Source organism: Vigna umbellata, chromosome 3 (genome assembly GCF_029865625.1).
Source record: "Vigna umbellata cultivar VRB3 chromosome 3, Vumbellata_1.0, whole genome shotgun sequence".
Lineage (NCBI taxonomy): Eukaryota > Viridiplantae > Streptophyta > Magnoliopsida > Fabales > Fabaceae > Vigna > Vigna umbellata.
Window position 1 is genome coordinate 9,124,279 of NC_142167.1, and position 72,089 is coordinate 9,196,367.

General features: G+C 35.6%; 5 protein-coding genes across 5 annotated transcripts; 2 read left to right on the plus strand and 3 right to left on the minus strand.

Moving 5' to 3' along the window:
- Positions 1–14,760: 14,760 nt before the first annotated feature.
- On the plus strand, positions 14,761–16,922 carry LOC124839882 (uncharacterized). The gene is made up of 2 exons (XM_047315818.2): positions 14,761–15,109; positions 15,275–16,922. Exon 2 carries the CDS (start codon positions 15,515–15,517, stop codon positions 16,436–16,438), a length of 924 nt encoding a protein of 307 aa, XP_047171774.2. The 5' UTR covers positions 14,761–15,109; positions 15,275–15,514; the 3' UTR covers positions 16,439–16,922.
- A 940-nt stretch (positions 16,923–17,862) lies between these two features.
- LOC148201581 (uncharacterized) lies at positions 17,863–24,833 on the minus strand. The gene is made up of 7 exons (XM_088109440.1): positions 23,756–24,833; positions 23,008–23,410; positions 22,828–22,906; positions 22,509–22,676; positions 21,695–22,019; positions 20,438–21,181; positions 17,863–17,951 (listed from the first exon to the last, which is right to left on the minus strand). Exons 1-7 carry the CDS (start codon positions 24,831–24,833, stop codon positions 17,863–17,865), a joined length of 2,886 nt encoding a protein of 961 aa, XP_087965566.1.
- Positions 24,834–45,930: 21,097 nt separating this feature from the next.
- On the minus strand, positions 45,931–48,184 carry LOC124842066 (protein ETHYLENE-INSENSITIVE 3-like 1a). Its single transcript, XM_047318476.2, has 2 exons — positions 47,724–48,184; positions 45,931–47,584 (listed from the first exon to the last, which is right to left on the minus strand). The coding sequence occupies exons 1-2, from the start codon at positions 48,182–48,184 to the stop codon at positions 45,931–45,933; spliced, it is 2,115 nt and encodes a 704-aa protein (XP_047174432.2).
- Positions 48,185–55,420: 7,236 nt separating this feature from the next.
- On the plus strand, positions 55,421–57,874 carry LOC148201582 (putative pectinesterase/pectinesterase inhibitor 46). The gene is made up of 3 exons (XM_088109190.1): positions 55,421–56,187; positions 56,387–56,887; positions 57,048–57,874. Exons 1-3 carry the CDS (start codon positions 55,656–55,658, stop codon positions 57,722–57,724), a joined length of 1,710 nt encoding a protein of 569 aa, XP_087965316.1. The 5' UTR covers positions 55,421–55,655; the 3' UTR covers positions 57,725–57,874.
- Positions 57,875–58,083: 209 nt separating this feature from the next.
- Positions 58,084–62,292, minus strand: LOC148201583 (putative pectinesterase/pectinesterase inhibitor 47). Its single transcript, XM_088109189.1, has 3 exons — positions 61,552–62,292; positions 59,435–59,789; positions 58,084–59,017 (listed from the first exon to the last, which is right to left on the minus strand). Exons 1-3 carry the CDS (start codon positions 62,215–62,217, stop codon positions 58,323–58,325), a joined length of 1,716 nt encoding a protein of 571 aa, XP_087965315.1. The 5' UTR covers positions 62,218–62,292; the 3' UTR covers positions 58,084–58,322.
- Positions 62,293–72,089: the final 9,797 nt, after the last annotated feature.

Below are 72,089 nucleotides of genomic sequence, written 5' to 3' on the forward strand. Positions count from 1 at the left end.
TACATTGCTCTTTTTTATAATGACCAAAAAAGAAAGAAATATGTTTAAAGACTTTAATATATTTATCTTTTATCTACCAATGTCTTTTCTTTAAGTTATGTATGAATTATATATTAGGAGACATGTTACAAAAAAGTCTTTAAATCAAAGCATTTTTTACCATCATAAAAAAAAGGAAGGATTGTTAGCAAAATCATGAAGTTATTAGAAGTTTTGATGATGTCCAAATCAAGTCTCAAGTGCTCACTTTGTAAGAAGACCTTCATGAAGACTTGTTTTTTGTGTTAAAGCTTTTGTAATAAGTAGATTTATGTATAGGGTTTTAGTTGTTGTTGATTCCATGTATTGTATGCTTGAAAATTTGTTTTGGAGTGACAAAAAATCTACAATAATCGATTAGCACTTAAGATAATTGATTATCACATAGAGGTTTTTAAAGGTTACTAAAAACTCATTTTGTCTCTAGAGTAATCGATTACCAACTTATGATAATCGATTATCCATAATCGAGTATGACTTACCATAATCAATTATCACGACAAGCCGTTGGAGTTTTTAGACATGTTTTTTGTCACTATGTATTCATTAAATGCATAATTGATTACCATAAGTGGATAATCGATTATCTCACGAGAAAAAGTTGACAACAGATTTTTGGAGGCGTCCTTGAGTGAGATCTTTATATATTGGTTTTAAACCCTCATTCTAACACACAAAAACATATCTAATTGTTTTATTTTGTGATAAGTGTGATATAGGGTTTGTGTAACCCTGGTGCTTTGGCTTAGAGAACTTGGTGTTGGCATAGAGCGAGAACTTTCACTGGGATTGTGATTGAGTGCTTTTGTTGTTGCTAAGTGAAGCTTGTCATCCTTTGTGACGATTCAAAGGAAGTGTTCATCCTTCGTGAAGCATTCAGAGGAGGTGTTCATCTCTTATGGCTTTCAGGGGAAGTGAGTTTCATCTCTTGTTGTAACAAGAGAGGTGTTTTCTAAACCCTTTAAATTATCTTTATGTGTGATTGTAATAATTTATTGGTTTTGTGCTAGTGAAAAGTTAATCTCCGTTTGGGATTAGCAATTAGATGTAGGATCCTTGTGATCTTAACCAATATAAAATTATTTGTGTAAATTTTATATCTTCCTTACTTTTTAGTATTGTTTTAATTATTCGCTAATGAAATTAAAAATAAGAGAAAATTATTAAAAACACACATTTGCGATAAGAAACCAATTGACTACCCTCTTGGTTTATTGTTCACGCTACTCATTTCGCTACACCGTTCTGATAGTTATTTGTGTTCGTTTTGAAATAATGAATTCATATTGTCTTTAAATTCAAATGTTGTTGGAACTAGTTCACTTTTAGCTAATGATAATCTATATATGCTTGATACGGTGACTTTCTATAAGTGAATCCTTAAATACGGAATTCCATGGTACTAAGCGTAAAACTGACTTCACAAAACCTTGATGTTTGTATTGAATTTGTTAAAAGTAAACAAACCTAAACAACAATATCAGATAGGCTATAAATCCTATGATCCCAAATTAAAGATATCTTTTTGAGACGTAAACAGTCACTTTCTTTGAAGATATTGAGTTAGGGGAAGAATAAGGTTAAAGGAACAATGGGTGAAAATTCCAAATTCGATTATTTGTTTATGATGAAGCAAGTTTAGAACCTCTAACAAGTTCAAAATCTCTACAAGAACAAACTCAAGATCCTTAGAATTTGTGTTTCATGAGAAGTATATGTCCATGTAAGACAACAAATTTTACGAACTTGTTCCATTAACAAAAGGTGTGAAACCCTTTGGTAGTAAGTGAATAGTTAAGACCAAGAGGTATTCTAAAGGTAATGTGGAGAGGTATAAGATTCGTCCTGTGGTGAATGGCTATAGTCAAAAGGAAGGGATTATTTTTTAAAGAGACTTTCTTTCTAGTTTCGTTGAAAGTCTCTTTTATAACAATCATGACTCATGTTGCACATTGTGTTTTAGAGCTTCATCAAATGGATGTCGAGACAACATTTCTCAATGGAAACATTGACAAGACGATTTATATGGTGCAACCATAAAACTCTGTATCAGGAAAGCTAAAGAATGCGGTTTGGAAATTGACAAAATACATTTATAGGCTGAAACAAACTTCTCGTCAATGGTGCCACAAATTTCATCAAGTGATTCTCTCATTTGGTTTTGAAATGAATGTTGTTGATGATTGTGTGTATCACAAATTTAGTGGGAAGTATTTTTTTCTTGGTCTTGTATGTTGATGACTTACATAAAGGATTCGGTATGAAGGATTGTAAATCAGAGGATTCTCCAATTGCTAAGGGAGACACTTTCAATCTCAATCAATGCCCAAAAGGAAATTAGAAAACTCAAAAAATGTTGAAGATTCCTTATGCTTTAGATGTAAGGAGTTTGATGTAAGTCCAAATATGTACGCATTTGAATATAGCATACATAATTGGGGTATTAGGCAAATTTTTAAGTAATATATGAATGGATCATCAGGAAGCAGTCAAAAGAGTTATGAGGCATTCCAAGAGTACAAAGGATTATAAGCTCACATATAAAAGGCTAGACTAGTTAGAGATCATTGGATAATATGACTTAATTTTGCAGGATATCAAAATAGTTTAAGATCCACTTCATGTTACATTTTCATGTTAACTGGTGGTGATTTTTTTTGGCTCAATGCCAAGCAAACCCTTACATTTTTGTAGCATGTTATGAGACATCAAATCAAGGAATATGGTTGAGTTTTTGTCACAAGGCTGCACATTTTGGAAGGAATTGAAATACAACTTAAGTTATATTATTACAAAAAACCAATTGTATTGTATTCTAACAANGAGTCAGGGGTCGATAGGAGTAAAGCCAAATCTGTCGATCCTGAGAATGTTGTTGTAAGCAAACAACTGGTAGTGAAGGTCGAGAGTTCGTCCGTCCTACTGTCCTTTGTCCAAGCAATCATGGATGTCCACATATCAGAGTAGTTTGTCCACCCAGTTCAAAATATACGATGGGACGATAGACTGGAAGCCCACATTAATACCTTCACCAACACAATGGTGTATCGCACAAGCAATGTCGCCATTTGGTGTCGAGCGTTTTCCCTTTCACTAGAGGGGGAGGCGCTGTAATGGTTCAATTCACTACCTCCCAACTCCATTGAGAATTTTGGGGGATTGCAACGCATGTTTAATCGTCTGTTTGCGAGTAATAGTACTCAGGATTTGACCATCTTCGAGTTGGTGAACCTGAAGCAAGGGAAAGAGGAAACTTTGAAAACATTCATAGATCGTTATCAGAAAATTGTACAGCGGGTAAATGGATTAAACCTTGAGCTCGCCCTCCAATACGTTCTGCCTGCCCTTAAGCTAGGGCCCTTTAAAGATAGTGTTTGCCGGTGAGCTCCTAAAACAATGGAAGAACCGCGAGAGAGGGCAGCCGATGAGATAAGAGTAGAGGAAATGAAGCAATCATACAAGAAGGAGGGCCAAGAGATTAGGGAGATAAGATAGATGGGAAGAAGTCTCACTGTCAACCCGGAAAGTCCAACGGATTCAAACAGAGAGAACAACCTAGGGGACCGCGATTTCAGTAGTATACACCGCTGAACACCCCTCGAGCAAGAATATTGTAGGAAGCCCTAAGCGCTGACTTAATCTGTGAACCAAAGAGACGACCCACGCCGCTCGGGGCAGACGACAACAAACACTGTTTATACCTCAAAAACACGGGCCACAACACCGAGGAGTATGTGACCCTGAAGGACAAAATTGAGAAACTGATTTGGGCAGGACAACTGAAGAAGTATGCAAAAATCGACCGTCCCAAAGTATCGGCACAACGATCGCGCAGTCCACAGCGGTGGAGTCCGTGGAAGTCGGACGAGTGAGCAAGACCGACATACGACCGAAATGATCACCCTCGATCCGAGCGACGACGAAGCCGGAGCCACGAGAAAAGTAACGACCGCCAACTAAGAGGACACATTAACATAATCTCGAGGGGGTTTGCGGGCGGGGGACCAACGTCCTCCGCACGAAAGCGTCATGTCCGAGCGCTGCGATCCGTCTACGTAGTGGACAAGCCTAGAAAAACTATGCCCCCCATTACCTTCACAGATGAAGATTTCCATGCCTTGACCCCGATCATGACGACCCCATGGTCATTACCGCATAGATAACCCATTACAACATAAGCAAAGTGCTCGTAGATCAAGGAAGTTCAGTAAACATCCTCTACTGGAAGACTTTCGAACAGATGGATGTTTCAGATGACTTGATCGTCCCCTATAACAAACAAATAGTTGGATTTGCAGGCGAAAGAGTGGACACCAAGGGATATGTAGACCTGTGTACCCACTTGGGGACCAATCGGGACAGTGAAGAGAAGCGAGTGCACTTTCTATTGGTAGAAGCTAACACTTCATACAACGTCCTCCTAGGGCGGCCATCCCTAAACGCCTTTGGGGCTATTGTGTCAACTCCACACCTCACCATGAAATACCCATTCGGTAAGGGGACGATTTGAACAATCCAGGCAGACCAAAGACCCGCAAGGGAATGCTATGCGGCTGACTTGAATATGTATCCTCGAACAGTTAGGAGGAAAACTAACCGATCAGAGGTAGCCATGGCAGACCTCGAACCAAAAACAAACACCGAGGACCGGTTGGAGCTGTTAGGAGAAACACAATCGATCGTAGTTGGAAAAGAAAGCTCCCAAACCACAACTATGGCTAGGGGAGTCGAGCTAGAGATGGAGAGGGAGATCGGGTCCGTCCTATGGTGTAATGGAGACTTATTTGCTTGGAGTACCGTCGACCTACCGGGAATACATCCCTCGGTCATGTCCTATAAGCTAACATTGTTCAAAGAGGTCCGGCCAGTCGCTCAGAAGAAATAGAGGGTAGGAGAAGAGAAAAGGAGGGCCATAGAGGAAGATGTGGGTAAGTTGAGGGAGGCTAGATTCGTGAGGGAAGTGACGTACACCACCTGGCTCGCCAACATTGTCATTGTTAAAAAAGTCAGTAAGAAATGGCGGATGTACACCGACTACACGGATTTGAACAAGACTTGTCCCAAAGATTCCCACCCCCTGCCCAACATTAATACCCTGGTCGATGGAGCGTTAGGACATAGGATGTTAAGCTTCTTGGATGCATACTTTGGGTACAACCAAATTCCTATGTACGAACCTGACTGGGAGAAGACCGCGTTTATCACCGATAAGGCCAACTTCTGCTACGAAGTCATGCCTTTCGGTTTGAAGAACGCCGGGGCCACGTACCAGTGCCTAATGGATAGAATTTTTGCAGATCAAATCGGCCGATGCATGGAGGTGTACGTAGATGACATGGTGGTCCGGTCTATCGATGGAAAACAACATCTGAAGGACTTGGAGGACGTCTTCAAATAGGTCAGGCGGTACGGGATGAGATTAAATCCCACTAAGTGCACTTTCGGGGTGGCGGCAGCGAAATTTTTGGGATTCATGCTCACCGCCCGAGGCATCGAAGCCAACCTAAACAAGTGTATAGCCGTCTTAGAGATGCAAACCCGACCACGCTGAAAGAAGTTCAAAGACTAGTCAGACATCTCACCGTGTTGTCTCATTTCATTCCTAAGCTAGCGGAGCACGTCCGTCCCATCTTGAGGAGAATGAAAAGAGGATCACCGACAAATGGGATATCGACTGTGGGAAGGCGTTCTAGGATGTCTCCTTGCCGCTCGGTTCAAAAACCCAAAATTGAATGGAGTTTTGAAAAGAACCATTGATTAAATCAAGAAACTTCGTCAAAAATGAATAAGAAATTGTCATTTAAGAAACGGCCATTGAAAAAATCGAGGGTCACTATCGCTGAGCCACATTTAAAAATATTCGACAAACAAAGAACCAGATAAAAGTAGCGTAAACACTTAAACAAAAAGCGGATATTCTATTCATGTAAGGAAAAGGAGGAAGTCGTATACATTAATGGTATTGATGGGTCGAAAACACAAACACTTATCAAACCTAATGTTTAACGTTCGACCACACCTAGCAAAAAATAAACAAAATAAGCCCCCCTAACCGACCATTCGTCTACTCTCCCCTAGCTCAATCCTCCTCAGTCGGATTGCCTTCAGGCGCCACACTTTCATCATTAGCGGGTTCGTCAACACCCACATCGTCATCATCAACCTTCATTTATCGGGAGCATCTTCCCGTTGAACACATCCTGGTTAATATCAAAACCCGAGGCCAAAGGATCCACATTGAGGAGGAAGGTCGCCTAGCGTATGGCCTTATTGAAACCTTCCTCATGTTCGATCACCACATTCGAATTCAGAGTGGAGATCGCCTCGTTCGCCTTATGCAGCTCGGAGTTGAGGGTTTCGTTCTGGCCGAACAACTCCTCCTATCTTCTTCCCAGCCTCTTCACTTCGACCTTCAACCTACTGACCTCCTCCCTCGCCTGATCATCCTTCACCTGGGCGACTTTAAACTAATCAACGGTCTTAGCCAACTCTTCGCGAACATCATCAAACTTGGTCTGTAGACTGGTCCACCATTCGGCACATCCAGCATGATCAATGGCCAAACCCTTCAATCAGGCTTGGAGTACATCTGAGGTCTTCTTCTCGTCCAACTCAGCTTGTAAGTCACGAGCATTGTGACGATTGACAAGTTCGCGAGCGCACCAAGTCAGCATCGCCCCCCGGGCAATCAATTCCAAGGTGGCATTAATTAAGTCCCCCTCGGACATTAGCTCCACAACAGCACGTTGGGAGGAGCTCATGTGAAAGTTCACACAAGAACTCACATGAAACTCGGGGTCGAAAACATCGGCTAGAATAGGGCGCAACATGCTTCCCTCCTGACGACTCCTTTTCGAAGAGGATTTCTCCCCTTCCTTTGACTTCCTCTTCTTCTTAGTAGAAGGAACGACCAGGGCGATTGGGATAGTCTTCACGAAGGGCTCCAAATCAACCACTGAAGTAGGTTGGGGAGCAATAGTCGCAGTCACTTGACCGGTTAGAGGAGCCACCAGACGGTCCCTAATAGAGGCAGATGCGCGACTAGAAGAGGTTGTCGGGGGATCTCGAGCCCTAGAACTACTCTCCCCCTTGCGTTTCTGGGAGGAAGTGAAGCTAGTCTTGCGTGACACCAGTAGAGACATGTAGCCTAAAAATAAAACAAAAATTTAGCTTAAGTTAAACAACAAGACAACAAGCAAATCCATGGAAAAACACCATATCGAACTCCATCTGGTCAAAATCCTCATGACCCAAATACTCAACAAAGCCGCGGACACTTAGGCGGCGGGGCAGGGTATTAATGATCCTCACACCCTCCAGCTCTTTCGGGATCATTCGATCGACCGTGCATGCGTTTATTTTCCGAGGGTCCCTTGTCCAATAAAAGGGGAACAGAGGGAGACCCGCTTCATCATGGAATTCAGACCGACCGGAATCCCTTATCATTATTTTGAAATATATTTTCTTGAAATTCTTGAAAGATTCAGTGTACGGTTTGAATAGGGTGCGATCTTGGACAGATGAAAGCGACACCCATCCTCACCTCGCTAAAGGCCAAACATTGAAATAATGGAGGAAGACCGCCACGGTAGGAGTAATCCCTATAGTAGCGCACAACGTTACAAAGGCTTGTATGGTCGGCCAACTATTAGGATGAAGTTGAGACGGGGCAACATTTAGCTCCCGAAGGACGACTACCTGAAAGGCTATGAACGACACCAGAATGAACAACTGGTTGAACATATAAGTATACACAAAGAAGAAGTCCTCCTAGATGAATCCCTTCCCATGAAAAACCTGTTCATTCGGGTGGCTCACCCCAAGGCGAAACAGACAAGCGTCTACCGCATCTCGCGCTAGTGCAATCGATCGACCCACCATTGGAGCTCTTCCTAAGTACCGTAATTAGAAACAAAGGTACCGACATCATGGGAAGCCCAACCATACCCCCTGATGTGCGGCCAACCACCGGCAGGCTCTGCGTCCTCCGCTCAATCTGAACGCCACCCTTCAGAAGGAAGAAGGACATTTCGTTTATGACACTCTCTCCCCGTAGAAAGCCGACTCCGGCCTTGACTCTGCCTCTCTTTGATCATACCTCTCGAGGAAAGAAGACGACACAGAGCTTGGAGACCGAGCGTCACCACGACTCCTCAAACAAAGAAATACTAACAACAAACATTATTAAGTTACCTTGGAAAAAGAATGCACTGTATGGAGTAAGGAAGAGCAAAGAATGAAAATAATGATCCCTGGCACCCCTATTTATAGAAAATTTTCTGAAAATCGTTGCCTCACGATAACTGTTGAGATCAACCACGACCAACGACCCAGATCAAGCGATGTTTCCACTATCTTTGAGGGAGGCCGTGTAGGCTCGTGACACGTGTTTTCTCGCCCAAACGCTACATTCAAAAAGACCCTTAGGGACACCCATCTTCTAAGCAACCGCCGAAGATTATTTAAACCCAATGTCACCTACGTCGACTAGGGCTTGGGGGGCCTAATGTGCCGTATGACCGGATGGTCAGAAGAGCCTTCAAGGGGACGCTCGGCGAGGACATACGACCCCACAAAGAGAACGACTAATCCCAAGGTGATTAAGGTAAACCACGTTTAATGGTATTGGACCGAGATTGGGCTGAGATTAAAATATCGCTAATCCTAGGTCCACACCCAAAAACTATAAATATAAGTCAAAGGTAAGAGGTAGAGGATCGCATTTGCTGTGTATTTACTATGTCATAAAGTTGTATTGGACTACCGAACGGTTCATTTACTGGGATTGGAGCACCTTTAACAGGTACGCCTCCGGACGGAAGAGCGAGATAGGAGACCAAGGAGCGAGACTGGGCAGTGGAAGAAAGCAAATTGTGAAGGTATTCGGTGAGTCGGCATCGCAACCGAAACACATTATATTTTATTAATTAATTTATTAAAACAATATAATTAATTAAATTATAGTTAAAGAACATATATATCATAAAAAAATTAATGTAACAATGAGTATTAAAGTATGTTAGTTTATGTTTTATTCGCTTATATCCTAATATCTTCCCTAATTTTATTAGAATTCTTAATTGTGAAATTTAGTTAGGTTTTTTTTTTGTCTAACTGGTTATGGCTTGAATATGATTTTTTTTTCATAAGGATTTGTTAAAATAATATAAGCCCCAGTTAATGTTACATCTTATTCTGTCACCATTGAATTTGTCATCTTCATTATTCTCGTGAATCATCACTGAATCTATGTAAAATCTTAACTTTAGAAATCATAATTGTTGGCCCGTTGGATTTTCTCCTATGTTTCGTGAGTTTTGAATCATGGTCAAACAATTAGGAAATCTCAATTTCTCTACAAAACCCTAAAATTGGAAAAATCTCCAATCGGTTTCTGCTCCTTCTTCTTTTGTTGAGGTGCCACTATTGGGAGGCATGTCGCTCCTTCTTCTCCCTAGCAAAGGCGTCCTTCTTCCCCCTTTCTGTTAGTGGTTGTGTTGGTTGGTCACACTAGTGGTAGGGTTGTTGCTGGTGACTAGATTTGGTAGGATTGTTAGGAGGTGCATCCTGCATGGCAGATCCAGGGTTCTTGTTTGCTTGCGACGACGTGTGAAGATATGTGGTAGTTTTGATAGTGTCACAAAGTCCATAGCGTTAGTGGTTTTGAACATGTTCTCGCTCGCAATGAACGAAACAATATGTTTTTCTCTAATTCTATTTTTTCAAGTGATTCAACGTATATGGGGGAGAGGGAGAAGGTTAGTGGGGGTGTTGGGTGAACACAAACCATGGTGGTTGTTGGCACAAGGAGATCTAGTTGTGGCTAATGGGTGGTGCCCCATTGGATATGCGAGTCATAAAGGAGAATGTAGTATAAATGTTTTAGAAAACAAAAAGGTTGTCAAAAATAGGTATGTTCCTCAATATAAAAATAGAACTAAAAGAACCTGTAGAATTTAGGTAGAAGAAGGAACTAATTATAAGAACCCAAATGTTGTTACTTGTTTCTATTGCATGAAAAGTGGTTATACATTAAATAAATGTAGAATAAAACATTATGGTGTTCCAAATGGAATATATGCATGGATTCCTATTATAAAATAACTCGTCTCTAACTTCAAAGGACCCAAATAAGTATTTTTTTTGGACCAAAATATTATTTCTCTATTTTGTAGGTTATTTCAAAATTAAGGAAGAAGTTTTTGGGTGTGCACAAAAACTTGGTAAAATATGGTTTGTCAAATTAAGGGGAGTTTTTAACATGAAAAATTTGATTTTTTTTTATTGTTGTATTTTGCCTCTAGTGTTGTTTGTTTTGTTTAATAAAATTTTGCCCTATTATTTGATATGCCTTATTTATTTATTTATGGCTTATATTAAAAGGGAATATTATCTAAAGGGGAAAAATAATTAATCATACATTGCTCTTTTTTATAATGACCAAAAAAGAAAGAAATATGTTTAAAGACTTTAATATATTTATCTTTTATCTACCAATGTCTTTTCTTTAAGTTATGTATGAATTATATATTAGGAGACATGTTACAAAAAAGTCTTTAAATCAAAGCATTTTTTACCATCATAAAAAAAAGGAAGGATTGTTAGCAAAATCATGAAGTTATTAGAAGTTTTGATGATGTCCAAATCAAGTCTCAAGTGCTCACTTTGTAAGAAGACCTTCATGAAGACTTGTTTTTTGTGTTAAAGCTTTTGTAATAAGTAGATTTATGTATAGGGTTTTAGTTGTTGTTGATTCCATGTATTGTATGCTTGAAAATTTGTTTTGGAGTGACAAAAAATCTACAATAATCGATTAGCACTTAAGATAATTGATTATCACATAGAGGTTTTTAAAGGTTACTAAAAACTCATTTTGTCTCTAGAGTAATCGATTACCAACTTATGATAATCGATTATCCATAATCGAGTATGACTTACCATAATCAATTATCACGACAAGCCGTTGGAGTTTTTAGACATGTTTTTTGTCACTATGTATTCATTAAATGCATAATTGATTACCATAAGTGGATAATCGATTATCTCACGAGAAAAAGTTGACAACAGATTTTTGGAGGCGTCCTTGAGTGAGATCTTTATATATTGGTTTTAAACCCTCATTCTAACACACAAAAACATATCTAATTGTTTTATTTTGTGATAAGTGTGATATAGGGTTTGTGTAACCCTGGTGCTTTGGCTTAGAGAACTTGGTGTTGGCATAGAGCGAGAACTTTCACTGGGATTGTGATTGAGTGCTTTTGTTGTTGCTAAGTGAAGCTTGTCATCCTTTGTGACGATTCAAAGGAAGTGTTCATCCTTCGTGAAGCATTCAGAGGAGGTGTTCATCTCTTATGGCTTTCAGGGGAAGTGAGTTTCATCTCTTGTTGTAACAAGAGAGGTGTTTTCTAAACCCTTTAAATTATCTTTATGTGTGATTGTAATAATTTATTGGTTTTGTGCTAGTGAAAAGTTAATCTCCGTTTGGGATTAGCAATTAGATGTAGGATCCTTGTGATCTTAACCAATATAAAATTATTTGTGTAAATTTTATATCTTCCTTACTTTTTAGTATTGTTTTAATTATTCGCTAATGAAATTAAAAATAAGAGAAAATTATTAAAAACACACATTTGCGATAAGAAACCAATTGACTACCCTCTTGGTTTATTGTTCACGCTACTCATTTCGCTACACCGTTCTGATAGTTATTTGTGTTCGTTTTGAAATAATGAATTCATATTGTCTTTAAATTCAAATGTTGTTGGAACTAGTTCACTTTTAGCTAATGATAATCTATATATGCTTGATACGGTGACTTTCTATAAGTGAATCCTTAAATACGGAATTCCATGGTACTAAGCGTAAAACTGACTTCACAAAACCTTGATGTTTGTATTGAATTTGTTAAAAGTAAACAAACCTAAACAACAATATCAGATAGGCTATAAATCCTATGATCCCAAATTAAAGATATCTTTTTGAGACGTAAACAGTCACTTTCTTTGAAGATATTGAGTTAGGGGAAGAATAAGGTTAAAGGAACAATGGGTGAAAATTCCAAATTCGATTATTTGTTTATGATGAAGCAAGTTTAGAACCTCTAACAAGTTCAAAATCTCTACAAGAACAAACTCAAGATCCTTAGAATTTGTGTTTCATGAGAAGTATATGTCCATGTAAGACAACAAATTTTACGAACTTGTTCCATTAACAAAAGGTGTGAAACCCTTTGGTAGTAAGTGAATAGTTAAGACCAAGAGGTATTCTAAAGGTAATGTGGAGAGGTATAAGATTCGTCCTGTGGTGAATGGCTATAGTCAAAAGGAAGGGATTATTTTTTAAAGAGACTTTCTTTCTAGTTTCGTTGAAAGTCTCTTTTATAACAATCATGACTCATGTTGCACATTGTGTTTTAGAGCTTCATCAAATGGATGTCGAGACAACATTTCTCAATGGAAACATTGACAAGACGATTTATATGGTGCAACCATAAAACTCTGTATCAGGAAAGCTAAAGAATGCGGTTTGGAAATTGACAAAATACATTTATAGGCTGAAACAAACTTCTCGTCAATGGTGCCACAAATTTCATCAAGTGATTCTCTCATTTGGTTTTGAAATGAATGTTGTTGATGATTGTGTGTATCACAAATTTAGTGGGAAGTATTTTTTTCTTGGTCTTGTATGTTGATGACTTACATAAAGGATTCGGTATGAAGGATTGTAAATCAGAGGATTCTCCAATTGCTAAGGGAGACACTTTCAATCTCAATCAATGCCCAAAAGGAAATTAGAAAACTCAAAAAATGTTGAAGATTCCTTATGCTTTAGATGTAAGGAGTTTGATGTAAGTCCAAATATGTACGCATTTGAATATAGCATACATAATTGGGGTATTAGGCAAATTTTTAAGTAATATATGAATGGATCATCAGGAAGCAGTCAAAAGAGTTATGAGGCATTCCAAGAGTACAAAGGATTATAAGCTCACATATAAAAGGCTAGACTAGTTAGAGATCATTGGATAATATGACTTAATTTTGCAGGATATCAAAATAGTTTAAGATCCACTTCATGTTACATTTTCATGTTAACTGGTGGTGATTTTTTTTGGCTCAATGCCAAGCAAACCCTTACATTTTTGTAGCATGTTATGAGACATCAAATCAAGGAATATGGTTGAGTTTTTGTCACAAGGCTGCACATTTTGGAAGGAATTGAAATACAACTTAAGTTATATTATTACAAAAAACCAATTGTATTGTATTCTAACAATAATAGGATCTCGAGCAAGTCAAACCACATTGACTTCAAGTTCTTGGTTATTAAAGAAAGGGTACGTTCACAAATTTCTATAGAACTCTAAGGGACAAACTCCATGATAACATATCCTCTTACTAAGATTTATTTTGAGCTTATTGCTTATATATGTGTTTTACATTTTGAGGAATCTTTGGTTTAGTTGGAGTTAGTCACTTTTGTGTGTTTGTGTTCTATGTTTGATTATATTAAGGTTATTATATTAGTTTCATTGGGATAAAGTTAGGACCAATAATTGAAAATAGACTTGTATCGGTTACTTTCACATAATTTTAATGCTACATATTTCATGATGAATCCATGTTATTTGGTTTTGTCAACATTAGTTATCATTGTCAAATTTGGTTATGATTGATGCAACAAAAACTACTTTAGTTTACATGCGGATGTAATCAATGAACAAGATCTTATGAATATGTTAAAGGTTTTAAACTGTAACACATTTATAAAATTGTTAATATATATATATATATATATATATATATATATATATATATATATATATATAACAAATCATTAAATTATTATATTTTATTAATCAATTTATTAAAGGATTAAATTTATGTGTAAATATAAACAGTATTTTTATTTATTGAGAAATCAAATCAAAATATTGAAACAAAGTAATCATATAAAAGAGTCACAGTCCCTGACTGAAAGCACTTATAATTACTTCTGTTTCTTTTTCATCGTTCCATACAAACAAATTAAGAAAAAAAATCTAAAATGTTCTACAGTTAGGATTAAATATATCTAGATTGTTCTCGCCAATATGCTTTCCATGTGAATTGAGAATTACTTTGTTTCAAGAAAGAAAGGATTTATTACTTGTTGACACATGGAACAAAATGGAGACCACCTTAAATCATACGATAAATTAATATATTAAACCAAAATTCTATCGAAAAGAAAATATTCATTAGTGATTTAAAAACCTCATTTTTCGTTTTTAAAAATGTGATCTTGTTGATACCAATCAAGTGTTCTGAGTCTGTAATGATGGGATCACTAAAGTAATATATTTTTAACGAATCTGTGATGGCTGAATTGCTCCTCCAAATCATGGTTTGATTAAATTAACCATCCAATCATATATAATATTTTGTGCAGAACATGATCAGCAAACTTGAAACATTGACCCATATGGTTTTTCCATGAGTTTCCAAGTTTAAACAAGAAAATGCAAAAGGGGTTTGAATTTTTTCCCTTTGGAAAGGTCATGTTCATGTGTGTGGTAAGCCTAACATTAGAGCCTTTGAGTGCAACAAGTGGGGAACATGGCATGTTACAGCCAACACAATCAGTGTTATTGGACCCCATGCACAACAAGGATGCTTTAGTTTCATTTTTCAGCACGCTTAAACCTCTCTCCCCAACCCCTTTCAATTCTTTTGCCATTTTTTCTTATTTCACCATGAAGTGTCATCATCATTCCACGCCCAAGAATCATTTCTTCTTACCCTTTTCTTTATTTTGCCAATTCCACATTCACAGCTACTACATACATGGATGCCCCCAACAACACTTTTCTCTCATTCTCCTCTAGCTTTGCTTCAATAAATATCTACATTTTTCTTCTTATTTTGTTTTTCCCTTCTTATGGTCACCGAACTGGACTGTTTCACTACATCACTACAAGAGGCAATCCTTTTGACAGGAACAGCAAGTGTGAGTTCTGTTGAGGGAACATCTCCAAGAACCAGAACAAGTACTTTGCTGCTTTACCCTTTTCCATTTCATTGATCTGGTGTGTACTACTACTGCCCTTATTATCCTTCTCATCTATTACCACTCTTCTATCTTTATTCTTTGGGACTCATTCCATACACCAAGAAAAAAAAAACATGATTTAGCCATGGTCTTTCCTTAGGAGAAAAACAAATATCAATGCTTTTTACTTTTGATGTTGTAGCTACCCATAAGGGGTTGACCTAGACACATTGCTAGTGTGTTTGGCCAGATGACAAGGTTTTAGGATCTGGTCACAATTGTGATAGCAGCGACCACATTTGTCTGCAATTTCATGCAATATCAAAGACTGACAAAACTGACCACAGTTTCAAGCATCAGCAAGGATTGAAACAAAACTAGGAGCGTTACCTTGGGCAGAATTGGAAGCCATTGGTTGTACATTATTGGCTCTTTTTCTGTCATGGACTCTGCTTTTGGTCTGTTTTTGATGACATTTTCCTGGGTGTCATTTACATGTGATGGTCAGAGTGTGAAATCAGCTCATGTTCTTGACCTCATCATAAGGGATCACACGTTCATGGCATTGGACAAGAACTTGAGAACAGCAATACCACAGTCAGTGGACCTACCTGCAAATCTTTCAGGCATTGGAGTTGATGCTGTGAGGTTTAGATGTGGCAGTTTGAGAAGGTATGGTGCACACTTGAAGGAATTTCATCTGGGTACTGGTGTGACTGTGCATCCATGTATTGAGAGGGTCATGTTGATCAGACAAAACATGGGTCACAATTGGTCTTCTATCTATTATGCTAACTATGATCTATCTGGGTACCAGCTTGTGTCTCCAATTGTGGGGCTCCTAGCTTACAATGCCGATGATGATGATGCAAATTCAAGCAACCCTTTCCAACTTGGGATTGTGGCTGGAGAAAGACCAATGACAATTGACTTCACCAATGCCACAAAGTTGAACAAGGAAGATGGGATCAAGCCCTTGTGTGCCAGCTTTGAAGGTGATGGAAGAATGACACTTGCAAAAGGAAACCCTTCAACACCACTTGTTTGTGTTGCAAAGAGGCATGGCCATTTTGGTTTGGTTGTGGAGTCACCACCAGATCAGTTCAGGAACAAGCCCATAAGTAGGTGGAAAGTGGCTGTTGGAAGCACCATCGGTGCTGCTTTGGGTGCTTTTCTCTTAGGCTTGCTTCTTGTGGCAATGCTTGTTAGGGTGAAGAAGAGATCGAGAATGGTGGAGATGGAGAGAAGGGCCTATGAAGAAGAAGCCCTTCAGGTTTCAATGGTTGGACATGTCAGAGCTCCTACTGCACATGGCACTCGAACCACACCCATCATTGAGCATGACTACAGACCTCATCCTCGTTGAATGCTTTCATTCTGTTCCTCATCAAATCAATTTTGTAACATTAAGATTACTTTCCATCAATTCCATTATGTTGCTGATCAATCACTTTGGTAACATCAAAATCACATCCGTCTAGTGCAATTTATCATTAGCCAAAACTAAAATTTTGAATCTCTAGTTTCCACAACACATTTCAAGACATAGGAATATAGCAGAGATATCAGAATATTCGCAACAAATTTACATGCACTTATCAACCATCTGATGATTTCCATTTTGTAAACAGAGAACTTTTTGTTCCTTCATTGTCTTAATCTTTTGGACTGTAAATGATGTGGATTTCTTATGTATTAATTGGGTTAGAGCTTCCTAACGAAAGGTTTCAAATTTTTGAGTGTACATTGAGAATTATCCATAAGAATGTCACAGAATGACTAGGGAAATTAGACTAGACTGCATTGGAAAATAGCAGTGACAGAAAATAACAAGAGTGGAACAGGAGTCATGTTAAAAGAAAAGTAATGATAAATGGGAGGAACTTTTTGTCCCTTACAGTGTGAGAGTAGCTGTGCATGAGAGTTGCTTAAAGGCAGAGACATGAAGAATTATTATGCTGTTGGGAAGTCAGAAGAAGGCAATCTATGAGGCTGAACAGCATGGACATTTCTTATACGTGAAGTCTGCGGTGCAGTTTTGACCATTCAACTTCAAATGAGTATTGAATACAGTTTATCAAAATATGTAATTTATATGCATGTTTGGTCAAGAAAATTTCTTCATCAAGTATGAACCAAAACTAGAAAAGAAAAAGTAGATTGATCCAGTGCATGTTTTGGAAATAAATTCAAGACATCCATAATCATGATTTTAACGTCAATAGTCAGTAAGATTACATTTACACTTTTTAAATAAACTGCATAGCTTCTTTTTCTTTTTTAAATAAATAAAGCTTTTTAAGTGATTGATGTATATTTTATTTTACCTTAATGGTGGTTTCTATGTTTATAATAATTATTCAATGTTTCTTTTAATTTATTTTTGACTAAATGTAATTTTTATGTTTAAAAAATATATATAATGTGTTCTTTTTTTGTTTTCTATCAGAAAAAAAGTAATGGTGACAGAAAAGTGTTGGTATTATCGAATAATATAATTAAAGAAGAAATTAAAAAGTTATTATAAAAGTAAATTAATGATTAATTTGAGAGTGGTTGTAACATCCCAACGTATAGTAATTACCATAATCAGAATTAATTACATTAATCATATAAAACAGTGCAGTCTTACAAATCTGAACTAGCATCTAATTGCCGAACGGCATAAACATAAGGAAAATAACGAACGCTTAAACAAGCAAGAGTTCAGGGACGAACGGTCTTACAAAACTATGACCGAACGTTCAAAAATAACATAAATAAAACTAACTACAAACACTCGCGAGCGCTCTAAGGCTCTGCTTTAACTTCTACCTCCACCAGGTTAGCGTCTTCCAAAATTTCTTCTTCTAGCACTTCTTCAAGTGACGCACCTCCATCTGCTCACATCCACACGGATGATCATTGCAATGACAGGACGAACGTACATATACAAGGCGACAACACAAGGAAACGAAAGGGTAAGCTTATATAATTTAAATTATACATCAACATATACAATAAACATATCATTCCACGCAATCACTCATGTAACATTATATGACTATATATACATATATATTTATGACGACCGTCCGGACTGTATGATCTGTGTAGCTACAAGCGTCCTCGCACCCGAGTGGTGTAGTAGCCGGGATATACCTAATCAGCTGCCACTCGAGGTTAATCCGTTCTTACGTCGCCCATGTTAACTTATGGACTAAGGATCTCCTGCCATTCCCACACATGAACTACTCCTCTCTACTTGAGAATGAGTGTCACGGAATATCAGGATGGACCAAGCCTGGCTTAGCTTATCCACAGTCATACTTTACCAAATTTAATATTCCAATACATATAGGAGACGTCCCTCCATGGAACGCTCGTTCAAATTTCATACTCATAGAATCACTCAATATAGTGTTCGCAAGGTAAGATCTTAAAATTTATCATCATTCTCATATTTAACTTTAAGAGCATAAAAGAACGAACGTTCAGTCCTTTGAAGAATTAGGACGAACGTCTAAAATAAGTACTGGATGGACGAACGTGACTCTCTGTTGGGTCAGTTAAATGAAACGACTCAATTTTGAAGGAGTACTGATACTTAGAAAATTTCATAATAAAGATCTTGAACCAGATTCAATATATAGGCAGGATGGATAATAATACTTAGAAATTTTCTTTGAAGGAATTTGCACATGGAAGACCGAGACTAGTATTAGAACGAACGTAAGAATGTGAATATTCAAATACTTGAACGAATGCTATTTACGTTCGTCAGGGAATAATATTGAACGTTCGGTTTAAGACCGAACTCTTTATTAAAGCGGACGTTCGGTATATGACCGAGCACAAATCATGACGAACGCTTGGCAAAAGGCCGAGCGCTCTTTAGGACGAACGCTCAATATGGAACCGAGCTCTCTTTAGGACGAACGCTCAATATCAAACCGAGCGCTCTTTAGGACGACCGTTCGACATGAGGCCGAACGCTATTAAGGACGAACGTTCGACATAAGGCCGAACGTTCTTATTTCAGCATTGTTTAAGTTAAGGCATACGACACTCTATGTTGAGCCGAACGCTCAACATAGTAACTAAATAAAAACGCTCGCTCTCACACCGAATTCTTCCCAAATGAAAGAATTCAATTCTAAGTCTTTTGCAGGGAAACCGAACGGTATAAGACCGTACAGTGACGAGCGTCATTTATCAAAGGGAAGATGTAAAGTTTCAGATTTTTCAAACTTAACAAAATTTTCCAGATTTCAAATTTATAAACTTTATAACTTTCATTCCAGATTTAATTGACCTTAAATATCATCATCATATATATCTCAACATTTTAATCATTCCAACCATACAATAACCATACTCAAGTCATACGTAATCGAATCAACATGCCTTTCAATCAAAATCAACAACATATATAATACACACAAGCAGTGCTCGTTCATGACAGCTCAATCAAACCAGAATCATATCAGATACCAGTGAACATCCATAACAGCTCATACTTCATACAGTTCGTTCATGCAACTCAGATCGTACAACATACAGTATAAATTAAACATATAAGCTTCCCTTACCCGGATTTGAATTCAAGCTTGTCCTAGATGTGAATGTGACTTCGTCCCACTACGCTTTTCTTACGTTCTTGACTTTTCCAAAATAAAATCTAACCATGGAACACGGAACACTTAGAATATATGCTTGCATGCAACTAAAAACCCTATTTTTCCAGAACCCTAAGGACGAGCTACGAAAAGGGGACTTACCAGTTCCAGTTCTTGAAGCTGTTCGGTCCAAAAGGAAGCTCACAGCTGGACGAACGTTCCTACGGTGCTGTAAGTTGATCGGAGAAGAAGGTAAGGAGTTATCGTAGAGAGAAGGTGAACTGGTTTTAGAGAGAAGTTGGAGAAAAATGGAGGTTTTAGGTTCTGGGGAAGACGAAGAGTGAGTGCAAGAGAGAGAGAGTTTCTCAAAACTCAGATTTTGTGGATTCCACGTCAAAACGGACGAGCGTCTCCCAGCCTGCCACCTGCACACCGAACCCTGCTTTGGAAGCTTCTCCCGCGACACGTGGCGTGCGTGCATGCAGAGATTGGTGCGTTTTTAATGTTTCCAGAGAAATGATTTTTGGCTCAGTTTTCCGTGCACAGCAGAGATGAAATCAGAGTTGGGAGTGGGTTTTTAAAGGGATTAAACATTGATTGTGGTGCAAATTAATTTGATTTGACGCAGAATTATTATTGCTAATTATAGAGGGTTTTACATTCTCCCTAACTACAAAAATTTTCGTCCTCGAAAATTCATAAATTACAAGTAAATAAATGCGGATACAAATCCTTCATTGCACTCTCCACCTCCCATGTTGAATCACCAGTCTTAGCGTCCCACACCATCTTCACCAAACGAACGTCCTTGCCTTTATAGTACTTGGTGCGGCTATCTTCTATACGGACTGGATGCAGCTCCAACGTTCGGTCTGGACGAAGCTGGACGTCCTCCAATTCCAGTACATGTGATGGATTCGCTATATACTTCCGAAGTTGAGAAACGTGGAAAACTGGGTGAAGGTTTGATAGTTGGGGCGGCAATGCAAGCTCGTACGCTACTGGTCCGATCTTCCTCAGAATCTGGTATGGTCCAATGAATTTGGGAGACAACTTCTTTGGACGAACGGCTCGGCCTACACCAGTGATTGGGTTGAGTCGAAGGAACACATGATCTCCAGCAGCGAACTCCAACGGTCTTCTCCTCTTATCAGCATAAGATTTCTGCCTGCTCAAAGACGTCTTCAACCTCTCCTGAATTTGCTTGACTTTCTCGGTCGTTTGCTGGATAAGCTCGGGTCCAGTTAGCACGTTCTCTCCTTCCTTGAACCAACAAAGTGGCGTTCGACATTTTCTCCCATAAAGTGCTTCAAACGGTGCCATTCCAATGCTCGCCTGGAAACTGTTGTTATACGTGAACTCCACCAGTGGCAAAACTTCATCCCATGCGCCCAAGTGATCTAGGACGCACGTCCTCAGCAAGTCTTCTAACGTCTGGATAGTTCTTTCAGACTGGTCGTCCGTTTGTGGATGATATGCTGAACTCATCTGTAGTCTGCTCCCTAACTCACCTTGTAGAGATTGCCAAAACCGAGATGTGAATCTCGTGTCTCGGTCAGAAACGATGTTTGAAGGCACTCCATGCAGACGGACGATCTCCTTAATATACAACTTAGCCAGATTCGTCATCGACATCTTCAAGTTCACGGCCAGGAAGTGGGCGCTCTTCGTTAGTCTGTCCACAATCACCCAAATCGAGTCATGATTTCTGACCGTACGTGGTAGATGGGTCACGAAATCCATGGATATGCTATCCCACTTCCATTCGGGAATTTCCAATTGCTGCAGTAGGCCGCCAGGTCTTTGGTGTTCCGCCTTCGCTCGTTGACAGGTTAGACAAGATGCCACAAAACGAGCGACATCGCTCTTCATTCCAGGCCACCAGAACGAACGCCTAAGATCTTGGTACATCTTAGTCATACCGGGATGTATGCTAAGACGACTATGATGTGCCTCTTCTAAAATAATCCGCTTCAGCTCTCCATCATTAGGAATGCACGTTCTACCAAGGTAACGTAGCATACCGTCCGTCCCAGCATTGAATTCCTTAGCTTTATCTGAACCGAGCGCGCTAAAGATCTTCACCAACTCTTCATCCTCACGTTGCTTCATCCAGATACGGTCAAATACACTACTTGATATTCTAAGGTTACAGCACTTGATACTGTTCGGTTCTAACTCAAACTGTAACCTTAGATTTCTGAAACTCTCTACTAAGCTCAACTCGCGCACCATCATGGACGACACATGCACCACCTTTCTGCTTAGAGCGTCCGCTACCACGTTAGCTTTCCCAGGGTGGTACAGCAGCTCAAAATCATAATCCTTCAGAAATTCTAGCCAACGCCTCTGCCTCATGTTCAACTCCTTCTGGTCAAATAAATATTTGAGGCTCTTGTGATCACTGAAGACTTGGAACGTGGATCCGTACAAGAAATGCCTCCAAATCTTCAGCGCAAAAACGACCGCTGCCAACTCCAGGTCGTGCGTTGGGTAATTCCTTTCGTGAATCCTCAACTGACGAGACGCATACGCCACCGCTCGCTTCTCTTGCATCAAAACACAACCCAAACCTTGGTGAGAGGCGTCGCAATATACTTCGAAAGGTTTAGACACGTCTGGAATAACTAACACTGGAGCGCTCGTCAATTTCACTTTCAACTCCTGGAAACTGGCTTCACAACGATCGGTCCAGGCGAACGGCTGGTCTTTACGAGTCAACTGAGTTAGCGGCGCCACTATCTTAGCAAAACCCTCAATGAAACGTCTGTAGTAGCCCGCCAGTCCAACAAAACTACGTACCTCAGTGACCGAACGCGGACTCTCCCATTCCAGTACCGCTCGCACTTTCGCTGGATCTACTGAGATGCCTCCAGCCGACACCACATGACCCAAAAACTGAATCTCCTTCATCCAGAATTCACACTTAGACAACTTGGCATATAGCTCCTTCTCCCGTAACACTCCAAGTACAAGTCTAAGATGTTCTTCATGCTCGTCTTCGTTCTTGGAATAGATGAGAATATCATCTATGAAGACGACCACAAACTTATCCAAATAAGGCCTGAATATGCGGTTCATATATTCCATGAACACGGCTGGAGCGTTCGTTACTCCAAAAGGCATCACCACATATTCATAATGCCCATAGCGAGACCTGAAGGCTGTCTTCTGGATGTCGTCCTCCTTCACCCTGATTTGATGATACCCGGATCTCAAATCTATCTTTGAGAACACTGCAGCCCCATGCAATTGATCCAGCAGGTCATCTATCCTTGGCAATGGGTATTTGTTCTTGATGGTCAGCTTATTCAATTGCCTGTAGTCTATACATAACCGAGAGCTGCCATCCTTCTTCCTTACTAACAGCACGGGCGCTCCCCAGGGTGATACGCTCGGCCTAATGAATTTCTTCTCTATCAACTCTTCAATTTGCTCCTTTAGTTCAGCTAACTCAGCAGGCGACATCCGATAAGGCTGAACCGAGATAGGAGCCGCTGTCGTCACCAAATCAATGGTAAACTCCACTTCACGATGAGGGGGAAGTCCAGGTATCTCTTCCGGGAAAACGTCCGCAAACTCTTGCACAACCGATCGTCCATTGCTGTCACTAGTGGACGATCGTCCTAAATCCGCATTCTCAACTTCTCCATCTTCATGAGTCATAATGAGAAAACAGCTGGCGCCTTCCACAATGTCTTCTTTCAGTTGGCCGAGCGTCACTGAAAGAACTTCTTCATCTTCACCAGGGAAGATTAATTCCTTCGCTCCACAATCAATAAGAATGCGATTGGCAGCCAACCAATCCATTCCTAAAATCACCTCCAAACCTTGAAGAGGTAAGCAGATGAGGCTAACCTTGAACTTACGCCCTTCCACTTCTATGGGACACTTGACGCACATAGTGGACGTCCTAACCTCACCCGCTGCTGGTGTAGACACCACCAGATCAAACTGCATCTCGCTCACTTCTAATCCCAGCTTTTCAACACACGCCTTCGAGATGAAGGAGTGCGTTGCCCCCGAATCATACAAAGCACAACACGGTCTACCAAACAGCATGCATTCACCAATTATAAGGTTACCTGAGCTCGCTGCCTCAGCGCTCGTTATCGCATACACTCGCCCACTCGCTTGGGCTCGTCCTCCTCTTGGCTGATTCCTCCCAGCATTCGGCGGCCTCATCACAGCACGCCCACTCATATTGCACTCATGATCCAAGTGCCCATTCCTTCCGCAACGGTTGCAGTGCTTTCCTCCCACCAACTGAGGGCAAGAGGACCTATAATGCGGTCCTCCGCACCGGAAACAAACCACACTTCCCTGTCCAGACTGTCCGACAGGGACTACTGCTTGCGATCCGCTCGTCTGAGACGGCTGGTTTGGACGAGCGTATGGAGGTCTCCTCTGAACAGTTCCTCCTCTGGACACGATCGGTCCCCTACTCACCTGTTGTTGCTTCTTCAACCGTTCCGCCTCTGCCATATTCTTCTCCAAAACCTTGGCTCGCTCAACCATAGCAAGAAACGACCGGATACATAAACTTGAGATCATCACTTTCAGGTCACTTCTCAGCCCATTCTCAAATTTTCTGCACTGCCACTCCTCACTGGTGGCCATCGTATTGAACCTCAGAAGATGCTTAAAGGTGTTGGTATACTCCGACACTAACTTTGCCCCTTGCGACAGTTGAAGAAACTCAACTTCCTTAGCGTAACGAACGCTATCTGGGAAGTATTCCTCATAAAATTTGCCTCTGAAAACCGCCCAGGTGATGGGATTCTGAGCGTCCGTTAAGATGGCTTTCATACTCGTCCACCAGTGGCTAGCTTCACCAGTCAACAAATACTCTGTAAAAGCCAAGCGGCTTTCATCTGGACACCTCTTTGCATCGTAAATACGCTCCATGTCTCTCAGCCACTGGTCCGCCTCATCAGGAAGGCATTTCCCACTGAATTTAGTCGGACGATGTTGGAGGAAACTCTCCAAGCTCCATTCAGCTGCAGGCGGGGCAGCGTTGGAAGAAGACGCTCCCGGGGCGTGTCTTGTAGCAGCTAAGATCTCCATCAACTGTCTTTGCGTCGTCTCAGAATTGGCACGAGAGGCCTCCAAACTCTGCATAGCGGCCTGATTTTGCTGCATCAGAGTTGCGTTCTGTTCCATTAAAGTGGTGTTTTGTTGATGCAGTCGTTCCACCACTGTTTCCAACAACCTGGTGTTGTTGGATGTATCAGGCTCGCTCGGCTGAGGAGGAGGAGGAAGTCTAGGTGCCATTAGTTCTCTGGATCAGAGAAAAACGAACGTTAGTAATGTTCAAGAGTTAAAACAATAACTCATTAACACATAATAAGCACACAGCAAAAACGTAGTGCACTCATAGCCTACAGTGTTCCTTAAAAGAACAAAACTGCTCTGATACCACTAATGTAACATCCCAACATATAGTAATTACCATAATCAGAATTAATTACATTAATCATATAAAACAGTGCAGTCTTACAAATCTGAACTAGCATCTAATTGCCGAACGGCATAAACATAAGGAAAATAACGAACGCTTAAACAAGCAAGAGTTCAGGGACGAACGGTCTTACAAAACTATGACCGAACGTTCAAAAATAACATAAATAAAACTAACTACAAACACTCGCGAGCGCTCTAAGGCTCTGCTTTAACTTCTACCTCCACCAGGTTAGCGTCTTCCAAAATTTCTTCTTCTAGCACTTCTTCAAGTGACGCACCTCCATCTGCTCACATCCACACGGATGATCATTGCAATGACAGGACGAACGTACATATACAAGGCGACAACACAAGGAAACGAAAGGGTAAGCTTATATAATTTAAATTATACATCAACATATACAATAAACATATCATTCCACGCAATCACTCATGTAACATTATATGACTATATATACATATATATTTATGACGACCGTCCGGACTGTATGATCTGTGTAGCTACAAGCGTCCTCGCACCCGAGTGGTGTAGTAGCCGGGATATACCTAATCAGCTGCCACTCGAGGTTAATCCGTTCTTACGTCGCCCATGTTAACTTATGGACTAAGGATCTCCTGCCATTCCCACACATGAACTACTCCTCTCTACTTGAGAATGAGTGTCACGGAATATCAGGATGGACCAAGCCTGGCTTAGCTTATCCACAGTCATACTTTACCAAATTTAATATTCCAATACATATAGGAGACGTCCCTCCATGGAACGCTCGTTCAAATTTCATACTCATAGAATCACTCAATATAGTGTTCGCAAGGTAAGATCTTAAAATTTATCATCATTCTCATATTTAACTTTAAGAGCATAAAAGAACGAACGTTCAGTCCTTTGAAGAATTAGGACGAACGTCTAAAATAAGTACTGGATGGACGAACGTGACTCTCTGTTGGGTCAGTTAAATGAAACGACTCAATTTTGAAGGAGTACTGATACTTAGAAAATTTCATAATAAAGATCTTGAACCAGATTCAATATATAGGCAGGATGGATAATAATACTTAGAAATTTTCTTTGAAGGAATTTGCACATGGAAGACCGAGACTAGTATTAGAACGAACGTAAGAATGTGAATATTCAAATACTTGAACGAATGCTATTTACGTTCGTCAGGGAATAATATTGAACGTTCGGTTTAAGACCGAACTCTTTATTAAAGCGGACGTTCGGTATATGACCGAGCACAAATCATGACGAACGCTTGGCAAAAGGCCGAGCGCTCTTTAGGACGAACGCTCAATATGGAACCGAGCTCTCTTTAGGACGAACGCTCAATATCAAACCGAGCGCTCTTTAGGACGACCGTTCGACATGAGGCCGAACGCTATTAAGGACGAACGTTCGACATAAGGCCGAACGTTCTTATTTCAGCATTGTTTAAGTTAAGGCATACGACACTCTATGTTGAGCCGAACGCTCAACATAGTAACTAAATAAAAACGCTCGCTCTCACACCGAATTCTTCCCAAATGAAAGAATTCAATTCTAAGTCTTTTGCAGGGAAACCGAACGGTATAAGACCGTACAGTGACGAGCGTCATTTATCAAAGGGAAGATGTAAAGTTTCAGATTTTTCAAACTTAACAAAATTTTCCAGATTTCAAATTTATAAACTTTATAACTTTCATTCCAGATTTAATTGACCTTAAATATCATCATCATATATATCTCAACATTTTAATCATTCCAACCATACAATAACCATACTCAAGTCATACGTAATCGAATCAACATGCCTTTCAATCAAAATCAACAACATATATAATACACACAAGCAGTGCTCGTTCATGACAGCTCAATCAAACCAGAATCATATCAGATACCAGTGAACATCCATAACAGCTCATACTTCATACAGTTCGTTCATGCAACTCAGATCGTACAACATACAGTATAAATTAAACATATAAGCTTCCCTTACCCGGATTTGAATTCAAGCTTGTCCTAGATGTGAATGTGACTTCGTCCCACTACGCTTTTCTTACGTTCTTGACTTTTCCAAAATAAAATCTAACCATGGAACACGGAACACTTAGAATATATGCTTGCATGCAACTAAAAACCCTATTTTTCCAGAACCCTAAGGACGAGCTACGAAAAGGGGACTTACCAGTTCCAGTTCTTGAAGCTGTTCGGTCCAAAAGGAAGCTCACAGCTGGACGAACGTTCCTACGGTGCTGTAAGTTGATCGGAGAAGAAGGTAAGGAGTTATCGTAGAGAGAAGGTGAACTGGTTTTAGAGAGAAGTTGGAGAAAAATGGAGGTTTTAGGTTCTGGGGAAGACGAAGAGTGAGTGCAAGAGAGAGAGAGTTTCTCAAAACTCAGATTTTGTGGATTCCACGTCAAAACGGACGAGCGTCTCCCAGCCTGCCACCTGCACACCGAACCCTGCTTTGGAAGCTTCTCCCGCGACACGTGGCGTGCGTGCATGCAGAGATTGGTGCGTTTTTAATGTTTCCAGAGAAATGATTTTTGGCTCAGTTTTCCGTGCACAGCAGAGATGAAATCAAAGTTGGGAGTGGGTTTTTAAAGGGATTAAACATTGATTGTGGTGCAAATTAATTTGATTTGACGCAGAATTATTATTGCTAATTATAGAGGGTTTTACAGTGGTTATCACACAGAAAAAAGTAATAAAAATTATGAGTAATAATAATATATGGATGTATTTTATTTAAATTTAAATTTAATTTTTTTTATGTGGAATACTTCTCTTTAAAACCAACATGAAGTTCAGAAACAATACTACAAGAATCATATTAAGACTTTCTGAAAAATATATGTGATCAGTTAAAAAAAATTTAAAAAACACTAAATAATTGCTATATAAAAATGGTGTTAAATATTTTACTTTAAAAAATTAACAATTTTCATTTTACTCTCCATTTTTTACATCTTAACACTTTCACGGTCGTCTTGCAAACTGGTTTGAATCTTACACGTTAAGAAATATTTTATTTCAATTCAAACCTTTTTTATTTGAAAAGGTACAGATAAATCATAGAAAAAAAGAAAAAAAAAACTAATCCTAAAAGTAAACACAAATTAGTAAATTGTGAATACTGTATCCTTGCATCATATAGATGTATAGAAAGAAAATTGATGAACACCCAAAATATTAAATAACACTTTGTATTTGCAGTTGTATCTTTGTGTAAGTATTACATTATGTAGAAAGAGACATAAATTTTAATGTCAATAGGTAAGGTATTTAAAAACAATAAATGTTAATATATCAGTATTTCATCAAAAATTAAATGTACTACTTTTATTGTTACTATCACTCGTCTTTCTTTTTATAATCTTAATTATGATGTACGAATATGATAAGTATACGTAACTCATACATTGATATGTTTATTTTGAAAATTATAATATAATATATGATATATATATATATATATATATATATATATATATATTGAAAATTATATAAAAAATTTTAAAAATATATAATTGTTAGTGTGTAAATTCAAATCAAAATTATACATATTAAATATTGTCAAAATAAAAGTTATAAAATATTTGTTATCATAAAAGCACACTGTTTTATAGATTAAATATCTTATAGATAAATATTAATAAAGTATTCTAAAGTATGAACAAAGGTATATATGTGATCAAATTAAAATATCAATAAATCATAATTATTACCACTGAAGTTTGGTTATTGATAATATTTTGGATAGATCTATACATCAATCATCTTAATATGGTTATCCCTTTGGAAGAATTTAAAATTACAATGACACATTGTACACAAATTATGTTCTACGATTAATATATAGAAACTCACGTTTAACTTCATATTAATTGATATCCTCACTTTATACATCAACGATATCTACGTCCATTTATTAAGTAACATAAAATATTCAAAATAATTGATGAATATTCAAATTAAAACATGAATACATGCATATATTATAAAATATAAACTACTTTACGCTCAAATGAGACTAAGTGTTAAAAAAAATATAAAAAACATATTTAGTTAAAGGATGGTCTTCATATTTATTAAGAAATCTCAAGTAGGTCCTCTTGTTTAAAATGGTCTCACTTGATTTCTAAATTTAGTAAATTCATAATAATTAAGTCTTTTCCGTTAAGTGATCAGAATCGACGTCAAGAGTTGGTGAGTTGTAATTTTTTTTGAAGCACATGTCATTCTTAATTAATTTGCTGGTTGATGTGTTTTATAATGACAATTTACACGTGGATCCTGAAATTATTATGTTTGTCAACATTTAAAGGGTTCGTTCAGGCAAAATGTGTCATTGTTCTTCGTCTTGGGAAAGAAGAGGTTGTGGAAGGTGGAACTAGAACAATGTTCAGCTGAGGAATGTCTTGTTCTTCTTCATCTTGCACATGCAACGGTTGGGGATGCAACATGGCACTACAAGGAGGTTGGGTGTAAAATCCACTTGCTTTTGTGGTAAAAATTTAGTGTTTCGCGTTGCGAGAACACCTAAAAATAAGGGAAAAAAAATTCTGGGGTTGCCCTAACTTCAAGGTAAGTTTCATGGAAGAAAAAATCTCAATTTTTTTTAGGTTTTGAGGAAAGAGTATAAGTGTATTTTGAAGTGTTTTGTTGTTGTGTTGTTGAACAGGGTGGGAGTGAAGATTTGGTTGGCTGCAAGTTTTTTCAGGGTGCAGTGAAGAAGGAATTGAAGAAAGTCTTATAGATATATGTGGAACTATGGTGAATGTGGAAGAAAGTATCCGTGAAAGTGCAAGAAATGAAGAAATGGTTGGAATTGTGATGAAGATGGAAGAAAGAGATGTTGAAAAGATCAAAATAACTTGTTTAGAGAAATGTGTTTTTATGTTGGAAAAGTGGTTGAAAGTGTTAATGGGGATGGTTTTTGTTATATGTGTTTTTAATGTAATTGTAATATCAATGTTGATGAAACTTGGTTGATTTGTTGTAAGAAGTTTATGTAATGTAATTGGGTATTTGTAATATTAATGTGTTTTAGTTAAAAACTTTACTTATTATTGTCTAACGATGTGTTAAAAGTAAATAGAAATATGTGTTTATCCAGAAGCAAATATAATTTAATCATTACATGATAAAGTTTATTCATTAAGCAAGAAGGGATATCTAGCAATGGTCATTAATAATTACACCAAAATGAACCTGATGATATAGTTTAACAGAGCCCAAAAGTTATCAAAATACATGGTATCCTGTTTGACAAAGCATATACATGATTTGCATTACGAACAAAAAAAGGGTTGTCCAGGAATTGTAATTAAACATTACATGAAATATAAAACATTGTCTATAAAGTTAAAGCCCTAACATTGTCTACTAATTAAATATCAACTGATTATTGAGTAGGAAGCAGATATGTTGGTGGAGATATTGTTACTTCAGTTTGTTGTGGTGTAGATATTGTTACTTCAGTTTGTTGTGGTGTAGATATTGTTGATTCAGTGTGTTGTATTTGAGGTCATTATGGGCAAGATCTTTTGTTGAGTTCAAGTTGGTTGCAGACACCACATCTTTTTCTGGTCCCACCCTTTTTTAATTCACTTTCATTCTTCTTCATCTCCCATGCCTTTAGTCTTCGCTTCTTCTTAAGCCTTCTTGGCATTGTTCTTTTCTTTAGGGGTAGTAAATCCGATATGATGTAATTTCCCACACATGTTAACCATTGTTAGGATAAATGATTGAGTTGTAGATCTCTTTATATGTTGACTTCCTAAACCAATGGCCAATGTATTCTTCTCCATTTAAATTCAGAAATTTTATTGTAGTAAGGGCGTGACAGCAAGGAATTCCAGTAATGCTCCATTTTCTACACGTGCAGTCCATTTTGTCAACATTGACAACAAATTTCTCTCCAAATTGAGATATGTGCCTGACTTCAAAAAAGTTATATATTGACCACCTGTCATGTATACAAAACCATAACACAGTTACCAATAAAGTAATGATCATTTAAAATGATGTTAATTGTATCATTAAAGTTACCTTGGTATCCAATATCTAGTTCACCATGATTCCTTTTGAAATTTGTTCAGAACTTTAGGCAGATAGAACCTTCATATGATGTCATCTTTGTCCTGTTCGTAGCCCATCTTTTCATAATGTAAACCCTAATGTCTTGTAACATGGTAATAATGGGCTTAGGCCTAGTATGAACTAGTACATTATAGAAGCCCTCGCACATATTGTTGATGAGAGTATTACAGTTTGATGTAGGGGTGAATCTAGATCTTAACCAAAACCTGATTTAATATATGAGTAAATATAAGTCTGAAAAGTAGGGGCAACAAATGTATATAAACCATTTATAATAGTAAATACATACCTGGGTGTAATAACGATCAAGTATTTAAAGGCGTCCAAATTGACCTCTTTAATGTTCCTCATTTCACACTCCTATTGTTGTGGATATGTGGTTGTTGCTGCCCTCCACATGCGCCGTTTAAGAATTTTCTCGTGAAATTTCTTTCTAAAGTTTGAATGCAAATGTCTAATACAAAATCTTTGTTCTACCCAGGTGGAAGATCTTGAATAGTTGACAAAAGACCCTGACATTTTAAAACACTCAAGTTAGTTTACTTATATGTCAAATTTATTGTAATAAAAAATTGATAAAACTCACATTTTGTTGGTCTAAAATAAATGTGCATAATGCACACACACCTTCCCTACCAAAGTCCTTAATGAGAAACTCCAAGAACCAAGTGCATGAGTCCTTTTTTTCCACCTCAACAACAACATATGATAGGGACAAAATTTGTTCATTTTCATCTCTTCCAATTGATGTTAGCAACTCCCCTCCATATTTTCCTTTCAAGAAGCATCCATCCAACCCAACAATGGGTATAGAACAAATGAAGTTATCTTTGCATGCCTTCAAGCATGCATAAAATCTATTGAAGATTACTCACTGTTACTGTTTTCAACTTTTATTTTGACTATTGAACCTGGATTTGTTCTCAAACGTTCATGACCATAATCATAAATTCTTCTAAATTGTTCTTTGTATGACTCCCTCAACATTATCTTTTGCAATGGCTCTTGCCTTAAAAACCATATTTCTAGATATACCAACATTCCATTTCCTACTTACTTTATCCCGAATGTCCATTACCTTCATGGGTTTTCTCTCACAGTTTTCTTCATCTTTTGACTCAACCATTTCACATTCATCAACTTCACATTAAAATCTCTAGTACAGTTGTGAACATAAATTATTTTTCTAAGCTGTCATGACTTCACACCACACATAAATGTGTAATAAGCATACCATTTACATTTTCCATTTGCCCTCAAACATTTTACTGACACTCTCTTCTTGTCATTCTTAACAAATTTAAAATTTTTTCCATTTGTGAGTGCATAAGTCCTAATGACTTCTATGAATTCCTTCTTTTCAGTGAAAAATGTTCCTACTTCCCATTTATATTCATCCAAACTTTTAAGCATTGTAAAAGTGAGAAACCTACCATAAATTCCTATATTTTCAGTTTCCTCCTCCTTATTTGTACCACTAAGAAACTCATCTAACACCCACTCAATATCAGACAGTCCACACACATCAAGAATTGAATCACTATCACTTGCCCGTGAAGGCTCACTGTTGGACTGTAAGGTTCTTCTGTGACTTTTCTTGTACAAGTCCCAATGTCACATTCAACGGTGACATCAACCAGACTTTCTTCACTCATAGACTCACATTCACTTTCAACTTCCTCACCTACATCCTCATCCTCATCTACATCATATAGCTCAAAATCATATACATTTTGTACCTCAAAAATTGTCTACATCGTTAGTATTACCATCACCATCACCAACTACATCTTCCACTTCTTTTGCAACATCACTTTCATCCACCTCTTTTGCACCATCAACATCATCATCACTCTCCACCTATTTTGCACCATTACCCTCCTCCATTTCTCTTGCAACTTCATCATCACCATCACCATCACCTTGCTCCAACTCTTCTGCACCAATACCACTCACATGTTCCTTCATCTCTCTTGGAACATCACCATTACAATCTTGTCTACCATCACCCTCCTCCAACTCTTTTGCAACTTCAACATGACCATCACCTTCCACCTTGCAACCCTCCTCTACTCCTTTTTCACCATCAACCTCCACCTCCCAACCTTCATCATTTTCCTTTAACTCACCCCAACGTGGTTATGTTAAGCATATGCATTGCGCCACGGTCATCAGCCAATAGTTCTAACATATCTTCCAGTATTGACTCACCTCTTAAAGAGTACCAAAGTTCTTTCACATTTATATGTCCTAAGTCTTTGAATGAAGCTAAGATCCCAAAATAGCTCAATGTATGCGGGTCACAAAATCATTCTACTGTTTCCCATCAAATTCCAATTTCCCATTTTCATCACTTACAAAGTTTCCAGTATGGTACTCATCCATTTTATATTATATATATCTCACAAAGTCTTTGCACTTGTACATTATGTCCACAAAATATTATTATTATTACACTCCCTACCACTCAAACACGCAAATGAGGGGACAAACTAACACCGAAACACTCAAATAGAGGACCACAGGTTCTACACAATTCAAAAAGAAATAGGGGACAAACTCAAATCCCCACCACCCACCGACACACCCAAATAAGGGACCACAAGTTCTAAACTTCTACACATTTGAAAAAAAAAATAGGGGACAACACCGCATAAAACATTGCTAATAAATACTCATACCACAACACAAAAATCCATTTCTCATTTCTCATCCCTAAAACCAAAATGCAACATAAAACGAAGCACGAAAGCAAACTAACCTCAACTGATGTGAATGTTTGGTACGTCTTTCAAAAGCGTAAGGTGAAATTTCTTATTCCCTTTCGAAATCCCTCTTTTTGTAAACCTTATTCAGTTCAAAAATCCATAATCTCAACTGCACAAAATCCCTAATTTATTTTGCTAACCACGTTGACCAATTACATAACACCATGTCAAAAACTAATACACCATCATAATTTAAATCTTAATTCAACGTAATAAAAACATTCATATTAGCATATTTACTATGCAAAACGTCATCAACTCTTGACCCTATTTCTGATCACTTAACAGAAAGGGCGTAATTGTTACGAATTTACAAAATTTAGAACCCAATTGAGACTATTTTAAACAAGAGGACCCACTTGAGTTTCCTCAATAAATATGAATATATATATATATATATATATATATATATATATAACCTAACTTTTTAAAAAATATATAAAAAGCATATTTTTAGCAGCCAAATCTTTAAACCAATTATTATTTTAAGAAAAATTAAGCCTAACAAATTATTTTATTTAAGTGAATATATATAATATACTTATTATTAATAAGTAAAACATATACAATTTTTATAGAAGGTTTTCCGGCTAACTCGCATAAAATAAAATAAAAATTGTAATTTTTTTTAAATTCTTATTATAAAATAAGATTTTAAATAGGTAACTTAATATGTTGCTCATATTATAATGTATATATGATATATAGACTCCTACATTCGAGAGTTATCTTTTGTTCGATCAATTGGTAAAACAAAGTTCTTTTCTGGGCCCTTTTATAGTTACTTAGGATTTTGATATGCATGTAACTTTAGGTCAGTAAGGAACCTTTGTTCAATTCACTACAAAAAAAAAAGGCATTATGGACTGTCGAAAACGTCAAATATCTTACGGTAACAACTTTTCTAAGGAATTTTTTATGATCAAAATTTGTTAGTAAAAATACGGTCAATAATATTTATCGCCATAAATTTATATCCGTTAATAATTACTGAAGGAAAAATTCATCTGTAAATTTTGTTGGTAAATATTGCGATTTGATTCATCTTTTTCCTCCTATCTCCTTCATCTTTTTTTAGGGTTCCATTTTTTTTAATTATGCATGGCAAATCCCATGGTGGGTTCTTGTTTGATCACGGGACGACATGGAGGACCTGTGGTGGTTTGCGATAGTGTAGTGATGATGAGCAGCGGTGCGGTGGTTGCCTTGGAGAAATATGTCCGACGATGGAGGTAAAAGAACGAAAACAAAGAAAAAAGATAAAAGAGGCAAAGATGCAAATGGAATTCACTGTTCTATATTGCCTTTCATAAAAGGTAATATATGTACACAAAGGATGACTTAACAGAACAAGGACAAAAACAAAAAAGTCTTATATACAGTATTATTGTCTGGTATATTCTTCTGTTGTGCTATTTTCTGTTTTGCTTTCGCATGTGCTCTCTTGGCCAAATTGGGCCTTGCTTTTATTAGCCCTCCATAAGCTAGAGGTAGGAAAATATTAACTAACGCCAGCTTGGAGATATTAGAATGAAAGAGTTTAGGTGAGAGAACTTTGATAAATATGTCAGCCAGTTGATGTGAGGAGGAAACTAGTAATAAGTGCATTAACCCTTCTTGAGATTTTTCACAAACTAAATGACAATCAATATCCAAATGTTTTGTGCGTTCATGAAAGACAAGATTGACAGTAATGTGAAGAGCACTTTGGTTATCACAAAATAAAACAACATATTTAGAACAATTGACTTGAAGATCATTAAGCAAGTAAGACAATCATTGGAGTTCACAAGAGCGCGATACTCGACCTTAGAAGAAGAGCAAGAGATAATGCTTTATTTCTTGGTCTTCCATAATATTAAGGAATGACCAAAAAATAAGTAATAATCAATGATAGATCACCGAGAATCAACATAAGTGGCCCAATTGCCATCACTAAAATCGTATATTTGCAAGGGAGAATCTTTACAAAAAAGAAGACCTTTCCCTATACAACTTTTGAGATAAGCTAAAACTTTCATGGCAGCATGGTGATGAGCTTGACTTGGATGAGCCATGAATTGGCTAAGTTAGTGTGTAGCATATACAATGTCTGGATGTATAGTAGTAAGTTATAATAGTCTTCCAACCAAACACCGATAGGGCAGGGGATCAACAAAGAGGGGGTCAGAGTCCTAATGGAGGCGAAGAGAGCTATACATTGGGGGTAGAGGAAGGTTTACAGCCAAGCATGCCAGCATATGTGAGTAATCAATATAATATTTGCGTTGACATAGGGAAATCCCTCTTTCTGAATGAGCTACCTCCAAGCCTAGAAAATATTTTAAAATCCCAAGATCCTTAATATGAAAATTAGAGTGAAGAACATGTTTAATATGAGCCATTTTAATGGGTGAATTTATAGTCAATACAATATCATCAACATATATAATCATAACATTAATGTCAAGACTAGAAACTTTAATAAACAAACTACGATCAGTTTGGGCTTGAATATAAACACAAGAGAGAAGCAAAAGAGAGTTTTTCATACCATTTGCGGCTAGCTTGCTTGAGACCATATATAGATTTCTTCAATTTGCAACATTTAGAGGGATCTTAAGAGCCTAATCCAAGGGGAATGGACATGTACACATCTTCATTAAGATCCTCATGAAGGAGCGTGTTGTTGACATCTAATTGTTGAAGTTGCCAACAATTAATGGATGCAGGAGTAAGAATAACATGAATGGTTATCCTTTTCACAATAGAAGAAAAAGTTTCAAAGTATTTGATTCCTTCAATCTATGAGAAAACCTTATCAACTAAACATGCTTTGTAACATTCGACAAAGCCATCTGATCTTCGTTTGAGTCGATAAACCCACTTACAACCGATGCGTTTGACAAGGGGAGGCTTGTCCACACTATCCCAAGTTTTATTTAGAACCAAGGTATCAATCTCAACATTCATGGCCTCAAGCTAGCAAGAATGGTAAACGACTTCATGATAATTACGAGGTTTTGCTTAGAAGAGAGATTCATTAACTAATGACAATGAGATTCAGAAATTCGACAATAATTAATTACAAATTGAATTGGATACAAGCACTTGGATGATGATGGATTTGGCATTGTAGACAAAGAATTACATTGAAAATGCAAAGGAAAGGAGTGGATTGTTGGGGCGAGTGGAGTGACGAAGGGGTGGTGCAGGTGGTGTTGAAAGTTGTGTATCTGAAGACGGTGGTAAATGGTTAGGTGATGGACTGTTTTGGCTTGTGTTGGTTTGTTGTGTGCTGGTTTGGGATTGTGTAAAGGGTGTGTCATATTGAGATCTATGAGTAGTAGGTGAGAACTTAGGTGAATAATGAGAAATAAATGGATTGTGTGAATGTTGGACTGAGTTGGGCTGATAGTTTTCAAGATATGGATCCATGAGATGAGTAGAAATAGTAATGTGAGGAACAATGGTTTTTGAACTTAAATTTGGTTTAAAGGGAAAATTAAATTCAGAAAAGAAATGTCTCGTGATATAAAGGTAGTTTTAGAAATCAAATAAAAAATAACATAACTCTTAGTTCCAATTTTAAAACCAAGAAAGACTCCCTCACGAGAATGAGCATCAAATTTTTTGACATGGAGTGTGTATGGAAGCGTAACATAAATAACCAAAAAAATTAAGCATGGGAAAATCAGGTGTTTGTTTGTGTAAAATCTCATAGGAGCACATGTTTTGAATGACATGAGAGGGAACAAGGTTAATTAAATAAACAAGATATTTAACCACATAAGACCAAACATGTTTAGGAAGATGAGATTGAAACATAAGTGGATGAGTAACATTAAGAATGTGTTGATGTTTTCTTTCAATTCTTTCATTTTGTTGGGGAGTGTAAACATAACTAGTTTGATGAAGGATTCCTTTAGATGCTAAGAAATCTTTAAGAAAAATTTATGGACCATTATCCTTGCGAATGCATTTGATTTTTGTGTGAAATTGATTTTTAGCAAAGGCAATGAAATTTTGGACATGTGTTTTTACCTAGCTTTAGATTTTAATAAAACAATCCAAGTGAATCGACTTTAATAATCAAGAATGGTTAAAAAATATTTGTGACCATGAGTAAAAGGGGTAGACAAGTGACCCCAAATGTCCATATGAATTAGATCAAAAGTATTTGAAGCTCTACTCGTGCTAGAGCTATAAGACAATTTTCTTTGTTTTGAAAGATGACAAATAAGAAAATTTTCATTAACATGCTTTGAAATAAAGGGATATTTATTATGCAAGTCATTGAGACGTTTTCCAGAAATGTGGTCAAGCCTAAAATGCCATAGGTTGGTTGAGGATAAAGATGGGGTAACAACATTATTGGCACAAGAAATGAGGTTTTCTCCTTCCTTTTTGTTTTCTATATAGTAAAGACCTTTTGTCAATTTGCCAAACCAATTATCTGACACCTGTCAATTTCCTGTATTTGACAAGAATCATCAGAAAAAGTAATTGAGTATTTAAGAGAGGAAATTAATTTTGATATGGAAAGAAGATTAAATTTCAATTTTGGTACATACCGTACATCATGGATTATGAATTTTAGGGATAATTGGATAGTACCAGGAAATAAGATTTGACAATGGTACCATTGGGTAAATATATATCAACAAGTTTTATCTTTGAATAATTTTAAAAAAGATGTAAAGAGGAAGCAATGTGATTTGTTGCACCAGATTCTATGATCCATGAGACATTGAGTGATGATGGTGAAGGTATGTGTTTACTAAAGTTAAGAACATGTGTTTTGGTGCAAAAAATGAAAGAAATACCAAGAGAATTAGAAATTGGGCCCTTTTGTTTGATATGAGAAGAATTATCACTTGAGGACTGGACATTAACACTTGGGCCCACATCATTTAAGGAAGAATTTGTTGCTACAGAAGATCCATTACATGTTGATATTGAGCCTGGGTTAAACCTTGATTCATGTGGGGTTGTTGTCGTTGTAACTTGTGAGCCATCAAGGGATGTATTTTTTACGACACTATTAATAGAGGAGGAAGAGCCAATGTCATTGCGGCCATTTCCGCCGTTGAAGTGTGGTCTACTGGGATAGCGAGGGTGACCAAGAGGATACCCATGTTTGCTATAACACACATCAATGGTGTGGCCAGTTTGTTTGTAGTAGGAACACTATTTATTTTAGTTTTGCTTAAAACTTCCATTTAGAGAAGGACTACCACCATGACTTCTATTATGGGAGGAGGAACTGATGACATTGATGAACGATTGACTCCCTCAATGTTTGTTAATGACATTGATGAGATACGTTGGTGCTCTTATTGGATAACCATGGAGAAAACACGATTGATGGAAGGAAGAATATTCATAACCAAGATTTGGGAGTGTACCACTGAGAATCACTCATCCCAACCCTTTAAGAAGTGTATAATAAGATCTTGTTGATGACATGTCTTGGCGAAACAAGTGCAAACAGGAAAAGGGTGAAAATTGTCTAGTTCATCCTAAAGAGGCTGAGGACAGTATAATAGTCAAAGACAGATTTCGAACCTTGGCAAATACCAAAGATTTCTTCCTGGAGTTTTTTTATACGAAGCAAATCACCTTGGGAAAAACGTTCCCAAAGATCAGTCCAAATATCAATGGCACAATCAAAGAAGATAACACTTTGAGCAATGGAGGAAGACAAAGAGTTAAGGAGCTAGCACATGATCAATGTATTACAATGTTCCCAAGAATGATGCGATATATCTGTAGGAGAAGGAACATGTATGGAACCCATAAAAAAACCATTTTATTTTTGAAAATCAAAGTCATTCTAAAGGAGCGAGACCAAGAATGGTAATTATTTTCTATAAGAATAGGTGTACTAGAAACAAAACTAGGTCCTTCATTGGGATGAATATAGAAGGGACTGGAAGGAATGAGACTAGGGTCAGAAGAGGCACTAGAATTATGATTGAATTCTTGATTGTGACTTGTGTTGTTGGAATTTGTTTCAGTAATGATGAAGAGAAGAAAATTGGCATAACTCTAAGAGGGAGCTCTGATACCAAAAAAGAACAGAGAGAGAGAGAAAAGAGACAAAGATGCAAAAGGTATTCATTGTTCTATAATGTTTTTCATAAAAGGAAATATATATACACAAAGGATGACCTAACAAAACAAGGAAAAAACCAAAAAAGTATTATATATAGTACTATTGTCTGGTATATTCTCCTATTATGTTATAATCTATTTTGCTTTCGCATGTGCTTTGTTGGGCCAAATTAGGTCTTGCTTCTTTTAGGAGGTTCAGTAGTCATGAATGCTTTTAGTGGCACAATAACTTCGATCTGGGTGGTTCTCAATGGCTTGAGTGATGTTGTGGTGTGCGTCATTTTTCCAAATTTGTAACAACGATGGGAACGAGTTCGCAAAGAAGCTTTGGTGGCAGGCGAGGCACGCTTCTCCCTTCCTCCTTTGACAACACCTATGATGGTTGTTGGTAGAGAGGAAATGAAGATGAAGAGACTTGGACGAAAAAGAAGAAAAATACCACTTTGGAGAGAGTTGTTGTGCATGGGAGAAAATGAAGAAATAGGTATATGTTGACACTGAACACGAGATTTTGGCAAAAATTTGCCTTTTTTTTATTAACAAGTTTGTCTACCGATAAATATGTTAGTAATAAGTTATGTAATTACTGAAAAATTTACTCGATGATTTTTTTTAACGATAATAACTTTATTGGTAAAATCCATCGATAATTAAATATGCATGTATGTTGATGATTTATGATTATTGAATATGATAAGGTTTGTTTTGGCTTGTTAAAGGTGGAGTGACTTCAAATGGAGGAAGCATCCTACTACTTTATAAGAGACTCGGCAAGGAAATTATCTAGATTTTACTAGGTATCCCAACTCACATAGTAAGATACCTGGTTATGAGAGTTTATGGAGGTCACTATGTTAGGAAATTGGTTCGGATGGAAACTTTTTCGAGCTAGCATATGTGAACTAATTTTGCTAATAGGAAGGTTGATAGAACCATGACCTTATGAGTCTAAATGCTACGGTATCCTTGAAATAGAGCAAAATTTCTAGGTCGTACTCAATAAATATATATATATATATATATATATATATATCATCTCTTAGTTAATGGTCACTAAATTTCTTATATGATGTGTAGAACCTATAGAATGATTGTATATAGTTAAATGATTGCTAATTTGTTCTACAGAAATAAATTGTCCTTCCATCCCTCATCATTTTTATACTAGCTTACTCTTGTTATGTGTGTTTGTGTGTTCTATTATGACTTTCAATTTCACGTGAGTAAATGATATTGCAAGTAAGGTACCTAGTTGATGGAAACCTCCTTAGCTAGGTTGGCCAAAACTAGAAGATGTGCATGGATGGGTGTTTTCTTGGATGGATGATGAGAAAAAGTGATGGTAAATGGTCAAAGGATGATGAGCTAATGTGTGGATGGTGTAGAAGTTCATGGCCCTATGTGGTGGTGATGGTGTAGTATTTGGTGGCTCTAAGAGAGGTGAGGTCAACTTAAGGAGGAAGGTGACTAAAAGGGCCTCTAGGGTTGCTATAGTCTTGATGTAGGGTGTATGACCATAATTTGGCAGCATAACATTACATTATTCTAAGATGAAATACAAGGGTGGAGACATCTCTATTTATAGGCCAATGATGTCTCATTCTAACTCTAAAAGCATGATCTCCCACATTTTCTCTCATTGGCCAAACATGAGGCCTTCTAAGGAGTGGACAAGTGTCTACAAATCATCTCCAATGATGGGAGGACATGTGGTCACAACTAAAAGCAAATCATCTCCAATGGTTGAGGAACATGTGGCCCCTACCAAAAAGAAATCTTCTCCACTCCTAGGGTGCCATGTGGCCACTTCTAAAAAGCAAATCATCTCCAATGGAAGCATGACACATGGCACACACTTTTCACTTGGTTTGGAAGTCTAACTTAAGGAGAATCATATGCTACTTAGGCCTTAATATAAGCCTTAAACAAACCTACACTACTATGTGGCCAAATACAATAGCCTACATATCCTACACTACTCTTCAATTCATGCTCCATGATGGCTCCAAATGTGGGTCACAAGGTAGAGTTAATGTCATCTTTATGGACGACTTCCACTCTCTTAAAAGTGCTTGACTATGACTAAGGGATTTGTCATCCCTAGCACTAATGCAGCTCAAGAATAAACTTGATGATGGACTACACTAGTGTAGAAAGGGCTTTAGACATCTGTTCTTTTGGCTTTTTAACGTCTGACCTGTACCCGACGTCTTTATGGGTGACGTTACTCAGACGTCGGAGGTATACCTCGGACATCTATATAGACGTCCGATGTGGTCAGACCCAACGTCTATATAGACGTCCGAGGTATACCCCCGACGTCTGTATAGACGTCCAAGGGCCTATAATCAACGTCTGTATAGACATCGGATGTGGTCACACCCGACGTACATATGCCCTGAAACGATTTGTTTAGTGTTTAGGGTTGGACGTCGGTTTGTGCATTACCAGACATCTATAGACGTCCGTCAATGCACTAACCGACGTCTACTGGGTGATTTTGTTTTAAAATTAATTTAGTTTTGCAATAAAACCACACTTGAAAAGCAGAAAATTGTCCCAGAACAATATACTATAATATATGTATGCATTTCATATAAAGAAAGTTCTACTATATGGAAGACAAAATTAACTATCTTACATGCACCATAGTTGAATGATGGAAATATTCAACATCCTGTCTCCTCCAATCACCTCCAATGCATCATTCAATGTGATATATACTGGCACATGGGGGGAAGACCAAATACTCTCAGATCCCAGTATAGTTCTAATGGTTCTCTCTTCAACCTGGGTAATCTTGTCATTAGCTTTGATAGAGGATCATCCTCCGCTTCAGCCATGTCATCATCTTCATGTATGACTGTATCATGAATCGGCTGCTTCTGAGAACGTGTGAACTGAAGATAAGAATCATCAGTTTAAGTTTTTTAACTCTCACAACCCTACCCATTCAAAAAAATTATTTTTCATAATTTGTTAAGACACGTGCAAAGAAGTCTACATCATAAATTAGATAAAATTTCGGCAACATTTCGCATTGGTCTCCGAAATGCACAAAATGAGAGTAGTCAAGGATGACCACAATCAAATATGCATCCGGAGAACAACACAAATACTGAACTGAAATTTTATCAATCTTATCCATAAACTCCAACGTACATGTTATAGCAAATTATGAAAAATAATTTTCTCAAATTGTCCAATTGGACAATTAAAAATTTAATACAAACGATTAAAAGATTGATCGTTTGTGTTAAATTTCAAACGGGAACTAAGTTTCACTAAATGATTTGATACTTATAATCTAACATGCCAATTATAAAAACACAACTATCACATGCATATTCAAAAGCCAATAACACATGCAGACCTTAAAGTCAAAAACATGCATACGCAAAAGCCAATAAAATGTATACACAAAAGCCAATAACATGCATACAAAAAAATTATCAACAAAGAAGCTAACCTTTTTAGCAGATTCAAAAACAAATGGAGGTAAATGGAGGAGTGCACGACCTAAAACGTAGGCCAAAAAGAGTAAAAAACGCCGCCCAAGAACACGCCAGAAACTGCACCAAAACGCAACGAAAACGATTTTTAATCAGTTCAAATGAAAGATATTTCATCAAAGAGTAATTTAATCGGAGTAAAAGTAAATTTAAACGGTCCAAAAGAGAGAAAACACACCTGGAAATGCAATGCCACAGAGAGAAAACGCGGGGAAGATGATGAACAGTGAGCGTAACTCCTTGCGGGTTCGCGATTTTAGTATAAGTGGTAGTAGACGTCGGGTACTAGGGGGCCCCGACGTTTATAATATTATAGATGTCGGGACCCTAACTAATATGACGTCTTTCTGATTTAAATATTCATATTCGCGGGGGCATTTAAACGTCCGTGAGAGGGGCCCTGACGTTTATAATATTATAGACGTCGGGGCTCCCCTAACGGACGCCTAAATGGCTGAAAAAAATAACTCCTCACCTACCCTGTCAGCCACTTAGACGTCCGTTGTGGGGGGGTCCCGATGTCTATAATATTATAAACGTCGAGGCCCCTCTAACGGACGTTTTTTGTGGCTGAAAAAAGAAACTCTTCAACTACCCTGTCAGCCTCATAGGCGTCCGTTGAGGGGGGTCCGGACGTCTATAATATTATAGACGTCGGGGACCCTGTAACGGACGTTTAAGTGGCTGAAAAAATAAATTCTTCAACTACCCTGTCAGCACTTCCGCGTCAGTTTTGGGGAGCCCCGACGTTTATAACATTTTAGACGTCGGGGCCCCGCCCTAACGGACGTCTACATTCCCACTTATTTACAATAATTTACGTTGGTGTTTTGGTTTGGAAGTCTAACTTAAGGAGAATCTTATGCTACTTAGGCCTTAATATAAGCCTTAAAGAAACTTACACTACTACGTGGCCAAATACAATATCCTACACTACTCTTCAATTCATGCTCCATGATGACTCCAAATGTGGGTCACAAGGTAGAGTTAATGTCATCTTTATGGATGACTTCCACTCTCTTAAAAGTGCTTTGGATTTGTCATCCCTAGCACTAATGCAGCTCAAGAATAAACTTGATGATGAACTAACACTAATATATAGTCTTAAGTTATATTACCTTATTCCCTATGTTATTTTTACAAACACTATAATTTGTTTCTTTTAAAATCTTGAATGTTGGTTATAAAGAATATTATAATATGATATTATGACTTTTTTTTTTTGTGAATTAGCTCAAGAATAAACTTGATGATACTAACACTAATATATAGTCTTAAGTTATATTACTTATTCCTTATGTTATTTTTACAAACACTGTAATTTGTTTCTTTTAAAATCTTGAATGTTGGTTATAAAGAATATTATAATATGATATTATGACTTTTTTTGTGTGAATTATGTTTATTATCAAAAGTTTGAAATACTCTAAATTAATAGACCGTTTTTATTATTGGTGGTATTCTTGTCTAGACAGGGCAGCTAGTAATTCTGTTGCAGTCTATCATACACAGGTCACTAATATTTTAAGTTAGAGATGTATATCATTAAAATTGTATAAACTAACTTGATATTAACTTTAATTTATAATGTTTTAGTATTGAAAAAGAAATTAGGATGTCATATATCTCCATCATAACTAAATAACATTTGATTTTTCATGTTATCACGATGATTATATCTATGTTACATAGGATTGGTGGTAATCATAAGAATTTCAAAAGCCTTTTTAATAGTTATGTAATGTTTTTTGTTAGAAATTCACATATAAAATAAAAGACTCCTAGATTTATTAATCTTTTTGGATTGAATATGGTTTGATTATCTTGTATGGTTTGGTTCTATTCTCCTTAGTGTTTTTTTTAGTGATGTCAAGATAACCACCAAGACAAATAACACGCACACAGAAAATAAGAGGCAATCACATTCATACTTGGTTTTCATAATTAAGCATAACACGTTTTTGACACTGACCAAGAAGACACCACTACTACACACACTAACCTCTGTTCTTCATCCTTAAAACAACCCTACTTTTCTAAAATCAACAAAATCATAGGTGTTCCCACAACACAGACCTCTAAAGAACAAACCAGCTTCAACAACAATAGCCCTTTTAACCAGAACACTCTGTCAACAACCTTTCAACAGTGTTCCAATTCAAACATTTTCTCTAAATTTTCAGCAGATGGCAAGATATTCAAGTAATTTGTCACACCTTTAATTGCCAAATTTAATATCATGGGGACTATACATGGAAGTTTAACTCCACAAATGGATATTTACCGTGAAAGTTAAGACAAGTAATTTACTATTTTTTAACTTTTTTTCCTTAACTCTATGGCCAAAGGAGATCCTGGTCTGCTGTTGTCAACAGAGGAGAGTCCAAAAATTCAGCTTGGGAATTGTTTGAATCCCATGCAAAGGGGCAATCCACTGTTATCGATGTTGACAAATTGCCATGGACAACATTGGACACTTCAGCATTCAAACTGTGGCCACTGGTACCACCAACATTTTGCACCTGCTGCTGGTTTTTGCTTTCTAGAGAACACACATACATGTTGTTGCCAAAGACATCCTTGTCCAAACAAATCCTTCCATCAAAGAAACTATCATTGTACACCTGAGTCTGAACAGTTTGCAAATGCTGGTTTTGGCCTGCAAGACATGGAACATTCATGTTGTGCATCCCCATGTCCCCAACAGTAAAAGTCTGATTTTGATTAGTGACTGATGAGGTAAAGTTCCTGGATTGAACAAGAGGCATATTTACAATAGAATTCCCACATCCAAGCTGAGAAGGCATTAACCCTCCAACTCCAACCACTTGCAAAGGATTTTTGCTTCTGTATTGGCATGTCAGCTGATGATCGTTCCTCGCGTTTCTGTCACTGAATCCAAAGCCAGTCTCATGATAAGGGCACTCTGAGCTGTTGCAAGAATAGGCCTCATGAGGAAATGTAATACCTTGAACATCATCCCCAGGCTTTCTCTTATTAGCAGCATGGTCTAGTGACATAACAATGTTGTTCATCGTTGTAATGTTATTGCCATTACCAATACCAACACTGCTTCTTGCTGTTGTTATAGTTGTGGATGTTGGTGGTGGGTTATATTGGCCATCCAGAAAAGCTCTTATGAATCCACTATGAACCAAATTGCTGGTTGGTGTTGGTGGATCGAACTGCCCCACAAAGAAATTTCTAGCTCCACCATTTGTGGCTGGTGCTGTATCAATCTGCACTCCATGAAAACTGGTAGCACCATCATCAGTGATCAAATCGGTGGTTGGTGGAGGGTTCCCAAGAAGAATTGTAGCAGCACTGGTGGAAGTTGAAGGGTTATTGTGGCCATCGAGAAAGCTCCAAGCACGACCGTTAGCAACATTGTGGTGTTGTGGTGTGTTATTCAGCCCCCCAAGAAGATTCAATGTACCACCAAGGCTATTACTTTGTTGCCCCCTAATAAAATTTGTAACATTATTATCATAAGGGACACTAGGTCCTGCTCTTGGAGGGAGGGTTTGGAAGAAATTAGGGTATGATCTCCTAGCAAAGTACTCTTCACGCTTCACAATAGCACTCCAAATGGCAGATTCTCTTGCATTGAGCTTGTCCTGAAGGGTCCTAGAATGACGAACAATGTTTCTGATCTTTGCTATGTCTGGGGATATGTGCTTGATGACTGCAGTGAGCACACACATCTTCCACACCTTCTTCAGGTCATGGGGCTTCTTGTAGGGTGGTGGGCCTGGATCTATGGTAAAGCCCATCTGGGCCCACCACCATTCCTGCCCAGTGGGCCACCAAGGAGGGGCAATGCCCTTGTCCAAAGGGTACCTTCTCCGGGGAGGATCACAGTTCTGCATGAGACATGACAAGAGTGAGCCTAGAGTTGTGTCTGGGAGATCATTTAAACTGTATGCTGTTAATGGCTGTCCATTGAATCCATCACTAACCATGTCTTCAAACCCTGTTTCTTCCTCGTACCTGCACCACATGTATTCTATAAACTTATTATTTTTTTTCTTTAAATATGTATTAAGTGTTCATCAATCTTTGAATTTATATGAATATTTTTTGAAGTAAATAATAATATATATAAGTTTGATGATAAGAAAAGTTTGACCTGAGCATAGCAGCAGGACCATTGTGATCAAACTTGACCCTATCCTTCCACCAACCTCTGAGGTTATCAGAAGCTCCACTGACTGGTTTTCCCTTCTCAGGAATGATGCCATAAACGAAGCCACGAACACCACAAATCTCCATCATCTTCACCATGTTCTTCAGCACTGTGTCTTGTGCACGAATCAGTGCCTTCTTCTTCATCATCTCCACCGTTTCTCCTTTCTCCTTATCCCTCTTCTCTTCCTTCAGCTTCCTCAACATCATGCCATCTCTCCACATCCTTGTCTCCAGTTCCTCCACTGTCACCACTTCTTCTTCTTCTTCATCTTCTTCTTCATCTTCTTCTTCCTCTTCTTCTTCTTCCACCCTCATCGTTTCTTCGTCAGCATTTCTCCTTGAAGGGTCATCAAGAATACCATAGTTAGCACCACTCATGCTGTCATCATCCATACAATCCATTGCCTGTGGCTTTTCTTGTTCTCTGAAAAAACAATGTGTACAGAAGAAAAAGCTTATTCAATGTATCATCATTCCATTCATTCAGAAAGCTCCTTTTGAAGACAGATTGAAAAATCTATATATAATTTTTTAACCCCATAAAATCATCGTTCAAAGAAAAAAGAGGTGGATAAGCTCTTGGGAAACGTGATTTTCTTAGTCCATTTTATCACGGTAAAATATAAAACTTGTATACCTGTAAGCTACTGTGATGTAATAATGCCTGCTTTGATGACGTAGAACATGTTGTGTTTGTCGATTGTACTAGGTTAGGGTTTGGATAAAAAGTTAAGGTATAGGGTTTGGTTAGTAGTATTGATCTTTAAAATTTTGAAGAAAATATGTAAAGAAGAAAGTTAAAAAAAAAAAAAAGAGTAATAGTGAAAACTATATGTATAGTTGTGTGATTTAATTATTTGATTTTTGAATTATGAAACTGAATTAAAAAAAATTGGAAGTGATATTATATATGTAAAATTCACTTAATGATAAATTAGAAGAAGAAAATTATGCTAAAAGTTTGATACGCTGTCACTGAAAAATAGTTTGTTTATCTGATTAAAATGGTAATAAATCTGATTATTTAAGTAATTTTTGAAAAAATTGGTAAAATTTAGTATATACAAAGATGTTATTAAAAGTTTGTTATATAGTTATAGAATATAGATTGTGTAAACAATGTATTTGTACAAAATTAGACTCATAAATTCGTTTTTATTTCTTTAAACATAAACATATAGTGACTTGTTTATATTTTTTAAAATGAAGGGAGTGATAAAATTTAGCCTGAATAGAAAGAAAATAAAAAATAAATAAAACGATCATATTTTGAAAAAAAAAATCTATATAGATAAGATGGTAAACCATTTTTTTATGAGTACTTGATGGATATTTATGTTTTAAAAAGTGTTTGTATATTTTTGTTCATGTTAAATATATCTTTTTCCTTTAAACTATTTTTAAAAAGTATGCTTTATCTTTAAATTAAGCTATATATACATATTTTGTTTCTACTTTATGAAAGTAATCCATGTGTTATTTATTGAAGAAAATGTTGACATTACTTCAAGTGTACAGTATACAGTTTAGCTAAAAAAGATAAAAACACCTTTTGAAAATGGTTTTGGAGAAAAAACATATTTAATTTATTTAATGCAAAGCTTGCAAAATTGGATATGGAGATTTTGGAAAAACACATCTTTTTTGATTCAAAAGAAAGGAAAATTGGAGGAAAATATATATAATCACTCTCAAAATTGTGGTAACTCAAATAAAAAATAAATAAATGAAAGCATAAACTAGATGCAGAAAAATTATGAAATATTTGGCAATAGGAAAATAATTTAGTGATTCTTCCTCCTATTCTATTTGAAATTAATCAAGCATGGAATAAAACACTAAATATAAACAATTATGCAATAAATTAAGCAAAGTAATGTAAAACATATATATAAATTGAATCATACCAAAAGTCCTTGTAGGGCAAAAAGGAGGATAAAGGGTAGAGGTTGAATTGAAAATGGAATCAAGAGAGTGTCACAAAGGAAAGTGAGATAATTAGGACACAGAAAACAAAAAGATCTTTTTCAAATAGATAAAATTGTCACAAGAACACTTAATCTTATATAGACATTACAAAACAATATATATGGAAAGTTAAGCTTAAAACCAAAATAAATTGTGTTACAATTTTTATTATCATAAAAATTTGATGAAAACTTGGGTTTGGATGATGAAAGGCTTCCACAAAACAAATTATATATGTTTGCTAAACCACAAAACATGTATTTTTCACAAGAAAAAAGTGCTTAATTTTTATACTAAATACAGACAACAATTTTATAAAAATAATTTTTCAATTGTAAAAAGGTGCAACCGTGTTGACCTTTCAGTAAAATGATATATAACCAAGTGGAAAAAAAAAGATTAATTATTGTACTATTTTGGTAAAAAAAGAAAAATTTAAATAAATGATTGTCTCATTACTCTTAAGAAAATAAAAAAACTTATAACTTTCTTCTTTTACATGTTATTCTTTCATTTACTATAACCTAATTGAACTTAATTAGTTTACATTTTTACAACTATAGAAATATTTTATACTTCCTATATTTGTTCAATTAGCAACACCATTTTTATAAACAACTACCATTCATTAATTTCCTTTTTTTAGTGCCAACAGTTTTTAGCATTAATTGTTTTCTATGATATCAATGTATTTACTAAAAAAAAGCAAAAAATTGGGGATGTATATACAGCTGATGTAAATTCGGCTTAAATATATTTTAATCCTGTAAAATGAGCATATTTCAATTTTAGCCCCTATCAAATGAATAATGTTTTGACAAACATGGTTTTAATTCCTATACCTTAAAAGTAATGATTTAATATTTAATTTTTTAGAATATATAAATTTAGTTTTTCTTAATTTTTTTGATGGACCAAGGTTGTCACACTAAAGTTATGTTTAAGGAAAGATTAACTTTAAATATTTTCGTAAAGTTTAAAAATATAGAGACTAAAATAAAATTTATCATAAATATAAGAACTAAAAGTATATTTTTGTCAAAACTTTACTTTTCAGTCATCTCAAAATAAATCCAATGTGATGCATATTCTTTTAAAAATTATTCAGCTGTTTCCTTTTATTTTCTTCGTTTTTTTAGTTACTAATGTAATTATTAATTTACTAGTATGCTATCATTGTTATGTCAAGCAATATGTATTCTTAATTAAATACTATTATTTAACAATTTTTCCTTATGTGCAAGAAGAACAACCCCCATACTATGACTGACTGATTTAGAGCATTTTTTACTTTGGGGGGAAATTAAAAAAACAAAATTGTATGTGTTGTTTAATGTCACGTCCCATTAATGTCTGTGCTGAGTCACCACTGTGCTCCCATAAATGCACCTCGCCACACGTGCACCTCTATTAACACGCACTCACACTCACTCTGCATGTGACTGCCAAGTGTCGCTTTGGAACATTCGGAAACTTTAATGGAATCCAAGTGGCAGCAGGCGAATGGACGTTCGTCCTACGTGGGGAGAGAAATTAATTTTCAGAAAAACTCTTCCCCACTCTTCTGCACACTTCGTCTTCTTCCCCAAACTCTGGATTTTCAAATTCTCTGCCTTCTCTCTAGAACCTCCATCTTCTCTCTACCTTAACTCACTTCCTCCTTCTCAGATCAACGATCAGACACCGTGGGAACCCTCCCGGCGTTACAAACTTCAAGTTGAACCGAACGTTTCTGGAGTCTGAACGGGTAAGTACTTCGTCCCTAGTTGTTCGTCCATATCCACATGCAAACCCAACTCTGGACTGCATGCATCTTATCTAAACCAAATCTTGGTTTTCTGTAATCTTAGCTTGAAGAGCTTGATTGAGCGTTAAGGGTAGAAACGATTTTTCTGGGCATTGATTTTTCTGTTTGAGGAACGAACACTCTTCTTGAAGGTAAGGGAAGCTTATTAAGTTTAATTCTTGTGATTTTCTGTACTGCATGTGCGTTATGGGTTGAATGAAGTATGATTTATGATAATTGGATTTTTGGTGTATGAATATGATCTTGAATTGATTGTATGGAAATGATGAAATGTTCTATGGTTGGATTAAACTGAAATGTGAACTGTATGATGAGATGATACATGAAAATTTTAGATTTTGCTATGATATGCTTAGTTAAATGTATGAAAGTTATACTGGAAAAATGAGTTTACTGTAAATGAGAAATTGAAAATGAGATTTGTATGATAACAAACGTTCGTTATCGAACGGTCCTTGACCGTTCGGTATTCTCTGTAACTTTTCTGAAAAATCTAAATCCTTTCATTTGGAAAGAATTCTCGTGGAGGACGAACGCCCTCTTATATATAGCTTTACGTTTGAGCGTTCGGCCAAGCGTAAATATCTTGAGAGTGATGTGAGAATTTGAGAAGCCTGAGAATATATTCAAAACACTTAGTCATATTGTTCAAAATGTAACTTCAACATTATAACTTATGAAAAATCCTATTTCAAATATATTGAATCAGCGATGGGTCTCGACCCAAAGCGTACGTCCTAAAGTATCGCTCGGTCTTATACCGAACGCTCGTCTTAAAAGTGTAAATGATAAGTAGCGCTCGGTCCTATACCGAACGATCGTTCCTTTCGTAATTATCAACAAGCTGTAATAGCGTTCGTACATAAATTTAAATAGCGTTCGTTCAATAGTTCTAGTAACGTTCGTCCAATACTTCAGTGACGTTCGTCCAAAATCTTCAGCTAAATACCTATTTTCGCGCTCGGTCATTGACTGGCGATTTGTCTCCTGAATTAAATCGTGCTCAGTTTATTTATTTAAACAATTTGTGATGTATCTATCCACTGGATTCACTCTAGCGTTATTGAACTTAAATTATCCTAAGTAATTTCCAGATCGTACTAGAGTCAGTTCATCTAACTGATTCAAGTTGTAATGAAGTCCGTATAATAACCTATGTTGGTTTTGTTCTACTCGTGAACGAGTCTTTCTTGGTATTGTATTAACGTTCGTTCTCTATTACAAAGAGGACTGGACGTTCGTTCTTTTAAGGAAGTGGAACTAAGAATGAAAGTGTGAATAAGATGAAAGATTAAGATGTGCGAATGGTGTAAGAGATGAAATTATGATTGTTGATTTTTAACGAGCGTTCCAGGGAGGAACGACTCTTGGATGGAATTTGAGAATTTGTAAAGTATGAATGTGGTAAGCTTAGCTGGCGGGTCATCCTGATATTCCGTGAGTGCTCGTTCTCAAGTAGAGAGGAGTATGTCATGTGTGGGAATGGCAGGAGGTCTTAGTCCATAACTGTAACTTGGACAGAACGGACTAACCTCAGGTGGCAGCTGACGAGTATTCCAGCTATCTCACCTGGGTGCACGAACGTCGTAGCTACACAGAATTCATACAGTCCGGACGGTCAGTCTAGTATCAGGATTTTTGATTGAGTTATTGGATGAATTAAATGTATGTGTTTTGAATTATTTGATGTATTCGATATGTATGAAATGTATGTGTGTTTACTTGAATTAAATTCAATAAGCTTACCCTTGCATTTTCCATTGTGTTGTCTGTATATGTATCTCCGTCTTGTCTTTGCAATGATCATCCGTGTGGATGTGAGCAGAAGGAGATACCTCACTGGAGCAAACGCTTGAAGAAGGATTCATTGCGGAAGAAAATCTAGTGGAAGTAGAAGTGAAGGCCGAACAGTAGTGCGTTCGGTTTTTAGTTAGTGTATTTAGGATAGCGGGCCGCTTGTGAGCGAGCGCCCTTTTACTTGATGTAAATACTTGGACGTTCGTTATTTTATTTTGTAAACCGTTCGTCCTCATTGTTTTGTAAACGCTCGTAACTTATGAATGCATTAAGGCCGTTCGGCTATTCTCGAATTTAATCCTTGTTATTTTAAGACTGTTTTGCCATATTGATAAATGTGATTATTCTAAGTATATAGTTGATGACTGTATAATTTTGGGATGTTACATTTAAAATTAAATAATTTTAAAATATAAAAAGTACAAAAGTTAATAAAGATAACTATTTTTTAAAAATAATAATAATATAAATTAAAAAATAATTAAATGTCTTTTATAATTTATTTATTTTGTTTTCATTTATAAATAAATTTTTCACCTTATTTTTATTCATTCTGTCAACAAGTCTTTTATTTATTTATTTTTTATTATTTTCTTTATATTTTTCTCTTATAAGAGTCAAAATAATTTGTATAAGGTTAAAATGACTCTTTTTTATTCTAATTTACTACATACCTTTTTTTTGGTAGGAATATCTATAAAAATATTTTTAGATTCAAGTTGGTTAAAGTATATGTGATGCAATAAATGAGTAAATAGGGATTTCTATCTATTTATAATATTTTAATGAAATTTTACTTGTATGAGTGTTATTTACATGTCCTAAATATAATTTTAAGACTTGACTAATGTATAATCATTTCATTACTCTCTTAAGTGTTTTTTAATGAAAAGTTGAAGTTGTTTAAAGAAGCAATTCATCCATTGATATTCTAATTTCAATAAATCCAAATACATAAAAACATCAAATTCAAGTTGAACTCGTAATTTTAAGATGTATATGAACTCATAAATCTAAAATTTTAATTAACTTAAAAGTTTATAAATATATAATCTAATAGTAAATATTTACATATTTTTAAATAGTATAATAAAATGAAATTATGTAATAAATTTCGAATTAATTTTGACGTTGTATATATTTGTGTGTTTTTAATATTAAATAATACATTATAATTATTACTATATATTTATTAATGTATTCATTGTTTGAATATTAAAGATTTATGATTTAAGATTTAATTTCACCTTTAATTCCATAGACTTTTTAAAAGCATTAGTTTTAAGTATTATATATGATACTAACTATATTTATATCAAAACATTCTAAGTCGCCCATACTAATATTATTTATATAAGGATCAAATGTAATTTAACAAAATCTTAAAGTTCTTAAAATTATGGAGGAATGAAAATTAAAAAAAATAAAAGAAATCTTTTAACTAAAATAAAAATTTACATATTTGTAAGAACACAAGGTTTCATATTTTATAAGAACGAAAAACAAAGAAAAAAATTTTGTAAGAACAAAACATAATCTCTAATTTTATAAGGGACTAAAAATATATATTTAAAATAAATATGTAAATATTAACTGTTAATTATGAAGCATTAATTCTTAATTTTTTATTATCAATTATTAATTCAGATTTAAATATTAAATTATTAAATATCAAGTAATAAATAATCCATATTCAACATTTAAATTCACTATTATTCATAAATTGAAACATATATATATATATAGTAAATAATAAGTACTCAACGTTCAATATTATTTACTATTATTCAATATTATTAATAATTTTATAAACATGTCATAATAAATACTATTATTATTATTATTATATAAAATGAATTATTCTAATAAATATATCAATATAAATTAATAAATTTAATTGCATATTTTATTATCATATAACAAGGCAATATTGACATTCTAGGTGACTATCGAAAAATTAAAGCATATGTTGTTTTTCTTCTAACATTCTATCATTCAAATTTTGTATATATTTTTGGTACATTATATATACATACATATAACTAATTAATTAGTGAATAAATAAATGAGAGTGGTCAACCAATTAGGATGTAGCACGCACTAACATGGCATGCACTCAACTTAAACATGCAGACACAAAATACAAGGTTTTTAGTGGCTTCCACGTATTAACAGTGTTGCGTGCTACTACACTCTTCCTTACATTAACATACTACACATATCTTATGTTAAACAACCTTGTAAATTCAAACAGATTTCTTTCAAGAATAATAGAAGTGGTGTTGGAGAATTTGATTCAGCATGTTCAAATCCTACGGGAAAGTTGATGAGCATGAGCAAATGGTGTTGGAAGCAAGGAAGAAAACCAGAAAGAGAATCACAATCATAGGATTGTCCTCGATTGTTTTAGCAGCCGTTGTTTTTGCTCTTGTGTTTGGCATTCGTGGCACCAACTCTTCAGAAGGTGACAATGATGCTCACACTGTGACAGATTCAGTGAAGGCTGTTTGTGATGTGACATTGTACAAGGATTCGTGCTACAGCAGCCTTGGTTCTGCTGTGAACTCAAACCAGGTTCAGCCTCAGGAGTTGTTCCTGCTGTCAAAGAAGGTTGCCTTATCTGAAGTGTCCAAAGCTGTTGACTATTTCAGTGATCATGATCATGGAGCTTTCAAAGGGGTGGTTGTGAAGAACAGCAGGACCAAGGAGGCTATGAAAAATTGCAGGGAGCTTTTGGGTCTTGCGGTTGATCATCTGAATAGCTCTTTGACATCAGGGGAAAACTTTTCGTTTGAAGTTTTTGAGGATCTTCAAACATGGTTAAGTGCTGCAGGTACTATTTATTATAAGTATATATATGCTAGCATGGTTAGAAGTTATGAACATACATCCAAGGCTGTTTATTGCCTAGTAATTACGATGTTAGTTTCAAATCTCCAAATTCGGCCACTTAGAGCTACAGTACACTTTTGTTCTACCCCTTTGGCTTGATAAAAATAACCGTACACTTTGTTTTCTCTGTGCTGAAATAGGTACATATCTGCATACTTGTATCGAAGGCTTTGAAGATGAAAAAGAAGCAATTAAGACAAGTGTAGTAAGCTATCTTAAAAATTCTACACAGTTTACCAGTAACAGTCTTGCCATCGTTACCTGGATCAACAAGGCTACAACCAATCTGAACCTTAGGCGCTTACTGAGTTTACCTCATCACAATGAAGCACCAGCATGGCTTCCTTCAAAAGATAGGAGACTCCTTCTGACAGAGGATTTGAGGAAGAAAGCTGACATTGTTGTGGCCAAAGATGGCAGTGGGAAATATAAGAAAATTTCTGATGCACTTAAACATGTTCCTGATAAGAGCAACAAGAGGACTGTAATCTATGTGAAAAAAGGGATTTACTATGAAAATGTGAGGGTTGAGAAGACCAAATGGAATGTGATGATGATTGGTGATGGAATGACTTCTAGTATTGTATCTGCCAACCTTAATTTTGCGGATGGCACACCAACTTTTTCAACAGCAACATTTGGTAAGTGAAAACTATGTCCATTCATTTTTACTTTTACATGACTATTTTAGAAGTCCTACCATGAAAATGAACTAGGCTTCAAATTTAATGTTTGTCATTTCATAAACACAGTTTGAATGACTAGGAAATATTTTCTTTGTGGTTTGTTGGGTGCAATCAGCTGTATTTGGAAGGAATTTCATTGCTAGAGATATGGGTTTTAGGAACAGTGCTGGTCCACAGAAGCATCAAGCAGTAGCACTAATGACAAGTGCTGATCAAGCAGTTTACTATAGGTGCCACATTGATGCATATCAGGATAGTCTCTATGCTCATTCCAACCGTCAATTCTACAGAGAATGTAACATCTATGGCACGGTTGATTTCATCTTTGGCAATTCTGCAGTTGTGATCCAAAACTGTAATATTAGGCCAAAGTTACCAATGCATGGCCAGCAAAACACAATCACAGCTCAGGGAAAAACTGACCCTAACATGAACACTGGGATTTCCATTCAGAACTGCAACATTTCACCCTTTGGTAACTTGAGTTCTGTGGAGACATATCTTGGAAGACCCTGGAAGAATTACTCAACCACAGTGTACATGAAATCCAGAATGGAAGATTTTGTGAACCCCAAAGGCTGGTTACCATGGACAGGGAACTCAGCTCCAGACACCATTTTCTATGCAGAATTTCAGAATGTTGGACCAGGTGCTTCAACAAAGAATAGGGTGAAGTGGAAGGGTTTGAGAACCATTACAAGTGAACAAGCCAGCAAGTTTACTATCAAAGGTTTTCTACAGGGAGATAAATGGATTTCTGCAGCAGGTGCCCCATTTAAGTCTGATCTATGACAACAGCCATAATATGCAATTTGCAAAGCTCCCTTTGTCAAAATTGTTTCCCCTTTTGGATCATTTTCCCTTTCCCTTGATCTTCTTGATTTGTATTATTAATTTGAAAGTGAATAACGATTCTTTTCATTTGACTATTCTTTTTATTCATCCATAGTTTGCACCAATCTCAGTCCCTTCTCTCAATTTTGTTTCACTTGGAGACAGGCATGGATTATAAAAGAGATCAATATTCTGAGATTTTTCTTTTCAACTAGGTCCAATCTCCATGTAGCCAACTTCACTTATGGGAATAGGACTATACTGTTGTTGTAGTTTTTGGAGAGTGGTGGAGACAAGCATGCAACTCTTCTCACATCTAAAAGTAAAAGAAAGGCAAATTGAGACATAATAATCATAGTGGACCACATTTCCTAATTGCGTTCAAGTGCATTGTTTCTACAAACTTGTATATACTTTTATTAATACTTGAGAATTTCATAAGAACATTAATGACTCTCATCATCCCTTTTGGATGCTCCTCCTTAAAAGGAAGTCATATAGCTATATTGCATCTAACAAACAGTGAATCAAAATTATCTTTTCAATAATGAATCAATTATCTTAACAGTCCTTCAGTGTAAGGTATATCTGTGTCAGGAAGCCAAGTATTTCCCAACGTGAAGTTCAGGACTGTGAAGTTCCAAGCTTGAGTAGCATTCAACAGAAAGTAACCAGGCCACTGTACTCTATCGCTAGTGTTAGAACCAGGACCATAGTTGTTAAACTCACCATAAAAGAGGGTGTCTAAACCAACTGTGCCATTCCACTCTAACCACCCTGCAGGTTGAATAACATTTCCAATGTATGATTGCAGGAAAACAGTCCTTGAATACAACTTCCATGGCCGGCCTAAGTAGCTTGCTGTGGAATTCAAGTCCGCAGCTAAGTCTGGTGCGGCATCAATGGTGCAGTTTTGGATTGAAATGCCAGTGGTCTGAAAAGGATCAGTTCTTCCTTGTGCTGTCACAGCATTCTTCTGGTTTGGCAATGGTTTTCTGGCATAGATCTTACTCTGTTGGAACACCACGGCTGCGTTGCCAAAAATGAAGTCCACAGTGCCATAGATTTCACATTCCCTGTAGAATTGCCTCAGAGAGTGAACATAGAGAGTGTCTTGATATCCTTCAAAACTGCAGCGGTAGAATGTAGAGAGGTCAGCATTGTTCCTCACTGCCACTGCTTGGTGTTTTTCTGGTCCAGCTGTGTTTCTGAATGTAACATCCACTGCTATAAACCTTTCTCCTGAAACAGCTGTATTCAACAAAAACAAATATGTTAATGATTAAGATAAATTTTTAATATTATAAATTTATTCACCCTTTTGAAATTTCTAACAGACCCTATATACATCTCAAATATAATATACCTAACAAATAACAAATTTCTTTAAAATAGACATAGAAAGTCTGATAGAAAATAGACCCAATAAATAACAAACTTTGCTAAAATAGACTATAATGACTCTAATATCAGGTTAATTTGAACTTAACTTAATTTTACAAGTCAATCTTATAAGATTGAGTTAGACTTAAAATTTCCTTAACATTTTTTACTGTTAAAGGATTATCAGTGAAAGAAAATTTTCTCATGACACTTGACTTGCTATTAGGACAAGTAAAACTAGTCCTTGCAAAATGAGAAGAACTAGAAAGAATAAAAAGGACTTACCAAATGTGGAAGAATTGAAAGTTGTCCAACCATCTATGACACTATGGTTCCCTGTGATGATAGTCTTGTTAATACCATCTCCAACAAGCAATATATTCTTCTTTTCTCTGGGAATTACCACATATTCCTCATAGATTCCCTCCCTAACATACACCAGGAAATATCCATCTTCAGGCTTTGTGTTATTGGGTGCAGCAGCAATAGCCTCTCCAATGGAAGTATAGTTGTCCATTCCATAAGAACTCACAATCACAAAATCCTGTAATAAAATTCCTTGGCTTCCACTTTCCTTAAGATTCCTTCCAGCTCTGCTGCAATTGGATAACTTGGTGCAACTATACTTTGTGCGAAGAAGCTGCAACAATTTTAGCCTTTCAATTAACACTTTATGCTTATATATATATTGAACTATGGTTGATTAAGTAGACAAAATTTATGCAAAGATTAACAGCAATAAAACTTCAGTGTTTCTTACCAAACAATTCTATGATTGAATTATATGCTCATGTATGTATAATGCAGCATTGATAATTGTTTGACAGACATACAAGAAAGTTTATGTAAGATCTTTGTCATAGACTGATTTGGTAGCAAGTGATACCCAGTAACTGAAAATTACTTATATGTTTTATGATTCTAAAAAATGTCACAAAGTGTAAAGAGTTTTTCTTTTATGAAATTTGGTAACAGCTAAGAATCTCTGCTCATGAATTAATCTGCATAATGTAGACAACTTGACATTAATATATGGTATACACAATGGCATGTTAGAAAATAAAATGTAGATTTCACGTGCATGGAGCAGTGCAAATGGTGGAAACTAGGAAGACTTCACGTGAATGATCATGAAATTTTTAGATTATGGCAAAGCATTCACATTAAAAGGCAGAGGATAACAGAGCGTACTTGTTTGACCTATAGTCAACCCATTAAAGCATCATGCATGTGGTTGACTTCACCTATCTCTGCTTTTTATCATCTTAGAAGTTGAAATTACCCCATTCAAATCTCAAGAATCGATAATAAATAAAATAAATTTTAATATTATGTTAATATTTGAGTTTATCTTAAAATTAATTTCACAAAATTTGCTTACAAATATTAATTACTCAGAAACTTTAAGGTATTGATGTTTTACAAATCCAAAATTTTATTAATTAACAATCCTTAGAGCAGAATTCACTACCCCTGTTTGGCAATTACAGTAGTAATTTATAAAAAAAAATGTAATAGTATTAAGTATAATATTTCGGTATGAAACCAACAATATTTTAATCTACCAAATGTTTCTTAACATCAATATATATAAAATTGACTCCTGAAAAAAAAAAAAAAAAAAAAAAAATATATATATATATATATATATATATATATATATATATATATATATATAAAACAGTGGAAATACTTTTAAGATAAAAGTAGTTCCACAAAAAAACGTTTACAACAGCTATTGAAATTTGTAAAGAGGAAGATTTTGGCTTAAGAAAATATTTTTTTTTATCAGCAAAAGCCTTACGAAAAGAATAAACTTCTGGCTCAACCAATAAGCCACATAATTTTAAATCTAACAAGTTGTATATTTTCTTGTTCTTGAAAAGTTAGAAATATAAATAACCATTACGGAAGAAAAAAATGAAGAAATATAAGTTAAAAAATCCGTGATAACTTTTACGTCAATTGAAATTTATAGTAAATTTTGTCTTAACTAAGACAAAAAATAACGTTATAAACATAGTTTGAATGTTTGACCAAAGATTAAAAGCATTGATATTTGTTTCTCTTTCAAGTAATACCAAAAAGTGAAAAAGTAGTGAAGATTTGACTGGTGGAGTGTGCATTACTGTGCTTGGTTGAGGTGATTCAATGAACTAAAAATTAGAATCCATAGGTAATAAATCTGTCTCCATGCAAATAAATATAAACCTAACCTAAAACAGACAAAAACATATGATGTGTCGGTGATACAATTGTACAGAAACAAACAACCTCGTTAATGTACTTCAGTTTGCAAGATTTAGATTCACTTTCTACATTATAATCTGTCACATATATTCACTTCAGTAATCAAAACCAAGTACGAAGAAACATCATCGGTGAAGAGAAACAAGGATTACCTTGATGAGCTTCTCCAGTGGTTGCCTGACCTTGAAGGTTTTGGTGGGTAGTCCATGTTTGCGTGTCTTGTTTCTTCTGAGGTTCTTGTCGAGAGCCTCGGTGACCAACCCAAGTGAGACACTGTACAACTGGGTCACATCCTTCAGTGGCACAGCAAGGGCGCTGGCAATGTTGCTTTTGGTCACCACCAACCCATCATAGCACGTGTAGTGGTTGGTGGCAACAGCACTGAGATAGCTCTCCATTTTCTCAACCAGTTCAGTATCTGAAGAACTCACGGATTTGAGCTCTTCAGATATGGACGATAAGTAGTCCACGTTTAGCAGGTTGAGGTCTTTGCAATCTCCAAGGGATGCAACTTCTGCATGGTTGAGGGAAGAAGACGATTGGTGGCGATGGAGGAAGTCATCAAAGACCTTGGCGAGTTTACGTGCCTGTTTGAGGCTTTGCTTTATGGAGAACTTGCCGTAGCCATAAGGGTCGGAAGGGGAGGCACGGATGGCTGAGAGAATGGAACGGCATAGTTTTGGATAGAGTGTGGCTTTGCAGGCAAGAGAAGAGGAAGGAGAAGGTGGAGAAGGTGGAGAAGGTGGAGATTGAGCTAAGAGTAATACTGGAGCTGAGAGGAAGAAGAGAAAGAGAAAGAAAAATGGTGGGGATGACATTGTCTAGTTGTTGAACTTCGATGTGGGGCTTGGAAAGAAGTTTGTGGCTTGTGTCTCCGAATATATGTTTTAGCATATGATGAGCATTTATAGAGGCATGGGAGTGAAGGAGAAGTGTGAAATTATTGACTCTTCCAACTATTGTGTATCTTCTTCCATTAATCTTTAAACTATTACAAATCATTTTATCATTAGTTTATCTTACTTTCGTTTAGCTCATCATCATGCTAAAACTAATTTAAAAGATCAAATTTATCAATATTTTTTTGTTAATATTAGACTTTTAACATTTTCTTTTTTATTGAAATATTTTGTATGTGTGACTAAATGTCTTTTAATGTTGTTGATAAAATTCTAATAATAGATAATTTAATGCAGGTAATAAATCTTGTTAAGGTAAAAATAATACTGTATTAAAAATGGAAATTTTTTTTAATATAAGTTGAACATTTTATTAAAAATATCGTATCGAGTAGAAATAAAATAAATTTATAATATATATAATTATATTTTATAAATTTTTGTAAAAATAAGTTAGACTTAAAAAATTTAATTATGATTTTTCTAATCTGTAGGAAAAAATCCTTTTCTTTTTTGTCGGTTGCGACAGAGAGGAAGTCGAACTTCCGACACTGTGGTTTGTAGGCACGTATTATAATTCTCTGAATTATGAGTCACATCCCGTTATCTTTACTTGATATCTATTTACTTAAAAATGGAAATTTTTCTCTTTCTAGTCTAAGAAAATGTGAAAGTATCTGTCATGAGGTGTTAAGAGACCTTAAACAAACCTTATTTTTTCGACTAAAAGTTGTGAAAATGAAGAGTGAGAGAAAAATTAGTAAAGATTGATAAAATAATTAGAATTAGGGATGAAAAAGAAAAAATCTGTACCCTCAAACATTTGCGAATATAGATAATTGATATTCTCCGGTTGCCATGCTAATTAGAACGTGGGATAATGATATTTTTGACAACATTTTAATACTGTTTACGTGTCATTCTGTGATTGGTCTATATTTATGTTTATGATTATTATTATTCATTATAAAATAATTTAGAACCAATTACATAATGATACATAAACAATATTAAAATGTTGTTAAAAAAATATTGTGAAAATATCATTAATGTAATAGTATGTTAGAGAAATAAAGTAAAAAATGAGATAGTTACGTATGGCGTTTGGTTTTTTGAGGATATATTTATGAGATAGAGAGAGAGGAAACGTGAATGCGCGTTGGGAATTATTAAAGGGAGAGAAATAGTAGAAGTGTGTCGGTGTTCTGTAGAAGAAAGGAACGTGCAAGGAAAGGAAAGTCTTCTAACAAATGCTAAGGTTAAATGCTACTTCTAACGGCAGATAAGGTATACCTGCATGTTTGTTGGATATTTTCTCCACTTTCAATTATTACCATTTGGTACAACAACAATATATTTATATATATATATTTTTGAACCAATTTCTTTACAATTATCTTTTGGAAAAAAATACGAAATTAAATTATTATTTTCTTCTTCTAAATTAAATTTATTTATGTATAAACTAACTGTACAAGTTTTCTCATAAAACTGCTCCAACTTTTTACTTTTAACTTTAATTTCATTTTCTGTTTCATGTTTTTTCTTATATACATCCTTTATGAATTTATCAAAAAAAAAGTATTAAAAGCACTTTGCATAGATTAAAATTAGTTTATATATAATTTATTTGTAAATAATTTATACTTTTTTAGATTAAGCATAAGTTAAGTTGGTTTTTTAGTTTAGGAAGAATTTTTTTTTATTAATATTTAAAACCGTTTTTAAACAAATATATAAATTCTCTTTGTCTTTTTAATTAATACGCTTTTGGTCTTTCAAATGTACGTTGAATATTGCGCCTTCTAAATTTAAAATTGATTTTTTTAATTAAATATTTCTTCACGTACTTTTTAAGTGTTTATTTTAATAACATTTATGTATAAGCATTTGAAAAGAGGAATTAGAACAAGTTCATTTTTTTCAAGTCAAAGGAACTGAAAAATTAAATTTAAATTTAATAATAAAAAGAAAAACTAGTGGAAATTTGAAGATCTAAAACATTTTTTTATTTCTTGGTGTTTTATATTTGTTTCAAGCTTCGATGATGAATATAATAGTAATAATACAATAACTTGAAAAACGTGTGGTGAAATATAGAATATATGAGTTTGATATCTCTCACAAAGAAAGAGATTAGTCTATGTCTCTATGTTAGGTAGATGTTATTTGCTCCCTTTAATTTAAATTGAGTGATATTAGAGGGTTTTAATAGTTTACAAAAATAATTACTTCAAGACAATGTTACTTCTATTTTAAGTTGAATAATGTTTTAATTTTCAAAGAAAAAATCGTGTTAAGTTAGATTTTTAATTTTTAATAAAGCTGTAACATGTATTCTAATTTTGTCATATAATATTGAAAAGAAAAAAAAGAGGAAGGATATTTTAGTAAGATTGTTCTTTCCTTTTTTTTTTAATATATTTGTTACTAAATCAATGCTTGGTCTCAGGACCATTAAATTAAGAGAAAGTGGAATCCAGGTGTATGCAGCTGGTTAGACCCATCGGCTTTTTACGGTAGTATATAAGTAAATTTTTCAAAATTTCGGACCACTTTCTGCATGCACCTCTACTCTCCAAATTTTTGAGTTTTATTTTCTCCTTCTTCTCTCTAAAATTCTCCTCCTTCTCTCTACAAATTCTCATCTTCTTTTTCTTCTGATCATCAATTTAGACCGTGCCTGAGTTTCCTGGTGGCAAGAGTTTCTCTTTTCACCAATCAAGTTGTTGTTTGGAGTTGGTAAGTTAAATTCACTCGTTCTTTGAAGTTTCTGTATTTTCTGATACAAGCAAGCATTGTTCAGCTTGCATGTGTTCATCATCTACTTCTCTGAGTTTGTTTTCTGTCTTTGATTCTCTGGTTGGTTCCCTTTCACCGATCAGAAAGTAGTAGGTTGCCTTAGAAGTTGTTTTCTGGTTAGTCAACACAATAGAAGCTTAGGAAGTGTCTGGTTTATTCGAGGTAAGGGAAGCTAGTAATTTAATTATGTTTTTCTGTGTTTGAAATTTCTGTTTGAATGCTTGCATGTATGAATCATGGTATGTTTGATTGAATTGTATTCAAATTCTGGGATTGGCCGAGACCTATGAACTGGTTTGGAGTTTCCTGTTGTAGAACATTCGATCATTTCTGGTTTGGAAAAGAGAGTATGTAAAAATGTGAGTTGGGGTCAGTGTGAAATAGGTTCAGTGGAATAGGTTTAAAATAACTTAGAAATCAAGTTTGGAGGTTTATAAATTAAGAAAAATTATCTTGTTTTGGTCTAAGAAGTGTTATTTAGAATCTTGTTTTGTTGATCGTTCGGTTGTGTTCGTACTCAGTCATTAACTAGGTTCGGTCTACTAGAGGTGTTATTTATTTATGACCGTTCGGTCTAATCACAGTTTTTCGATATTAAACTAGTGTTTGGTCTGGATAGAGTATCCAGTACGCTCTAAGTACTCGGTCTAGTATAAGCATTCGGCCTAAGCTTTTTAAGAGTTCGGTTTGAGCTATGAGTGTTCGGTTTAAGCTCTTCGGGGTTTAGGCTAAGTTCCTAGTAGTTGGTTTTTTGTAGTGGTCGGTCAATAATAGCGTTCGGTCATTTCTTTTGTTTTGTCTCTTAGGGACCGTTCGGTGCTCTCGATTGGGTAGTGTGAAGGTGTTCGGTCTCCAACGTTCACAGGTTTTCTCTTTGTTCTATGAATAAAAATATAACTGATGAATGACTGTTTATGTTAAATATGAGAATTTTGATGTTCAATACTATGGAAGAGAATTCCAAGGCGGAATGTCTCGTGGATGGTTATTGAATTGTAAAATGTGAATATGGATATGCTAAGTTGGCGTTCATCCTGAAATTCTATGAGTATCATTCTCACATAGAGAGAGATATTTCATTTGTGAGAATAGCAGGAGGTCCTACCACCTCAGGGTGTCGAGGTAGGTATTATGGGATTAACCTTGGATAGTAGCTTGATTGGTGTCAGTTGTTACACTACCACAAGTGTAAGAACGACTGTAGCTACATATTCATACAATCCATATATATATATATATATATATATATATATATATATATATATATATATGTGTGTGTGTGTGTGTGTGTGTGTGTGTGTGTGTGTGTGTGTGTGTGTATATATGTGTGTGTGTGTGTGTTGTGTGTGTGTGCGCGCGTGTGAATTGTGGTGTTCGGTTTGTATGTGATTATTTCTATTCATTGTTTGCATGATGTATTGTTCGGTTTTGTATGGACTAAAATTGCATGAAATGTATAGATGTGTTTATAATTAAATTACATTAGCTTACCCTACTTTCTTGTTTTGTCTTGTTTTGTCCGTCCAGTTACCTTTTCTTTTGCAATGATCATCCTATGGATGTGAGCAGAAGGTGATGAGTGTTCGGTGGAGCAAGCGTTGGAAGGCGAGGATCCTATTGCTTAGGTTAGGACCGTTCGGTCATCAGTTGTATATAGTTTTAGAATGGACCGTTCAGTCAATAGGCTTAGTTTATCTTTTGTAAACCGATCGGTTTATACATGATGTTGTATCACCGTACGATTTTGATAAGTATGAAAATTACATGTTTTCAGACTTATTAATTAACTCAAAATTTGTATTTATTCATGAAATAATGTGTTTTCCTCATTGAAAAGTTGTAATTAGAAGTAGGAAAGTGCGTAGTAAATTGTATAGGAATTTATACATCAAAGTGGAGTGCTATCAGATGTTTCTCGCTAAGCCAGCATTAAATCGCTCAACTAAATAGAGTTTTATTCGCTCAGGGCACCAACACAACTCGTTGAGCGAATAAAGGACAATTAAAGATATGTTGCAGTTGAATATTCGCTTAGCGCATAAAGAGTTGTGCGCTTAGCGAATTAGTTATTTTTTTAATTGGCTTTTAAAGTGGGAAATAGACAGAAAGAACTCCTGACAGAAGTCCCGGACAAAGGAAAGAAACGAAAACATCTCAGGAACTTCCGGAGACTACTTCAAGGCATCAAGACATCATTGTTGCAAGCGATTGCTTCAAATGTGTACGTTCTAGATGTCTAGGAATAGTTAAATTTTTCTTTCGTTGGAATTGGATGTAATGAACTCACTCTGATGTAATTTTCCTGTTCAATACATCGTTGTTCGTTCATACGCTCTTTCTTGAATTTACTAACATTATATGAAAATATAATGTTATTTGAATGTCTTTGATTACTTGAACATGAACATAGATAGAGAACCTAAGTGATTTGGGATCTAGGGATAGACTCAATAACTTGGTCATTTTTAGCATCGGACTTAATGCAAATTGTATGTTAAATTGACTAAGGGATTAACATTTTGATATATAAATTTAGAACTAGTTGCTAAGGGATTAGGACTAGTATGTCTTAATGTGAATGTTTGAATGAAATAATGATATATTGTACAAAGTTTTATCTTCATATGATTCATGAAAGTCAATTCCAACAAAGTTTCTTTTAAATATAATTCCTCGCACACCAACTGTTTGATAAAATACCAAAAAGAGTTTCTTGTGTTGTTTTGCGCATTTTGATGTCTCATTGAGTTATAAAAGGAAGAATTGTCATGTGTTGCACAAGTCCTTTGGGAGAACGATACTCTGAACTTACTCTATATTACTTGGAACGATTTGTTATACTTACCAAAAAGTTATCAGGTTTATGTCTATATTTTTGTATCAGACTTGTGTTACTCTGTAAAGTTTTTAGTTTTATAGTTATTTTGGATAACTATACTGTTAAAATATTTTACTAACTCTCTATGGACTGATCTATCGTATTATTATATGTGATTAATCTATGATATAGTATTATGCTATATTTTGGAATGTTAACCAATTATTCAAATTTTCTTCAAATATTTTTACTTTAATTTCTATCCAAGCATTATATATTATTCCAATACAATATTGGAATTTATTAAAGAAAATTACAAAAACTAATATTTTATTAAAAATAAAAGTGTTGTTTTTATTTATATAGATAACATCAATGTTTCCACTCTAAGTTTAGTTAGATAATATGGTATTTGATATATTATTATTAGCTTTAAAGTTTATAAGAATGAAAATAAGTTTAATTCAAATTCATAAAACAAATTTATATGGTCTAGTTTGATTACATTTATATATTATTGATTTTATACTTTGAGACTTCTAATATACTCCTCTTATATAATCTTATGCATGATATTAGATATTAGTAGTAATTAATCTAATAAAGAGTGCAACAATAAATTTAACAAACTTAGGGTAGAATTTAATACAAAACTTTAATATCATGTTAAAAAATAAATTTTAAACATCAATTTTTTAATATAATATATTAGAATATTTGTTAAAACTTATTCTAACAAAATTTATTGTTTATTGAATTTGTTATTCTATTTATTATCAATTTATCTATTAATATTTAATCTTATTTATATATATGTAACATCCCAAAATATAGTAATACCATAATTCAGAATTTATTACAATTAACAGTGAACAGTAAACAGTCTTAATATTAACAGGAAACCAAGGTTCAAAGCCTCACGGCTGGTGTACAATTAATGAGCGTATCCAGGCGCAGAGAATTTAAAACAGAACAACTTAAGGTTTCAGAGTTACAACTTCCGGCTCAAAAATAACGAGCACTAATAACGAACGGTTTTACAAAAATGATAACTGAACGTTCCCAAAACAAACTAATATACATATACAGTGCTAAACTAAAGAGCGCTCTAAGGCTCGGCTTTAATTTCAACTTCCACCAGATTTGCATCCTCCAAATTTTCTTCTTCCAGCATGACTTCAAGGGATGCATCACCATCTGCTCACATCCACAACGGATGATCATTGCATTTTGACAAGACGGAGATACATGGACAGTAGACAACACAAATGGAAAACGCAAGGGTAAGCTTATACTGTTTAATTAATACAACACACATACAGTTCGTAATTCGATTCACACATACATCAAGTAACTTAATCATGTAATTTAACATAGAAAGATATATAAGACAGACCGTCCGGACTGTATGAACCGTGTAGCTACAGGCGTCCTTGCACCCGAGTGATGTAGTAACTGGGATACCCTCAACAGCTGCCACTCGAGGTTAATCCTTCGCCCCTGCTAAGTGAGGGATACGAAAGACCTCCTGCCATTCCCACACATGACTACTCCCTTCTACGTGAAGATGAGCATCACGGAATATCAGGATGGACCAAGCCAGCATTAGCTAACCATAGTCATACTTTACCAATTCAATCTTTCAATATATATATATATGAGACGTTCCTCCCTGGAACGCTCGTCCAAAATCCAACATCATAAATTCAGTTCTCATAGTGTTCACACTTTAACTTATCATATTCCATCATCTTTTACATCATTAAGTTCAGGAGTCAAAAATAACGAACGCTCAATCCATTGAAGAAGTAGGACGAACATCCAAATAAAATTACTGGATACTCAGGGAAATATACAACAAACGTAATTTTCTATTTGGCCAGTTAGATGAACTGACTCGACTTGAAGTGTACTGGTGCTTAGAAAATAATCATGATAGAAACTTGAACCAGATATAATGTACCAAGGAGGGTCAAGAACACTTAGAATTATTTTTCAAGGGATTTACATATGAATCCAATTCCAGGAATGGAACGAACGCAAAGAAAAATGAATATTTAAATACTCTGAACGAACGCTATTTTATCAATTGAATATTCACTTAGTACGAACGCGAGGTAAAAGACCTAGCGAGATTCAGAACGGACACTCGTGATAAGACCGAGCGCTTATTGAGAACGGACGTTCGACATAAGATCGAACGCTACAAATGACGAATGCTCGACATAAGGCCGAACGCTTATGAAAAAGAACGCTCGACATAAGGACGAGCGCTATCAAAGACGAACGTTCAACATAAGGCCGAACGTTAATTAGGACGAACACTTCGGTATAAGACCGAGCGTTACTTATTCATAAAGTTTTAAATATTTAAATACTGCTGAGCTAGACGAACGCTCAGACATTCAATTTGGGACGCTCGTTCATGAGCAGAATTCCTTCCAAATGAAAGAATCCCAATCTAAGTTACTTTACTGAAAACCGAACGGTCTAAGACCGTACAGTGACGAGCGTCATTTATCAGAAGGGATGATTTGAAATTTCAGATTTTTCAATCTTAACAGAATTTTCCAGATTTCCAATTTTATAAACTTCATAACTTTCATTCCAGATTTAATTCACTGTAAACATCATCATCATACAGATTTCAACATTTTAATCATTCCAACTATACAATAACCATACTCCATTCACACATAATCAGATCAATCATGCAATTAAATCAAAATCAACATCATATAATACATACGAGTAGTGTTTGTTCATAACAGATCAACCAAAAACCAGAAATCATATCAGATATCAGAAAACTTCCATAACAGCTAAAACTTCAGATTTTTCATACATGCAAATCAGAACATATAACATACAGTATCAATTAAACATATAAGCTTCCCTTACCTGATCTAGCAGTGCACTTCCAATGGCTTAGAGTTTCTCTCGTGCTCTCACGGCTTTCTATCAGAAATTCACTCAACCACTTCAACTTAATCTAACACACCAAAACCGTAAACAGATCAGACTTCTAACTCATACATGCAACCAGAATTTTGGTTTGCAGGAACTAAATGGACGAAGGTACAAAAACGAGAACTTACCAGTTCAGTTCTCAATTCTGTTCGGATCAGAATGAGGTTCACAGTGCAGGGAAGGTTTCTATGGTGTCTGAAATGAGATCAGAGGTTTGATAGTGAGTTATCTTAGAGAAAAGAAGAAAACGGTTTAGAGAGAGGGTAGAGAATTTGGAAGCAGAAATTCTGAGAAGAAGATGAAACATGCAGGAGGAAGAGGGAGAGTTTTTTTTTTTTTTTCAGAATTATTTTTCTCTTCCCATTTCAGAATAAACTCCCCAACCTCCACACGCCACTTGTCTCCCACTAACCATTCTCAGAATGCTCAAACCGTGACACATGGCAGGCGCATGCAGTGGAAGTGTGAGTGCATTTTGACGTGTCACGGTGCATTAAAATAGTGATCAGAGAATGAATTAGTGTGTACTAATTGATCAGGTTCTCACAATATATATATATATATATATATATATATATATATATATATATATATATATTATGTTTAAATTTTTACATTAATTATAAAATTAATTTACAAGTGAATCTCAACTTATAAATTATTTTTATAAAGTTAATTAATTTTAAAATTCATTTTAAGTATTTGAATTGTTCTTAGTTTCAACTAGCAAGTGAAGTAGAACTATTAAATATATTTAAACATACAAAATTTAAAATTTACAGATAATTTTGCAAATCTCAATTTAACCACATGAGATAAGGTTGGATTAAATTAAACAATGATTTAGTGATTAATCATTAGGTGGGAATGTATACATCTATATAGGTGCTAGAGCTCTGACAAAATAGCAAGATATCATGCGCACTAAAAAGCGATTTTAGAAGGAAAAAAAGTGCTTAGTAGATGGAGTTAGTTAAAAAATTGAAGATACTTTATCTATCATCGATCATTTACAAAAGTTGAAGCAAGATATGACGTCACTGATAGTTCAGCTTCTTCATCAACTTTTCTATGGCAAACTTAAGCGCTTTTTACTTTAAGTTGTCATCTTATAGATTACTTCTTTATTTTCTTTATTTATGGAAAAACAACACTTATTGGTTCTATCTTATAAGTACGTTTTTGCATCGCCAGCAAGAAA

Excerpts from the sequence above, each read along its gene's own strand:
- LOC124839882 (XM_047315818.2), top strand. The coding sequence starts at position 15,515 with ATGGACTCTGCTTTTGGTCTGTTTTTGATGACATTTTCCTGGGTGTCA.
- LOC148201581 (XM_088109440.1), bottom strand. The coding sequence starts at position 24,833 with ATGGAACAGAACGCAACTCTGATGCAGCAAAATCAGGCCGCTATGCAG. Across the intron at positions 22,677-22,827 it reads ATCCAGAAGACAGCCTTCAG|AACGAAGACGAGCATGAAGA; the intron begins GTCTCGCTATGG and ends ATCTATTCCAAG. Across the intron at positions 22,020-22,508 it reads ATCCAGCGAAAGTGCGAGCG|AGGCGTTGGCTAGAATTTCT; the intron begins GTACTGGAATGG and ends AACATGAGGCAG.
- LOC124842066 (XM_047318476.2), bottom strand. The coding sequence starts at position 48,184 with ATGGATTGTATGGATGATGACAGCATGAGTGGTGCTAACTATGGTATT. Across the intron at positions 47,585-47,723 it reads GGTCCTGCTGCTATGCTCAG|GTACGAGGAAGAAACAGGGT; the intron begins GTCAAACTTTTC and ends CATGTGGTGCAG.
- LOC148201582 (XM_088109190.1), top strand. The coding sequence starts at position 55,656 with ATGTTCAAATCCTACGGGAAAGTTGATGAGCATGAGCAAATGGTGTTG. Across the intron at positions 56,188-56,386 it reads AACATGGTTAAGTGCTGCAG|GTACATATCTGCATACTTGT; the intron begins GTACTATTTATT and ends GTGCTGAAATAG. Across the intron at positions 56,888-57,047 it reads TTTTTCAACAGCAACATTTG|CTGTATTTGGAAGGAATTTC; the intron begins GTAAGTGAAAAC and ends GGGTGCAATCAG.
- LOC148201583 (XM_088109189.1), bottom strand. The coding sequence starts at position 62,217 with ATGTCATCCCCACCATTTTTCTTTCTCTTTCTCTTCTTCCTCTCAGCT. Across the intron at positions 59,790-61,551 it reads CACTGGAGAAGCTCATCAAG|CTTCTTCGCACAAAGTATAG; the intron begins GTAATCCTTGTT and ends AAATTGTTGCAG. Across the intron at positions 59,018-59,434 it reads TTTCAATTCTTCCACATTTG|CTGTTTCAGGAGAAAGGTTT; the intron begins GTAAGTCCTTTT and ends TGTTGAATACAG.